The 72089-nt window shown below is 45.1% G+C and overlaps 2 protein-coding genes across 2 annotated transcripts; both read left to right on the forward strand.

Annotated features, from left to right (window-relative positions):
* Window positions 1-15893: 15893 nt before the first annotated feature.
* LOC147860159 (poly(A)-specific ribonuclease PARN-like) lies at window positions 15894-21544 on the forward strand. Its single transcript, XM_087324081.1, has 7 exons — window positions 15894-16390; window positions 16975-17105; window positions 17673-18061; window positions 18690-18809; window positions 20207-20333; window positions 20406-20658; window positions 20869-21544. The coding sequence occupies exons 1-7, from the start codon at window positions 15894-15896 to the stop codon at window positions 21473-21475; spliced, it is 2124 nt and encodes a 707-aa protein (XP_087180207.1). The 3' UTR covers window positions 21476-21544.
* A 7225-nt stretch (window positions 21545-28769) lies between these two features.
* LOC147860160 (uncharacterized) lies at window positions 28770-43185 on the forward strand. The gene is made up of 7 exons (XM_087324993.1): window positions 28770-29063; window positions 30386-30487; window positions 30570-30681; window positions 36445-36560; window positions 38142-38321; window positions 38407-38555; window positions 42681-43185. Exons 1-7 carry the CDS (start codon window positions 28882-28884, stop codon window positions 42869-42871), a joined length of 1032 nt encoding a protein of 343 aa, XP_087181119.1. The 5' UTR covers window positions 28770-28881; the 3' UTR covers window positions 42872-43185.
* Window positions 43186-72089: the final 28904 nt, after the last annotated feature.

A 72089-nucleotide genomic window follows, 5' to 3' on the forward strand; every position in this document is an offset into this window, starting at 1 on the left:
CCGGGGTCTTCAGCATCCGGCTCCGTAACCGGGGTCTTCAGCATCCGGCTCCCGGACATCCGACCATCCCATCCGGAGGGACCGTAATCCCAACAAACTCCCCCTTCACTTCGGCATGGGATGTCTCTCCAATCCGATCCTCTTCCGGCATGCTTCCAGCTTGTCGGGTGTGAGCACCTTGGTCAGCATATCCGACCCGTTCTCGTCCGTGTGGACCTTCGTCAGCACGAACTCCTTGTCTTCTATCCTTTCCCGGATCCAGTGATATCTTCGCTGGATGTGCTTCGTCCGGGAGTGATAGGCCGCGTTCTTCGCAAGGTGGATGGCACTCTGACTGTCGCAGTAGAGTCGGTACTCCTCTTGCTGGATACCGAGCTCTCTAATGAAGTCCTTCATCCATATTATTTCCTTGCCGGCTTCAACAGCCGCCATGTACTCCGCCTCCGTGGTTGACAACGCAACCGTCTTCTGCAGCCTCGACTGCCATGAAACAGCTCCCCCTGCGTACGTCATCACATACCCTGATGTGGACCGGCTGGTATCTGCATCAGCCGACATATCCGAATTGGTAAAGCCGTCGAGTTCGGGCTTACCGGAGCCGAATCGGAGGCACACGTTTGCCGTGCCCTTCAGGTATCGGAGTATCCACTTGGCCGCGTTCCAATGCTCTTTGTCGGGATTGCTCATGTACCGGCTCACCACTCCGACTGCATATCCTATGTCTGGTCTTGTACACACCATTGCGTACATCAAGCTTCCGACGGCAGAGGCATATGGCACTTTCATCATGTCCTCCTTCTCAGCCTTTGTCTTGGGACTTTGCTTGCTGGACAACTTGCAGTTTGCCGGGAGGGTTGACCCGACCGGTCTTGCTTCCGACATGTTGAACCGTTGAAGCACCTTTGTCACGTACTTCTCCTGTGACAGCCACAACTGCTTCTTCTTCCGGTCCCGGATGATGTGCATCCCTAATATTTGCCTCGCCGGACCCAAGTCCTTCATTGAGAAGGTTCGGTGAAGAGCCTTCTTCAGCATCCGTATCTTGACCTGGTCCCGTCCGACGATCAACATGTCGTCCACGTACAGGAGGAGTATTAGAAAGTCTCCTCCTTCGAACTTCTTCATAAACACGCAGTGGTCGGACTGCGTTTTGAGGTACCCTTCGTCGGTCATGAAGGAGTCGAACTTCCGGTACCATTGCCGGGGAGCCTGCTTCAGTCCGTAAAGGCTCTTCTTCAACCGGCATACCAGGTGCTCCTTCCCTTTCTTCTCGAATCCTTCCGGTTGCTGCATGTAGATTTCTTCTTCGAGGTCACCGTGAAGGAATGCCGTCTTCACGTCCATCTGTTCTACTTCGAGGTCCATGCTTGCCGCTATGCTCAGCACCGTCCGGATGGAGGTCATCTTCACTACCGGGGCAAATATCTCGTCGAAGTCGACGCCCTTCTTCTGCTGAAACCCCTTCACCACGATCCTGGCTTTGTATCTCGGGGGGTTTCCGGCATCTCCCGGTTTCAGCTTGAACACCCACTTGTTACGGAGTGCCCGTTTTCCTTTCGGCAGCTCCACAAGTTCATATGTGTGGTTCTCATGCAGGGAATCCATCTCGTCCTGCATGGCACTCAACCACCTGCGGCTCTGGGTGTCATGCTTTGCTTCTTCAAAGCTCTCCGGCTCCCCCTCGTCGGTTAGCAGCACGTGCTCTGGTTCCGGAAATCTCCGGGGGGCCCTTCTCTCCCTTAGAGGATATCTCCGTTCCGGAGCTTCGGTAACCGGTTCTTCCGATTCTTCTTCATCCGAATCCATTTCGGGATCGGGGCCGGTCCCGGTATCATTTTCATCTTCTTCGGCCGGTTCTGTTTCTTCACCGTCTTCGGCCGGATCCTCGAGTGCTAACCGGTCCCTTGCCGGTCGGGACTGCTCCTCGTAGAGTTGATCCTCACCGGTCGACTTGGAGCTCTTCATCTTCTTCTCCGACTCCAAGTCGGCGAGTGTCTTGTCCTCCATGAAGATGATGTCTCGACTCCTGAATATCTTCTTGTCGACCGGGTCCCATACTCGGTAGCCGAACTCGTCGTCGCCGTAACCGAGGAATATGCATGGCCGGGTCTTTGGATCTAGCTTTCCTCTCCGGTCCTTTGCCACATGCACGTAAGCGAGACACCCGAACACCTTCAGATGCCGGTAGGACACTTCCTTACCGGTCCACTCTTTCTGCGGCGTGTCTCCGTCCAAAGGTACTGAGGGTGATCTGTTTATCACGTATGTCGCCGTCGACATTGCCTCAGCCCAAAACCCCTTGGGTAATTTCGCATGCGCCAGCATACTCCGGACCCTCTCCATTATGGTCCGGTTCATCCTCTCGGCCACCCCGTTCAGTTCCGGCGTCTTCGGCACAGTAAACTCGAGCCGGATTCCCTTCGAGTGACAGTACTCCTGGAACTGCCCCCGGTATTCCCCTCCGTTATCCGCTCGTATCGTTTTCAGCTTCTTGCCGGATTCCCTTTCCACTCTCGCGTGGAGTTCTTTGAAGACGGACAATACTTGGTCCTTTGTCTTCAACGGTGCTGTCCACAGCTTCCGGCTGTGATCATCAATGAAAGTCACGAAGTACTGGGCTCCGCCGTGTGACTTCGTTTCTACCTGACACACATCAGTATGCACCAACTCCAATGGTGCGCTACGTCTCGTCGGTGGCCTTGAGTGGAAGGAGGTTCGGTTCTGCTTACCGGCCAGGCAATCGGTGCACTTCTCCAGGTGCACATGCTTCACTGGAATAAGGTTGTCTTCTGCAAGCCTCTTCATCCCTTTCTCACTCATGTGGCACAGTCTCTTGTGCCACAGCTCACCGGCAGCGTCGGCTGCCACGTTCAGCTCCTCCGGACATAGCCGGGAGTTCATCAGGTACAGGGTGTTGACCTTCCGGGCCCGAGCCACTATCAGGCTCCCCTTGCTGAACTTCATGACACCGTTCCGGATGCTACCCGTGTAGCCTTCATCATCTAGCCTCCCGGCCGAGATCAGGTTCAATCGGACCTCCGGAACGTGTCGCACATCCTTCAACAGCATCTTGCATCCGGTTGATGTCAACAGCCACACGTCTCCTATGCCGGCAATCCGGCATGTGCCTTCATTTCCCATCCGGACACAGCCGTGCTCACCGGTTGTGTAGGATGAGAAGTATTTCTTCTCCGGGGTCAGGTGGAACGACGCTCCGGAATCAACCACCCAGGTCGTCTCTACACCGGCAAGGTTCAGCTCCCTCTCTTCGGTAATGAGCATGATTTCTTCCTCGCTTGCCGCGAGTGCCGTCGTTCCTTTCCGGTCCTGCCCTCGCCGATCCGGACCTCTTCGGTCCGTGGCTCCCCGGTATGCACCGTTTCTCTCCGGTGACTTCTTCGAATCGGTGTCGTCGGCTCCGTTGTCCTTTCGGTAATGCCGACAATTCTTCCGGAAGTGCCCCGGCTTCCCACAGTGGAAGCATGTTGGCCTTCCTCTTGACTGCGACCGGGTCCCCGACTTCTCCCGTCTTTGCGGACTCCGGTTCCATTGTCTTCCCCGATCCGATTCGGTAAGCAGCATCTTCTGATCAGAAACCGGTTCTTTATCTCTCCGACGCGCTTCTTCGTTCAAAATACTTGTCTTTACCGTTTGTAGGGACAAGTTATCTTCGGTGCAGGAGGTGCTGAGAGTCACCACCAAGTTCTCCCAGCTGTCCGGCAATGTACACATCAAGATGATGGCTTGCATTGCATCCTCCAACGGGAACTTGATCGCCGCAAGCTGGTTCACGAATCCCATGAACGTGCTTACGTGTTCCACCATACTCTCGCCGTCCCGGTACTTGAGGTTCACTATCTTTCTCATCAGGGAGGTCCGGTTCAACGCATTCTTCCTCTCGTAGAGGCCCGACAGCTTCCGCCACATCTCATATGCGTTGGTGTCGTTCGCCACGTGTTGTAGAACGCTCACGTCGACGTATTGCCGAATGGTTGCAACGGCTTTCCGGTTCAGAAGCCTCCACTCCGTCTCAAGTACCCCCTTGGGTATTTCCGACCTGTCGATCGGTTCATACAGGTCCCGAACAATGAGCAGATCCTCCATCTTTATCTTCCAGTCGGCGTAGTTCTGCGCATTTAGCACCATCATCCCCGGCTGCCCGCTGCTGCCGCCTTCCATTTTCTGTGTTACCGTCGCTCTGATACCACTTTGTTGAAAAAACCGTGCTCGGCCACAGCCAAGGAATAGGATCAACTCTCAGAAAACAGGAAATACAACAATGCACGAAAACAATAGAGAGAGGGGCACACTGAAATGGGAAAAAAACCACGGGAGTGCAAGACTCCAACTATCACTATACACGGAATGTACAATGGCGAGCTGCAAGGCGACGACCTTGAGCTCGCTGTCCTCGCCACAGGCGGCGGTATTACACAGAGGCGTCGACCTCTTCCTTCCTCCTTCTCTTTCACTCTCTCTCGGCTGCTCTCACTTCGCTCCCTCTTAGTGAAAACAGAAGATGAGCAACAACAATAAACTGTTTGCCCTAAGTCATATTTATACACATATGACTTTCGGGCTATTTACAAGTATAGCCTCAAAGGGCTCTTGGCAAACATATTCACAAATATGTCCCCGCATCCGGATCTCTCTCCGGGTACATTCGTCATCCGGCTCCGTAACCGGGGTCTTCAGCATCCGGCTCCGTAACCGGGGTTTTCAGCATCCGGCTCCGTAACCGGGGTCTTCAGCATCCGGCTCCGTAACCGGGGTTTTCAGCATCCGGCTCCGTAACCGGGGTCTTCAGCATCCGGCTCCGTAACCGGGGTCTTCAGCATCCGGCTCCCGGACATCCGACCATCCCATCCGGAGGGACCGTAATCCCAACACAAACTTCTTGTCCCACATGTTCCCCCTATCCCCCTCCTACACGATAGCTCCCTTGTCCCCCACCTTAGTTAAGTCCAGGTGGCCCTCAATCCACAAGAGCGATTGGTCTCCATCCGCCAATTATTCGCTCATTTTTTGTCACTAACCCTCCAACCCACACATGCTCCTACTGTCTCTTTCCCAATACAACATGCCATTCGTACCTGGGAAGCCACTTCGATCCGCATGGCTACCCACCGACGTTCCCCCCGTCGACCACGATCGCATCGATATTGTCGTCATCAACATGCTCACCAAAGGTATTATCATTCCTTCCACCAGCGATTGGGTTTCAAAACCCCACCTCATCAAGAAAGATGAGGGCACCTTCCGCTTTTGCATCGACTTCAGGCCTCTCAACAAAGTGACTATCCATGACCTCTACCCACTCCCTCACGTGGACGACCTCTTGGATCAACTCGGTGGCTCCCGTTATTTCACCTCCCTTGACTTACCCTCGGGATATTGGCGGATCCCCCTAAAAGCTTCTAACGCCCACAAGACCGCATTCCGCACACGCCGCAGGCTATTGTAGTTCACCCGCATGTCGTTCGGCCTGTCTGATGCCGGTAGCACATTCCAACGCATGCCAAACTCCATCTTTGTTGCCCTTATCAGCAAAGGTGTCCTCCTTGTTCATCTCGATGACATCCTTATCCACACGACCACTTAGGAGGACCATGTTAGGAAACAGGTCCCTCCGGATGGGAAGTGAGAAGAACAGTACTGATGATCAAACTCGGCCTCGGCCGAAACCGGATGAGGAGTACCTGGAAACGGAAGACCTAGTGAGAACCGGATGACAAGTACCCGGCAAGTGCCGGATGATGCAGGCCCGATGAGGAGTGCTCACCGGATGAAGAGACATATTCGTAAATATGTTTCTGAGAGTCCATCGTGGCTATATTTGTAAATAGCCAAAAAGTCATATTAGTATAAATATGACTTAGGGCAAACTGTTGAATGTGGTTGTTGTCATTCTTGTTGGCGCAAGATTAGAGCGCGCAACTGTGTACAGAGAGAGTGAGAGAGAGGAAGAGGTCGTTGCCTCTAAATGTAACCGTTGCCTGTGGCGAAGATAGCAAGCTCGAGGTCGTGGCCTCGGTGCTTTCTTATTGTACATTATGATATAGTGATAGTTTGCGGTCTATGGGCTGCCGTGGTTTTTCCCGAGTTTGGGTTTTCCACATAAACATCCTGTGTACTCTTCTCTCTATCGTGTTGTCCTTTCATTCCCTGTTTTCTGTGTTTTATTCTAGGCTCGGTTGTGGCCGAGCGTTGTTCATCGGGAGCGTGTAGTTCCTGTCAAAGTGGTATCAGAGCGAAACGACACAGAAAATGGACGATTCGTTGGGAGGCATGTTCAAGCTCACCGGCTCCAACTATTCGGTGTGGAAGTCGAAGATGAGGAACATGCTCGTGGTTAAAGATCTTTGGTTGCCGGTTCAGTTTGGGGACAAGAGACCGGACAAAATCGACGCCACGATATGGGAGGTGATGCACATGAAGACAACGGCTCATATACGGTGCTTCATCAACATGAGACTATACAACAACTTCAATGAAGAGAGCAAGGCTCATGAGCTCTGGGAGAAGATCGGCATTATGTTTCAAAACAAAAATGTTGTTAACCAGGTTTCGGTATTCCAGAAGCTAGTAAGACTCTGATACCAAGATGGCTCCAGCATGGCGGAGCACATGAATGCCTTCCACGGGCTGATACACCAGGCAACATCATTGGAAGTACCTCTCGCCGATGAGGTACTAGCACTACTCCTGCTCGGTTCCCTCCCGGATAGCTGGGAGACGTTGGTTGTCACTTTGGGCAACGCCGGGCCGGAAGGGAAACGGTTATCCCTAGCAAGAGTGAAGTCAAGCTTGCTAGATGAGGAGGCGCATCGGAAAGATAAGGATACGAGCTCCGAGTCCAAAGCACTCCTTACCGAATCGGAACGCAGAAGACATAGAAATTGGAGTCCCCAGAACCGGGAAAAGTCGGGGACACGGTCAAAGTCAAGGGGGAGACCTACTTGCTTCTATTGCGGCAAGCCAGGACACTTCCAGAAGAACTGTCGGCATTTCCGGAAAGACAAGGAAACCGAAGGTACCGATTCGAAGCGGACTCCGGACCGGAACGGTAAAGACCGGAGGGGAACGGGCCGGAAGGGAACGACGGCAATCGCGGCAAGTGAAGAAGAGTTGATGCTCATCACCGAGGACAGTGAGATAAACCTTGCCGGCGACGAGATGACCTGGGTGGTCGACTCCGGAGCATCATTCCACCTTACCCCGGACCGGAAATGCTTCTCATCCTACTCAGCCGGTGATCACGGCTGTGTCCGGATGGGGAATGAAGGTACATGCCGAATTGTCGGCATAGGAGACGTGTGGTTGACAACACCAACCAGATGCAAGTTGCTGCCGAAGGATGTCCGACACGTTCCGGAGGTTCGTCTAAACCTGATATCAGCTGGTCAGCTAGATGATGAAGGTTACACGGGTAACATCCGGAACGGTGTTATGAAGTTCAGCAAAGGGAGCCTGATTGTGGCTCGGGCCTAAAAGTTCAACACGTTGTACCTAATGAATGCCCGGTTATGCCCGGAAGAAGTGAACGTGGCATCCGACACTGTCGGTGAGCTGTGGCACAAGAGACTGTGCCACATGAGCGAGAAGGGGATGAAGAGGCTTGCAGACGACAACCTCATTCCAATGAAGAACGTGCACTTGGAGAAGTGCATTGATTGTCTGGCCGATAAACAAAACTGGACCTCCTTCTGATTGAGGCCACCGATGAGACGTAATGCACCACTGGAGTTGGTGCATACTGATGTGTGTCAAGTGGACACGAAGTCACATGCAGGATCGTAGTACTTCGTGACGTTCATAGATGACCACAACCGGAAGCTGCTGGCCACACCGTTGAAGACGAAGGATCAGGTGTTATTCGTCTTCAAAGAGCTCCACGCGAGAGTGGAAAGAGAAACCGGCTGGAAGCTGAAGGCGGTTCGAGCAGATAACGGAGGTGAATATCGGGGGCAGTTCGAGGAGTACTGTCGCTCGAAGGGAATCCGGCTCGAATTTACCGTGTCGAAGACGCCGGAACTAAACGGGCTGGCCGAGAGGATGAACCGGTCCATAATGGAGAGGGTCCGGAGTATGTTGGCGCATGCAAAACTACCCAAGAAGTTTTGGGTTGAGGCACTGTCGACGGAGACATATGTGATAAACAGATCACCCTCAGTACCCTTGGACGGAGACACGCCACAGAGAGTCTGGACCGGTAAGGAAGTGTCCTACCGGCATCTGAAGGTATTCGGGTGTCTCGCGTACATGCATGTAGCTAAGGACTGGAGAGGAAAGTTAGATCCAAAGACCCGGCCATGCATATTCCTCGGTTACGGCGATGATGAGTTCGGCTACCGAGTGTGGGACCTGGTCGACAAGAAGGTATTCCAGAGTCGAGATATTATCTTCATGGAGGATAAGACGCTCGCCGACTGGGAGTCGGAGAAGAAGATAATGAACTCCGAGTCGACCGGTAAGGATCGATTCTACGATGAGCAGACCCAACCGGCAAGAGACCGGTTAACACTCGAGGAACCAGCCGGTTACGGTGAGGATACCGAACCGGCAGAAGAAGAAGTAGAGGAAGCTAAAACCGAAACCGGCCAAGACCCCAAATCGGATTCGGATGAAGAGCAAATGGAGGAGCCGGTTACCGAAGCCCAAAGACGTAGATATCCTCTCAGAGAGAGAAGGGCCCCCCAGAGATTTCCGAATGTAGAGCATGTGCTGCTGACCGATGAGGGGGAGCCAGAAAGCTTCGAAGAAGCGAAGGATGACACCCACAACCGCAAATGGTTAAGTGCCATGCAGGATGAGATGGATTCCCTGCATGAGAACCGTACGTACGAATTGGTGGAGTTGCCGAAAGGAAAACGGGCACTCCGAAATAAGTGGTGTACAAGTTGAAACCGGGAGATGCCGGCAAACCCCCGAGATACAAAGCCAGGATCGTGGTGAAGGGGTTCCAGCAGAAGAAGGGTGTGGACTTCGACGAGATATTTGCCCCGGTAGTAAAGATGACCTCCATCCGGACGGTGCTGAGTATAGCGGCAAGCATGGACCTCGAGGTAGAGCAACTGGACGTGAAGATGACATTCCTTCACGGTGACCTCAAAGAGGAAATCTACATGCAGCAACCGGAAGGATTTGTGGAGAAGGGGAAGGAGCACCTGGTATGCCGATTGGAGAAGAGCATGTATGGACTGAAGCAGGCTCCCCGACAATGGTACCGGAAGTTCAACTCCTTCATGACCGATCAAGGGTACCACAAGACGCAGGCCGATCACTGTGTGTTTGTGAAGAAGTTCGAAGGAGGCGACTTCCTGATACTCCTCCTGTACGTGGACGACATGTTGATCGTCGGACGGGATCAAGCCAAAATACGGATGCTGAAGAAGGCTCTCAACCGAACCTTCGCGATGAAAGACTTGGGTCTGGCAAGACAGATGCTGGGGATGCATATCATCCAGAACCGGCCAACGAAGCAACTGTGGCTGTCACAGGAGAAATACGTGACAAAGGTGCTTCAACGGTTCAACATGTCAGATGCGAAACCGATCGGATTGACACTTCCGGCAAACTGCAGGTTATCCGGTAAGCAAAGCCCGAGGACGAAAGCAGAGAAGGCTGATATGATGAAGGTTCCATATGCCTCTGCCGTCGGGAGCTTAATGTACGCAATGGTGTGTACCCGACCGGATATAGGATACGCAGTCGGAGTGTTGAGCCGGTTTATGAGCAATCCCGGCAAGGAGCACTAGAACGCGGTCAAATGGATACTCCGGTACTTGAAGGGCACTTCGAACATGTGTCTCCGATTCGGCTCCGGTAAACCTCAACTTGATGGCTTTACCGATTCGGACATGTCGGTTGATGTGGATACCAACCGGTCTACATCCGGGTATGTAATGACATATGCAGGGGGAGCTGTTTCATGGCAGTCAAGGTTGCAGAAGACGGTTGCGCTGTCAACCACGGAGGCGGAGTACATGGCGGCTGTGGAAGCCGACAAGGAAATATTATGGATGAAGGACTTCATCGGAGAGCTCGGTATCCGGCAAGATGAATACCGACTCTATTGCGACAGTCAAAGTGCCATCCACCTTGCTAAGAATGCGGCCTACCATTCCCGGACAAAGCATATCCGGCGAAGGTATCACTGGATCCGGGAAAGAGTAGATGACCAGGATTTTGCGCTGACTAAGATCCACACGACCGAGAACGGGTCAGATATGTTGACCAAAGTACTGATACTCGACAAGCTGGACGCATGCCGGAAGCGGATCGGATTAGTTAGACATCCCATGCCGGAGTGAAGGGGGAGTTTGTTAGGAAACAGGTCCGTCCGGATGGGAAGTGAGAAGAATAGTACTAATGATCAAACTCGGCCGAAACCGGATGAGGAGTACCCGGAAACGGAAGACCCGGTGAGAACCGGATGACGAGTACCCGGCAAACGCCGGATGATGCAGGCCCGATGAGGAGTGCTCACCGGATGAAGAGACATATTCGTAAATATGTTTCTGAGAGTCCATCGTGGCTATATTTGTAAATAGCCAAAAAGTCATATTAGTATAAATATGACTTAGGGCAAACTGTTGAATGTGGTTGTTGTCATTCTTGTTGGTGCAAGATTAGAGTGCGCAACTGTGTACAAAGAGAGTGAGAGAGAGGAAGAGGTCGTTGCCTCTGATTGTAACCGCCGCCTGTGGCGAAGATAGCAAGCTCGAGGTCGTGGCCTCGGTGCTTTCTTATTGTACATTATGATATAGTGATAGTTTGTGGTCCGTGGGCTGCCGTGGTTTTTCCCGAGTTTGGGTTTTCCACGTAAACATCCTGTGTACTCTTCTCTTTATCGTGTTGTCCTTTCATTCCCTGTTTTCTGTGTTTTATTCTAGGCTCGGTTGTGGCCGAGCGTTGTTCATCGGGAGTGTATAGTTCCTGTCAGACCATCTACAAACTCTTGTTGAAGTCCTCATTTGCATAACTAAACATAACTTGCAACTCCAATGGAAAAAGTGTCAATGGGGAAGCATCAGCCTCTGTTTTCTCAGCTTCATCATCTTTGGCGACGGAATCCGTATAGACCCTGTAAAGGTAGCTGCCATCACCGACTACCCTCGCCCCACCTCAATAAAATCATTGCAACGTTTTTTGGGCATGATCACCTTTTCCCTTTGCTTCATTCCGAACCTCGCCTTGGTCACTTTTCCCCACTGCTAACTCTTGAAGAAAGGTGTGTCATTCATTTGGGATCCTGCTTGCGAAGATAACTTTTGTTGCCTCAATACCATGGTCTAGGAATCGGGGTTGCTCGCCCATCCTAACTTTGACCAGCCGTTCACATTGCAGACAAACGCATCAAACCATGGGTTAGGAGCCGTCCTCCTACAAGTCGATTGCCACGACCAAGAAAAGGCGGTCGCCTTCATTAACCGCACTCTCACGCCGGCTGAACGCCACTACTCAACCACCAAGGAGGAACTACTTGCAATCGTCTGGTCTTTCCATCGTCTTCACCCATACCTTCATGGTGGACAAGATACGGTTGAATTTGACCACCATCCCTTGCTTTCACTTATCCATCAACCTCACCCCCCAGGCCGCTTGTTGCGAAGGACACTGGCACTCCAAGATTATCTGTTTAACCTCCCTATTAGAAAGGTGTAACCAATTTGGTCACTGATAGTGTCTCTCATGTCAACTTCCAAGCTATCCAATTTCTCCCCGAGACATCTGATCTTCCGCCACCATTGCCACAAATCGCTACACTTCAGCAACCAAAAAATTACGCCTCAAGTATTACTAGCCCAACGTGCAACACTCTATCTCTACCTACATCAAACAATGTGATTTGTGTCAACACATCAAACTTGCGGGCAAGCCCGCTCGAACACTCCAGCCCATCACCGTTGTTGTGAGGATTTTCGACCCGAGCGGGAGGAATAAAACAAGATGTGCAACATTGCACATGAACTTAGGGAAATTGTCACATAGGATTAAAAGACAAATGTAAGGAGGAAAAGTAAGATGTAAAGGTATAAAGGTGATGTGCACTTTGTAGACTAGAGGGAGGCACATGAAGTATGGGTGTAGGGAGTAGTGGGCATTGAGTATGACAGTGAGAGGAGAGGGAGTTAAGACCCATCAATCTCACCTCCTAAGATCGAGGTCGAATATTCTCCTTTGAAAGAAAGGGGATTTGACCACTCCTTTTGTAATGTGCCTCACCCCCTTACTACTATAAAAGGGAGTGAGGGGTCACTTTTGAAGGGGTCGCCATTTTGTTGTTTTAGGGTAGACCATTAGGGTTTCGGGTTTTAGGGTTTTACTATTCTTCTTCTTCTATCCGGTTAGGGTTTCTTATAGTGGGTTGGTTCAGCCTACACGGCCATGGTTGTAATTGTTTTGCGGATTCTTAATATAACTTCTTGATGTATCTTGTCTCTATTTTCTCATTCCTTGTTAATATCCTATTCTATCTCATTTCCTCTCGACCTTGAAGGTCGTAAGGCTCAAGCTCCCATTTCTCCTCTACTCCCTAGTCCAAGACCCCCGTGGTCTCGTCTAAGATCCTACACGTACTCACGGATTTCCGCAACACCGTCACGTCACCTTTTGAGCTTGTCGAATGGGATTTCATGGGACCTTTTCCCGAAACCTCGAGGGGCAACAGGTATATCCTAGTCATAACATAATACCTCACTAGATGGGCTAAAACTGTTGCCATCCCTGACGTCCCTACGCCAACAATTGCCTCCCAACTTTTGCAGAAGGTAATTTTTCAGCATGGTTGTCCTATCCAACTCTTATCTTATCAGGGCCGCTAGTTCCATGGGGATGTCCTCAACGTTGTTGCAACTCAACTAAGTTTCCATCAAGTGTTTACGTCCCTGTACCATCCGCAAACAAATGGCCTCACCGAACGCCTCAACAAGACCCTCAAGCAGGAGATTGCCGCTTACATCACTCCATGCCACAAAACCTGGGACCGAATCTTGCCTTTCATCACCCATGCCTACAATACATCCGTACATGTGTCAACACAGATAAACCCTTTTCAAGCACTCTATGGGTGTGACCCTCGGCTCCCATCAGAATCATCCATTGACATCCATTCCAAACCTATCAACATGGATAGTGCCACTTGGGGGTTCTATCTCCAACAAATGCTCCCCCTCCTTCGACAAGCCAGCTCCCGAAATCTACAAGTTGCACAACAACGCTAGAAGCGGCACTACGACGTGGGTCGAATTACCTCGACTTATGCTAATGGAACCAAAGTTCTTGTTTACTTCCTGGTCTAGCGGCGCAATCTCAGCAAATCCCTCATGCACCGATGGATCGGCCCATTCACCATAGTTCACGCCATCAAATCAACTACTTACTTGCTCCAATGTGATTCCAACGGCCGATTCACCACCACCGATGTTGCCCGTATCAAGCCCTATGCTACCCCAAGCCTATCTTCTAGCACCCCTCCTTTCCCCATGTCGTAAAACTCCTTGTTTTTCTTAGGGGGGAAATGCGGTGTCCCTTTCATGCAAGTGCATGCCTTTTATCACCCCACCCCTTTTAGCACACCCTTTTGGGCACGCATGTAGCTAGGCCACCCCAAAATGGGTACCTTTGTATCTTCTATAAATTGAACGATAAGTAAGAAGCTAAGCAAGTTGGTTTGGATTCCTCTTATGTGCATTTCACAATATGTATGTATGGTAATATATTTTACGTGCTAATATGGAATCTTTCATGTGGAATTGAAATATTATAGGTGCTACCGTTTCTAGTACTCTTTTTGTAGTTGTTTGCTATGTATATTTAATCTTGGAAATTCCAAGTGGTGTCCAATGCTTCCTGCCAGTTTGAAAATGTGAATGTGTTATTGTGTCATTTCTTCTTGTATTGGCGAATGATCCGTAGGTAGAGTATTCCATGGTATAAAGTCAAAAAACCATGAAAAAGCCCAAATTATGAAACTTAACTTTACTTCGAACATGAATGAGTTACATATTATTGTGAATGTGAATGAGTGAGTTTGAAAATGTGAACATGGAACGTCAGCGGGTTTGGAAATGTGAATGTGTTATTGTGTCATTTCTTCTTGTGTTGGCTTATGATTTGGAGGTAATATTCCATGGTATAAAGTCAAAGAACCAAGAAAAAACTGAAATTATGATAGTTAACTTTACTTGGACATGAGTGAGTTGCATATTAAAGTGATAATCAAACATAGACCAACGTGGTTAGGGCCCGATGCTGATTAGAAGGATCATAGGGTAAAAGATCTACAATTGCAAAAGACGAGAATTCATCATGTTGTAACTTGTAAATGTGAAAACAATTGTATAATAATTGTGGAAGCTAAGTGACCATCTAGGGAGAAGTGGTGTTGCTTGCTATTCTATTTTTATTTGGCAAATGAGCTCTTGAAAGCTTAAAAAAAAGTGAGCTCATTATTAGCTATAAAAAGAAGTGAACAATTCACAAGAATGCATGGGGGCTCTATGATGAGAACATTGTTAATTCTTTGGCTATAGGAACATGTCATCAGGGGACCATTGTTTGACTTGTATTTCCACAAAAATCAGCTAGTATTTGCTTCCAATATTGTTTTGAGCTACAAAATCACTTTCCAACCAAAGTCATTCATATGTGTATTCAAGCTATTTTGAACTCGACAAGCATTAAATAAATAATAACTCTTTTGACATTCTATAAAGACCTATTTCGTTGGAGCATGTTGTCAAAATAGTTCACCGGCATTCCACCTAAAAATCTCGCATGCATTCTTGGTTAAGAAATCAATGATAGAAAATTTGATTCCAATATCATAACAATCCGTGCATAGGCCACTTTACAAATTTCCAATACATCAACTTTTCATCTTTTGAGGTTCTCGACTTGCTTGATCTTTGGCAGGAATTTTGCACATTAGAGGTTATCTACGTTGGAGGACAAAGTCATTAGTGAATTATGAAAAGAAGCATCTTAAGAGTTATAGAAAAACAAATTTTCAATCCAGCAACTAAAGCCAACAAGTTCACTTGTATCAATCAAACTTTGTAAATGTTTTGTTATATAATAGGGCACAAAGGTATGGTCAACAACATATGATTAAGTGTTTGATGATGACAAATTTACACCTTTTACACTACATATTCCGGCACCATGAACACATTTTATAATAAAGGTGTTGAATTCAATACCACTATTAGGGCCTCTTAAATGTAAATACATGAAGTGTAAAGTGACTACATACCCTAAACCAAATGTCGAAATCCTAAAAAAGAAAGAAGTCGAAGAAGAAGAAGAAAACCAAAAAGAAAGTAAAAGTTTTGAACTTTTACACCTCTCTAATCCTAAGAATAATAACTCAAACCACTAAACCATTCATTTTTAATGATTTGCTTTATCATCAATTTATTACTTTTAAGTTTTTGAAGTTTTTAATGTCAAGCTTTGAGTTGGTTGGGTTCCTAGTGACAGAGGCCGTAAGATAGTTGGGCTGTCCTGGTGACAGACATTGTCGACTTTTTATCCACATCGGATCAGACGGTGGAAATCGTACGTGCCCTCAGCTGAGCGACCTGCACCGTCTGTGCCCACGATTTCCTTCACTTTAGCCCTCTTTATTAATATTTGGCAGTATGTAGTTAGACACGAGCTACATACATATATACATACAAATGTGGCAGTATGTATGTATGTATGTATGTATAAAACTCTCGCTGCCTCCTGCCAGACTAATCTATACTATACATATGTATGTACATGACTGTCTTCTTTCTTCGTTCATGCTTTTGAAAGAGAGAAGACAGTCGTCATGTACATACATTATGTATGTATGTACTTGAAAGCCCAAACAACAACGCAACGCATGAATTCTTGGTGCCATGATGAGTCTTCTTCGACGACGACCAGGTTTTCATAGCCTCCTCCTCCTCCTCCTCCGCCACCGCAACAGTAGCAGTCGTAGCTGTAGCCGTCACAGAAACAACAGCAGCAGCAGCAGCAGTTGTAGTAGTAGTAACTGCCTCCATGGTCATGGTCATGGTCATGGCCATGGCGATGGCGATGGCGATGGCGATGTGACATTATTATTGCCTTCCTCGTCTGTGACAGTGGTGACGAGGAACAACTTCAGAAGCCTCCTTGACACAAGCATCAGACGGCATATCCGTGGAGCTGACTTCCTGTCCATCCACGCAAGTGTCACGGGGAGGAGGACGGCAAAGCCTACTCACCCCTCCCTCCAAACCCTTGACCTTGACCTTGACCTTGACCTTGACACCTCCTACCACAACCTCAGGGACTCTGCGCAGCGTTTTGCCATGCTCGAGCTCGGACTCTGTGCCTTCTCATGGCGAGGATCTCAGTTCGTAGCCAAACCGTAAGCTTCCTTCCTTCCTTCCTCTCTTGCCTTTCTTTCTTTCTTTCTTTCTTTCTTCCCGCTTTCTTTGCACATGCTTTCTCTCGTCTCTCTCGTCTCTGATCAACCATTGTATTTCAGTTTAACATTCTATTCTTATAAGCTTGGTGTCTGTGCTTTCTAGCGGCGAAACACTGCATTTCGTTTCGTTTTGTTTCCAAACCCTAAGCTTTCCATCTCCACCAACCCATTTCCTTCCTTCCTTCCTTTCTAGGAGTTTCTTTGCGTCTCTTTCTTCTGACGGTGGTCTCTACTTCTCTGACCTTGTTGGAAACAAAGGCTCATCATGTAAAAGAAAATCACTGGTCTCCCGATGGTTACTTCTTGTTATCTAGACTAGCGCGTTTTTCTCTGAGAAGCTACCTGTGAAATGCTTCTCATGTCAAATTAGGCAAAAAACTACATGGAAAAGGCTAACCTTACCAAATTTCTGAATATTTATGGAACATACTGCATTATGTGCAACAGTGCAAGAGATTGAGCAACTTCATTTTCATTTTCAGGGTGGAGGAATAGATAAATAATTTGAATCTTTGTAATTGCAGGTTCAACTTCTATTTATTTCCTCGAGATGGTCAGAAATTGGGAGTAGACAATGACAGCTTTTTGTGTGAAACTGCAAATTTGGAGGCTATGGCAAACCTTGGATTCAATTTCAATACATGCATTCAGCATGGTAATCCAAGACATCTTCTCATGTTTTGGTTATGAATTAATTTTGACAAGAGGGTTAAAAAAGAGGATGCATGAGGTCTACTTTTTATGAGAGAAACAAGAATAGAACCATGTGTAGCAGGATTATTACCATGCTATCTTATCTGCTAAGCATAGGTGGTTTCTTGTTGCCTTTAAATAAGATTTCTGTTCTTTTATTATTTTAACACTGAACTTTTTGTTTGGCTTATGTACTATGCAAGCCCAAGGTTCCAGTCAATAGATATCAACCATTTTTGAAATATAGCAATACTTGCAGAAACCATCACATATTAGTTATGGGCATCCTGCTGGCTGATTATGCCTTTCTTTTTCTGTTTGCTCAAATTGGCATTATTATTTTGTGGTAGTAGTACATTGTTACACTGGATATTAAAATACATCCAAAATTTTCAAGAATAAACTTGTTTAATTCTGTGATGAAAAATTCTTTTTGCATTGCTTTATCATTTGACTGTCTCAAAAGTTTATGAACAGTTATGGATTGCTATAAAATTTGTAAACCCTCATAGGATCTGACCTGTAACAGGAATTTCATACATGTCCAGAAATCAAGAGTCAGTGGCAGGAACCAGAGTGGGTTTTGAACCCGAGGATTATGCCGGAGTTCAAATGTTTGGGAAAATTAGACAGCGGTGTTCAAACAATGTGGAAATGACTCCTGCAGACAAGATGTTTTCACAACATATAAGGAATAAAATATTGGAATGGCTTTATGAAAATAACGAGGGATGTAGAACATTAAATGGAGATGTCTGTCAGAGCATTCAAGGAGAATCTGACCTGAGGAGTGCTATGTATAAGAGGTTATCAAATTCACATGTGATATGGTATAAATCATGCGAACCTCCTGGGCTCTTGCGTCCATCAATGAAGTGGGAATCCCTAGGTCATCACGAGGTTTTGGTGCTTTTGGAGGTGAAGCAAACATTTCCCCCATACATATTTATGATTCTGAGAATTGTGCATCAAGTTAATATTAAAATGGATGTTGGCAGAAACATTGCTGCATTGTGCATGTATCTTGTCTGCCACACTAATTGCTTACCATATCCTTGTCAGAAATTTTGGTTGTAGGCATGAATAGTAATAACTACTACCCGAGGGAATACTATTGTGATTCAATAAATGTTATTACATGCCTTTTCTGGTAAGGGTGATTATGGGATATGCAATTTCTGTTTACAAGATATTTAGTTGTGGGGAATGTGCATCCTATATGTAAAGGATTTATGAGCCTGTGTAATAAAACTTTAACAGCTAATTGGTAGAGCTTTCGGCACAAACAAGTTACTTTCTAAGGTCAACCTCACTTTAGACATTTAGATCAGTACAAACAAGTCAGTTTCTACAGCTTTTTGTGCAAACTAGTGAGTTTTTAAAGTCAACTTCACCTTAGACATTTAGGGTTGCATGAGATGAGAAACTAACTCAGAAATGCATATAGATACTGCAAAATGACACATTTTCTAGTGCTTACATGTGAAGTAGACATCGACATTCCCAAAGGATAATCATATAATCCAATGGGAATGATTGTTTGCAGGTAATTCAGCTTGATTACAAAGACCTGGTAGCTGTTGTTCAACCAGAAAGTCCTTCAAGCAGAAACAAGAATGTGCATATATTCTATGTTGCATCCGAGGCAGAGCGAGTCCTCTTGCTGGTTGGTCTCATTGCCAACTAAATAATAGTTGCTTATACTAATCTAAATAAGACTAACCTGTCATTCTGTCTGCATGGAAGTCTTAATGTTAGCTATTTATGCCAATAATCAACTCAATACTGAATTATGGATGCTCTATTGTATACTTGGTGATAATGATTTATATATTCTGGATGTCTACGTCATGTAATCAAACACTAGCCTCATTCGGAAAATTAGCCTTCATTAGAGAGCTTTGAAGTGAAAATAAGGAGTGGATTAGATGACGACATCTCATATGGTCTATACACAGTCACAGCATGTGTATCACTGTAAATCTGCTGCATGTCCTTTCCAATGGAGCTACAATTCTGAAAGCAAGCAGATAGACAGGAGTTCATTGTAACTTCCATATTGAGAACTCCTAATGATCACCCTGAGGAACTTGGAATGGGTATTTGAATAAGGACCACCCAGGAATAAGGGACCCTGACTCTCGTCTATCAGATGTCTCTTGTTATAGGGACCAATTCTATAGCTAATTTTAATGGGTCAAGGGTAGGATAGTCAGGAAACCAGTTATCCTATGAACTGGGACAAACCCATATGGACCTATGAGACGTGGGAGTCCTAGGTGTTGAGCTATATAAAGTGGACTAGCTGCCCCCTTCATTACATCATCCTGAGGCGCTGTCGAGCCTCTATTGGTGAGGCTAAGCTCTCTTCTTTGGATCCGTTATTCAACATCCAAGGTATAACATAAGGCAATATTGTGACATCTATGGTTTTTTATGTTTGTTTCGTGTCCTTCGCATGGCGGTGGTCCGTGTGGTTAAGTATCCTTAATCTATTATTTCTTTTGCTTATCCTTAGTATGATCTGTAATATCTCTACAGACTGTACCTGAACTGCATGCGGTCTCTTCTTTTCCCACTGAAAGGATTCTAAGAGACCCGTCCCATGTTGGAACTTTCTGTCATTCTCTACTTCCCCTGCCTCCCCATTCAGAAGAACTTCTCATTCCTTGAGTGGGTTTCTCCCCTCCGTGTTAATGTGAGGAGTGAATGACCTTGAACCTTAAGTAACTGTGTTGGCATACCTAAATCAAGAAGTTATGAAACTTGGCCTACTCTTTATATGAGCACTGATGAACATATCTAGAGATGCCAAAGCATCTAGTCTGTGCAATGTATGAAATGGCTAACAAAATCTGTACCTTCTGCGAAGGATTTGTTTAGTATTATTGATTAGAGTATGCATTTCCAGTTTTATAGTTAGATTTATTTATTTTTATTAAGTATTTTTCTTTTCTCCCTTATTATGTTTGTGTGTGTGAGATGTAAGTATCACCTCACTCTTTATGCCTGCATTTTTTACATTAGTGACCCTGATTTGATATCAGTTTCCTTTCTAATAAGGAAGAGCTGGACCAAGGAGAAAACAAAGAAAAAGAGAGGCAGCTTGTTGAGTCTATAGGCTTCCGGCATGTTATTGATTGCATTGTGGAATCAAAAAAGGTTGTTGTAGGGCATCATTGTATTCTTGGTAAGCAGATTCTCTAGCTACTTCATGCATGAGAAAAATTTAGGGAGCGGCTTATAATATGTATTTTTGCAGATTTTCTTCATATTTTCAGGAGCTTTTTCAAACCTCTTCCGTTGAATGCTTCCAAATTTTCATCCATGCTGAGAGAACATTTTCCTTGCATTATTGACACAAAATATCTTGCAAAAGAAATTCTGCATTTGGACAAAGACAGTACATTAGAGAATTTGTACTTGAAATTATGTTGTGATCGTGGCAAGAAAAGCTTAAAGGTATCAGTTGAAACATCAGATGTACTGGTGTCAAACAGAGCTCATTGTGGGAGGTATGATCTCAATATCTTTTGACGACTGAATTTCAAGTGCATGTCCAGTATCTAGATTATTTTTTGGTGGAAGTGAAAACAATGGAAGTTTCAAGGCATTTGGCAATTTAGAGGAAAGCCTAGGGGAATTTTGGAGCCCCTAAATCTTAATGCATAGAATAATATATTGAGAATGTGATTATGCTGCTAATTGGATGAGTTTGCTTGCAGACAACGATTACAAATCAAAATCTGCAATAGTGGAAATAAGGCTTACATGGCAGGGTGCTTGTTTGCGCACATGTGTGATGTGACAAGCACTGATCCTTGTGAGATAAAACAGTTCGTTGATACCAACAATAAAAAGGGAATAAGAAAACATGTGAACATGTTATATCTGAACACCTTAGTTCCTCTAGTTCTTGATCTGTCAACTGGATATGAAGTCAACTCTATTGTTAGCTTAAAAAGGCAAATCGATGACCCCAATGCGTTAGTAGCTCTTCTATGGGGATATACGAGTGGAACTACTCTATCGTCGCTACAATCAGCAATAAATCAAGCTTTGAAAGCCAAGAATTTAGTGGACATATATCCATTAGATGATAGTTCGGCACTTGCAAGATTTTACAGTGCTGAGGCGAAGGAACAATTTCTAGCTATAATTGAGAGATATGGGAAACTGCATGGAGTGGGTGGATTCAGAGTAGCACGATTCGCAGCTTATGAATTCCTTTGCAAATATGCCCCTTCAATGCATAAACTTGCAGATTGTGCTGAGAGCAGGAACTTGGGATCATCGCAACTAAAACAAATTACAACAAGAATAATTCTCTAGGACTACAGTATTTCTTGGCAAATGTGGATGGTAGTGCGCTTTCATAAATCTCTTTTAAATTTTGTAAATTTAAAACTCTTTAGTGCTCTTATATTGCAAGATGATGGGGCCCATTTATTCATCGCTAGTTTGTGTGCGGGATAGGACCTGTTGTGATTGTCATTTTTTTGCATTTGATGAAGCATGACATTTTTTAATCTTATAACTCACTTTGTGAAATGATATGCTGAAATATGCATCACCATTTACTGTGAGGTTACTGTATTTCTATTGCATATAATGTTGGTAAGGGGTTAGGGTTGATGGCATCTTGTGGTGCAGGGTAAGGAGCAACTTGAAGGAGCAATGGGAAGGAGCTCCTTCGAAAAATCATGGCAAAATGGGCACGAAGGACTCTAGGCTTAGGGTTATTTTAATCATTCGGAGTTGTATTTTGTAACATCAAATATATTATCTCAATGTACTATCTAATGTAGTTGCTAGCCTTTTTGTATATTTTGGAACCAAGGTTGCCACCAATTGTTGAGACTCGTGGGTAGGAGATAGAGTGAGACGAGAGCGATAGCGAAAGAGAGAGGGTGTGTGTGTGTGCGTGAGAGAGAGAGAGAGAGAGAGAGAGAGAGAGAGAGAGAGAGATAAGACTTGAAATAGAAATGAGATTATATTATGATGAAACAAGATTACAATGAGTAGGCTAAGGGCTAAAGATTGGTGTTGAACCGAATGAGTTGAAATGAATGTATGGACACTTTTTTATAGATCCTTATAGAGTATTTTAGAATGTTTTAGAATATTTTAGATTTTTATGATAAGAAATATAAGCATGAAATATTAAAGGATGTTCTAGAATATTTTAATATCTCGTAATAATTAAAAATATAATTATTATAATCATATACCATATATGTTATTACAATGGTTAAGGGTTTAACACATAAACCAAGAAGTTGTGGGTTCGATTCTTAATAAGCGAAAATGTTGTCTTCATGACATTATCCCCCCTTTCGATGATAAGTTCTATGAGTCGAAAGACAAGAGTTTGGACTTGGTTTATGGGGATATTTGTTGTGAAATGTAACAACCATGTCGGAGGCATTAGCAAGATACTCGACAAGCTCCCATGTTCGATCATTAGGTGTATAACTTAACCAATCAATTAAATAATATAGTTTATTGCAGATGATCTTGGAGTCGAGAATGGCAGTAACCTCATATTTAGAGTCATTGAAAACTTTGATTGGAGGTGGGGGAGGTGTAAGACGACTCGGAATAGAGCTTGTTGTGTAGGGCTCCAAAGGTGAAACATGGAAGATCGGGTGAAGACATATATGAGGAGGGAGATCAAGATGAAATATCACATCATTGATCTTACCAGAGATCACATATGGGCTGAAACGTTGATAATCCAATTTGTAGCAAGGTCGGGTGGTTTTAATGCTACCTTGTAAGAGCCATACACGATCTCCTACTTGAAACATAGTCGATGAATCACGTCGATGACGATCAACAATCTTCTTTTGAGTGTTTTGGGCATCACATAAATGATGCAAAAAGTATATCCTAAATTTCTTGGAGTCGAGTGAGTCGATCTTCAGTAATCGGGTTTTTCGAGAGTTCAGGATGTTCAAGCATCGTCCAATGAGGATGGTACCCAATGTTAGCAAAAAATGGGGAATATCCAGTAGAAGAATGTTCGGAGTTTATGTAAGCAAATTCCGCCAAATGTAATAAATTCACCCAATCATCTTGTTGATAGTTGACAAAACAATGTAGATATTGTTCAACTGTTTGGTTGGTGCGCTCACTTTGCCCATTAGTCTCTGGATGGTAGCCGGAAGAGAGTTTACAAGAAGTATGTAAGAGTTTGAACATGTGCCGCCAAAATTTCGAGATGAATTAGGGACCCCGATCACTGATAATATCATCTAGAAGACCATGATGGCGAAATGCCTCCCGCATGAGTAAATCGGTTGTCTCTTGACTAGTAATGGTCTTTGTGCATGTAAGGAAATGCGTCATCTTCGTAAAACGATTGACTATCGTGAGAATAGAATCAAATCCCTTGGAAGGTGGAAGATCCGTAATAAAGTCCAAGGAAATAGATTTCCATGGGCTCTTCGGAATAGGCATTGGTTGTAATAGGCCATATGGATGATGTCGAGGCTTTTTTTATCAGCAACATGTGTCACAACTACGAACATAATCCGTAACAAAATGGCGAAGCTGTGGACACCAATATCGGCGAGAAATCAACTCAAAAGTCTTGTGGATGCCGAAATGTCCATCCATTGGCGTGTCATGACATTGTTGCACGACTTTGAGTTGAGAAGGACCGTTAGGCATAGGGATCGACAACGATTCGGTTTAGGCTTAGCCGATTTGACCTGATCCAAGCCAAACTGGCTAAGCCTAAACCGTTTACGGGATCTCAAACCTGAACCGAACCGAACCGATTTAGGCTAAACCGGTTTGGTAAACGTCTTGGAAACCGGTTTCCAAGCCAGGCCGGTTTGGAAACCTCCCTCTCTCTCTCTCTCTCTCTCTCTCTCTCTCTCTCTCTCAAATGATCCACTATATACTATACATATAGTATACATTGTACAATCTCTCCCTCCCACTCTCTCTCTCACATCTGTGGTCTCGACTCTCTCCCTCTCTCTCTCCGCCCCCCTTTGTGTAGTCTCTCTCTCTCTCTCTCTCTCCCCTCTGTGTAGTTTCTCTCTCTCTCTCCCCCCTCTATGTAGTCTCTCTCTCTCTCTCTCCTTATCTGTTGTCTCCCTCCCTCTCTCTCTCTCTCTCTCTCCTCGTTTGTGTAGTTCTCCCTCACTCTCTCACACACTCTCTCTCTCTTTCCCCTTGTCTGTTGTCTCCCTCCCTCTCTCTCTTTCTCTCTCTTTCTCTCTCTCCCCCTCTCTCTAAAGTTTATAAACGGCTTAAACGGCTTGAGCCGGTTTGGCGAGGCTCAAGCCAAGCCAAGTCGAGCTCAAACCGTTAAGGCAAGTTCAAGACTAAACCGAGCCGTTAAGCCGCTTTAAGTCGGCTAAGTCAAACGGTTTAGGCTTGAGCCGAGCCGTTGCCGATCCCTAGTCAGGCACATACAAGAGAGTTTGTCGAAAAAGCAAACCATCATGCCAACTGAACTGGGTGTAGTCTAGACGAGGATTTTGAGATTAGGAGCTGGAAGCACGATCTGGGATAATATGACTCAAAACCTCTTGGGCAAATGCATTGGTCGCAATCTACTCCCGAATGGAATCAAGAAGCCTTGAATCTCCCGGTATGTTGATAGTATGTATTGTCATTACTCGTAGATGATCAGGACCTAAGAGGATTTGCTTTTGACTTTCAAATGCGGCCTCTCTTGGTTGAAGTTCCATATACGAACGTCGAGATAAAGCATCTGCTTTTCCTTGTTGCATCCCAGGGCGATATAGAATTACAAAATCAAAACGAGTTAAGAACTATGACCAATGAGCTTGTTGACGATTCAAGACTCGAGCACTTTGGAAGTATGTTAGATTTTTGTGATCATTGTAGACAATAATCTACTGAGAAGAACCCTCCAAAAAATGATGCCATTGTTGAAAAGAATCCACAATGGCAAGAAGCTCTTTGTCGTGAATCTCATAGTTGATTTCTGCGGCTTCAAATTTCCGTGAGTGAAAAGCCACAGGGTGTAGTTCGCCATCTTCGCCAATCTGGGATAGTACACTTCCGAGTGTGAAATTAGATGCATCAGCTTCAAGTATAAAGCGCCTCATTAGATCGACATGCATTAAAATTGGTGCAGATGTAAACGCTTGCTTTAAACCCTCAAATGCAGAGTTCACATCTATACCCCATACAAATGGTTGATTCTTGCGCGTTAGTTGAGTGAGGGGCAATACAATCTTTGAATAATCTTTGATGAACTTGCGATAAAAGTTTGCGAACCCCAAAAAACATTGTACATCTCGCACAGACTGTGGTGTTTGCCAATCCAAAATTGTTTGAACCTTTGATAGATCCATAGAGATGCCATTAGAGATGCCAATCCAAAATTGTTTGAACTAGTCTTTAGCCCTTAGCCTACTCATTGTAATCTTGTTTCATCATAATATAATCTCATTTCTATTTCAAGTCTTATCTCTCTCACTCTATCTCCTACCCATGAGTCTTGACAGTTTGAACCGAATGAGTTGAAATGAATGTATGGACACTTATTTATAGATCCTTATGGAGTATTCTAGAATGTTCTAGAATATTTTAGATTTTTATGATAAGAAATATCATCATGAAATATTAAAGGATGTTCTAGAATAATCTAGAATGTTCTAGAATATTCTAATATCTCGTAATAATTAAAAATATAATTATTATAATCACACAACATATATGTTATTACAATGGTTAAGGGTTCAACACATAGACCAAGAAGTTGTGGGTTTAGAATGATTCTTGATAAGCCAAAATGTTGTCTTCATAACATGACACCAATGTTGTATTTCGAAATCAAGGCGGCTTGCCTTTTTTGTATATTCTGGAACCAAGGTTGCCACAATGTTGTATTTTGGAATCAAGGTGGTGTGTCTTCTTTGTATATTATTGGCCATATCAATATAGTTAATTTTGTAATCTCAAATCAACATTTGAATGTCATTTTGGTTGTATATGACTCAATGTGAATTTATTTCATTCTCGATTCATACCTATATAAACTGTGTATGCAATGCTTTAGTAAAAGCCAATTTCTTGGTTGGGGTTCTTCAAAGAGTTGAAATAATCCTCTCCTAGTGTTGCATACGCCCTAATAAGTCAATAATGAAGAATATAGGCTTTGTGAACACTACACTAAGGTACACAAAGTAATCTACAATAATGTTATACGAGGAGTTCAAGATTATGTTCGAAATCCTCACAAATTTTCAACATTCCAAATTTTCCAGTGACGAGCTTGACTCATTAATGAGGAGCCCGACTCATATCAAAACTAAAAGAGGGAGCTCTACTGATTAATGAGGAGCCCGACTCATATCAAAAGAGGGAGCCCTACTGATTAATGAGGATCCTGGCTCATATTAAAGGAGGGAGCCCTATTGATTAATGAGGAGCCTGACTCATATCAAAGGAGGGTGCCCTACTGATTAATGAGGAGCCCAGCTCATATAAAAGGAGGGAGCCCTACTGATTAACGAGGAGCCTGACTCATATCAAAGGAGGGAACCCGATTGATTTATAGGCAGGTGCCCAACTACGTGAAATGATGGCATTGCAACAATCAGACTAACGATCACACTAAATTGATTCACTGCTAGCCACTAATTCATTCACTAAGAGCTGAAATCATTCACTTCATTCACAGTCTATTAATCACTCGCACTGTTTTCATTCACTATAGAGATTAATCAGACCACAGATTCAATCATTCACGAACAATTGGCATTCTCGATCATTCATTAAGAGTTGAAATCATTCTCGAAGTGCTAAAATCATTGAAGAAATTGAAATCATCCACTTCATTCATGTGCATTATCGATTATGTTCGAATTCATTTGAACTTCAATCATTGGCATTCATTTGAGTTCATTCACTTTATTCATTGGCATAATTACTCACATTCCCTTCACTCGTCGTAGTAATCGACCACAACCATTTATGGAGAGCACAATGCATCATGGTGTCTTTGCCATGTTGGAAGATGAATTGGAGGATAAATCATGGTCGTCCGGTGCATCGTTTGTATTTGAGGTCTCAAGGTTTTGTATCCATGTTTATCCTTTTGTTGGAAGTTAAAATCTATATAACTTTTGAGGTTCATTTCTGACATTGTGGTGGTAATAGTGTCAGTAACTATTGGTGGAGTCATATCTTCTTATGTTGGCGCACGATCCATAGGTAGAGTATTCCATGGTATAAAGTCAAATAATAAAGAAAAAGCCCAAATTATGAGAGTTAACTTTACTTGGAACATGAGTGAGTTGCATATTAAAGTGACAATCAAACATAGCCCAAATGGTAAGAGCTAACTTTACTTGAACAAAAGTGTTAAGGGCTCGATGCGGATTAGAAGGATCATAGGGTAAAAGATCTACAATTGCAAAAGACGAGAATTCATCATGTTGTAACTTGTAGATGCGAAACTATCATATAATAATTGTGGAAGCTAAGTGGCCATCTAGGGAGAAGTAGTGCTTGCCATTCTATTTTTATTTGGCAAATGAGCTTTTGAAAGCTGGGCACAAAGGTACGGTCAACAACATATGGTTAAGTGTTTGATGATGACAATTTTACACCTTTTAGACTATTACGACACCATGAACACATTTAGTAATTAAGGTGTTGAATTAAATACCACTATTATGACCCTTTAAATGTAAATGAAGTGTAAAGTGACAACATACCCTAAACCAAATGTCGAAACCCTAAAAAAGAAAGAAATCAAAGAAGAACAAAACCAAAAAGAAAGAATTCAAAGAGGAAAAGGATTTGAACCATAGACCTAACATACCTTAGGAAAAACTATAACCACTACCCTATTCACTCTTGTTTTATATATTGTTGTTTTATTCTTTATTAGTTTTAGTTTTTTGAGAGTCGGGCTCCTACCCAAAGTTGGTCAGGCTCCAAGTGGCAGAGGCTGTTAGATAGTGGGGCTCCTTGTGATAGAGTTGGGCTCCTGGTGACAGTCGCTGTCAACTTTTTATCCACATTGGACGGTGGCGATTGCATGTGCCATCAACGGTGCGTCCTATATCGTCCGTGCCCACGATTCCCTCACTTGCCCTCTTTAATTTTTGGTTGTAGTTAGTCACGAGCGTATACACATATATGTATGTGTGTATATGTATATATGTATGTGTGTACATGTATATGTAAACGAATGGTTTTATAATATTCTTGGGGCCGTTTTCTATTCTCGAATATCTCGAATATTACGGATGTCGAATACCACGAATATTGCGCATGGGTCAATCTATGAGTGGCCCTTTGGTTTGCTCTATACCCTTTTTCCTATGATTGATTGAGCTTGGTGTCCTTGTTAACTTATTTCCTCCTATGTGCTCCCCACATCACGACAACACTTTTTTAGACAAAGATTTGACGGTGCAGATCACACGTGCCCTTGGAAACGTGCCGTGCACTGTCGTCCGTGGCTGTGCTTCCCACGCTAGGGGCTTCTTATAATTTGGAAGCAAATCGACAACGTCGGTACATACATACATACATACATACATAAGATACAAACATACTTAACATACATATTACAGATAGATGATACACACACGTATCGCATAGAACAATTCTCTCTCTTTCTCTCTCTCTCTCTCTCTCTCTCACACACACACACACACACACACACACACACACACACACACACACACACACACACACACACACACACACACACACACACACACAGACGATCTATGAAGAATAATGCGAGACATCGAAGACCAGAAAGAAGCATCAACAACAGCAGAAACATGTGGCGCAATCTGGTGGTTATGGTTTCAGTCTTCCGAGTAATCCGCATGTTGTTCCAGAGCCATCGTCCAGCTAATTGCCGAAATGGACCTTCCTGCCTCCTCAACCTCACTGTAGCCAGAGTGTGAGTTTTCCTTTGTAGGCGATATATGTATGCATCTATTTTGTTCTTCCCTTATATTGAGGGCACATGTATGTTTGTTTATGTTTACTTATATTTGGATGTATGCATATGTGTATGTTCTTGTTTGCATCTTAGTAAATATTTATGTACATACCTAGCTTATTGTTTATGATAGTGCATCCATATTTACCTGTTCTTGTTTGCATATATGTATGTGTGTAGTGTGTACATGTATTTAAGTTATTGTTTGTGATAGTTAATCCATCTACACCTGCTCTTGTTTAATGATCTTTAACTACTTAGGGTACCCTTTTATGTATGGAATATGCTTGTTTATTATTGTTACAATAGGGTGCTCATTATGAGGACATGCCATTGCATGAAACCGGGTGTCTCCATATTCACCTGAGAGTTTACATGTGATTTTTAACTATTTGGGTTTGTCAGAACTAATGATGAGTTCAATGATATGCGAAATCTATTGAACTCTGTTGGTAATAGGTATGCATAAATTTCATAAATTTATTAGCAGATTGGATAAAAATGTTAATACACAATAACTTTGGCTATTGGGAATCCTGTAAATGCATGATGGAGGTTAGCTCCTTCATAAGGAATATGATTGAATTCTATTGGTAACAGGTATTTATATGTTTCACAATGTGATTAGCAGATTTGATGAAATAATAGGAAAAGGTAAATTCCAAGGTTCCATGATGGAAGGTAGATCCTTCGTATTTTGTTTGTTAGCACTTGTTGGAAGAAGTACACTAAGTATATCTTTTCATCCAGCTATTTAAATGTCATATTGTTCTTGTTGGCTTGAAATTTAGTTGTGTATACTGCAGGAGAATTATTAGTGTGCTAGATGGCTGTACTTTTTGTCGGAAGTTAATATGTGTGAAGATAGTACTCATGGATATCATTATATTCGTGAATAGTTGTGGAACTAATGTGGCATCAACAGTTTTAAAATATACATAAGGAATGACTTGAGAGATTCTGAAAATTGAACCCCAAACATGTTTTGATTGTTTTCCTCTCTGATCAGAGTAACAAAAGCTATATCCATTTTGGAATTCTAGAATGGTTATGTTGAAGATCGATGACAGAATTCTTAACATTTCCACCTAAATAGGATCATGATTCGTGAGACACATTTTTTGTTTGCTTTGATTCTTGAGACCAGTGGATTTCTTATATGTAAATGATTGTAGTTGAAGAAGATAGCCTTCTACGATAGAGATGGTCTAGTGTCTAATTGAAAAGGGCAGCCTTTTAAATATGGAGACAGTTTGCTCCTATTGCAAGCTTTTTTACAGATTTCAAGTTGTGCATGGAGGAAGTATATATCAGTCTTTGCGTATCCCCGACACAGGTGGTCGTGGCTTTCAAGTCCTTGATGCCCTCCTTCTAACTGATAGGTGAGAAGCTTCACCAGATTTGTGATTAATTGAGGCATGAAGTTGAATATTATATGAAAAAAACAAATGATTTTGCATGCAGAGAACTATATGTTTTCTCCATTCAAACTCTCTCGGGAACTGTGAGAATCCGTGATGATGGAACTTGGTTGGTGACAGACTTGAATGGGAATGCAATAGTGCATCCAAATATGGTTAGTCACATGTATTTTTTCACCTACTCATGTCTTATGAACAATATAGAGGTTTTGTTAATGCATTGCAGAAAAACTACTTCTCTTTAGAAGAAATAACACAAACTTTGTAACTGCATGATGGAGTGAGTTAATAGTTCCAATGTAGGTTCTAAGATCGTCAGTTTTGTTGTTCAACTAGGGTCTCATCGTTGATCACACATTAAGGGTAAGGTTAATTCTGAGGCAAATGAAAGGGTCAGGAATGATGTCAAAAGGGCTGAGGAAAATGTTGGAGGGTGCCAGCTCCAGACCTGCACTCTCTTGCTTCAATATTATCTCTCTTCCTAGATTCTTCTCTCTCTAGAATGTGCAACTCTTTAAATGCCTTCTCTCTCTAGAATCTACAACCCTTTAAATGTCTTCTTTCTCTTCCATCTTTTCCAAGATATTCCCTTTTATTCGTAGTTTATTGTACCTCTTTGGTAGTAAAAGAGTCTCTCAACTACCAAACAATCATTCCCAATTTTGTCTATGGAATGTAGTCAATGGTAGTGAAAAGAAACCATCGGTAACTTCATCCTCTTCAACCAAATCAGTTGCTGGTTTATCTAACGTTGAGATTGAAGCTTGGCTATATAAGGATTCTTGTGCTCATGCTTTACTCAATTTCAAGATACAGATGAAGAGACAGCCATCAAAAAGAGGTATCATCGAGCTAATCATGCTCAAATGATAGCTATTGAGAGCCAACTAGAAAATCTCAAGATTCATGATACTCCCAACATCAAATAACGCAATTTGTTACTCTCCAAAAGGAACTAGTTTCTTTGGGAAGCAAGTCAACGAAGCTGAGCTTGTGCATCGTCTAATGATAAAGTTGCCTGAGTCATTCTCAGCCTTTTGTGACACAATTTCTCTTCTTCCCAACACACTTGATATGAATACATTTCTTGGCATGCTACAAGACAGGGCAACAAGGAAGAAAAGTGCTCAAACTTCCAATGAGACGCTTCTACATGCGAAAAGTAAAGGCAAGTGGAAGCAAAATGGCAACTCCTACAACAAATCCAATCGAAGACCACCAAACAACCCAACCTACAAGGAGCTCACTAGTCATTATTGTGGCTACAAAGGTCACATTCAGGTTGACTGTTGGAAAAAGAAAAGGGACAATGCCAAGACATCTTCTTCTATTGAAAGTCAACCTACATCAAAATCTAACTTGGTCCACTCAGCCAAAGAAATAGTTTTGCTTGGCATTGAGGAACATTCTTCACATTTGGTTGGAACAACTACCTCAACCATTTATGAGTGGTTAGTAGACAGTGGTGCCACTGCACACATGACTTATGACAAATCCAGTTTGCATGATGTGAAACCTAGCTCCTCCCAAATCTGCATAGGAGATGCCTCAAACATTGAGGCTTCGTATGTGGGTAATGTCTTTCTTAACACTTCGTCAAATGACGAACTTGCCGTTCTTCAAGATGTGCTACACGTGCCTCGCATCTCTGCCAACCTACTCTCAGTCTACCAAATCACTAAGCAAGGTTATGGAGTTTACTTTGATAACGAAGTTTTTGAAGTCATTGACACCAACAACCTACAAATTGTAGCTAGTGGCACACAAGAAGGGGGTTTATACAGCCCGAAAAATTCCCACAGCCCCTTGGAAAAATCCAAATCTCATCTTCTTCATCTTCTTCAAGGCTCTCATGCCAAGGTGGCACAAGAAGATCCCACGTTGTGGCATCTAGGTTTGGTCACCTCAACCACGATTCTCTACAAAAGCTCTCCTCTTCACGACTAGTTGAGGGTTTGGCTATTTTCAAAACTCCCAATACCCCATGTGTTGCTTGTCTTCATGGCAAGCAACATTGAGAGCCTTTCCCTCATGAAGCCACTCACCGTGCAACATCTATGTTGGAGTTAGTGCACATGGATCTTTATGGTTCCATGAAAACCACTACTCTTGGTGGTGCATGCTACTTCATGCTTATAATTGAGGATTTCTCCCGTAAGGTTTGGGTTTATTTTCTTGTAGAGAAATCTCAAGCCTTCACCAAATTTCAAGAATGGGTAGCTCTTGTTGAGAATGAGACATCAAAGAAAGTTCAAAAGATCAGGTCCGACAATGGTGGAGAGTTTATCTCCCAAGCATTCCACCATTTCTGCTCTCAACAAGGCATTGCTCGCCAATTTTCTACACCTAATACTCCTCAACAAAATGGAGTTTTGGAAAGGAAGAACCGCATAGTCCAAGAGATGGTTCGTACAATGATATCTCAATTTGATCTTCCTCTCTTGTTTTGGGGTGAAGCTGTCAACACAACAAGCAGTCTACATCAACTGCGGCCCAACAAAAGCAGTTGCTGCAATGACCCCTGCAGAAGCATTTACGGGTGTAAAGCCCTCAATATTTGTGTGAGAAATGCTATTAATAGCAGCAGTGGAAGAGTTAGAACAAAATAGACACAATCAAGCTGTGAGAAGGCTGTTAGACAGCAGTAGAAAAAATGGTTGCAAAGAGTAGAGACAGCCAAAGAGTTGTGCTTGTTTGTAAGTAGCAGCAGAAAATAATCTTATTACAAAAGAGGCTGGTATAAGCCTATTTATACAAAATTGGGAATGGTTGTTTGGTAGTTAAGAGACTCTTGAAGGCAACACGAGGATTAGGGTTTAGGTCAAAAATAGAGAGGGAGAGAGTCTGAGTGAGAGACAAAGGGAGAGAGAGATGCATGCTGTCTCGGGTACAAAGAGTGTACCTCCTTTTTTGGGTTTTAGATATTATGTATATACAAGTCAAAAGTGTGCTACGAGTGCGTTCACACTCGTGCACTAATAGAAGGCATGATGGCCCTTTATTCCCAACAACCTCCCACCTAAAGGCAATGTGCCATGAGAAAAAAAAAGTCAGCTAAGTCCAAGTATGTACAAAGCTGAACTACATACATCTATCCAACTCCCATCATCTGTCGGCAATGAGCAAATCGCTCAGCTGGAAGTCCCTTCGTGAGAAGATCTGCAGGATTATTATTTGTATGTACTTTGACAAGCTCAATGTTCTTGCTGTCAAGTACATCTCTGATGAAAGACAGGATTCCGAGCTAGCATGATAGCACTTTGGTTGTCACAATGAAGAATAGGTAACTCTGTAATGCCAAGATCTCTCACTAGATATGAAAGCCATAAAGCCTCTTTGCATGCCTTAGTGGCAGTAACATACTCTGCCTCTGTAGCAGACAATGCAACACACTTCTGTAGTCTGGAGGTCCAAGAGACTGCTCCTCCCGTGAAAGTAAACACATACCCAGAAGTAGACTTCCTGCAGTCTGCGTGACCAGCATAGTCCGCATCCGTAAAACCAACGACAGATGCCTTTTGCTTTCCAAAGCAAATACACAAGTCCTTTGTGCCTTTGAGGTATCTCATAATACCTTTCACCGCTTCCCAATGCTTTTTTCCAGGATTTGCCATGTACCTACTAACCACTCCCACTGCAAAGGCAATATCAGGGCGTGTAGCAACCATCGCATATATCAAACTGCCAACGGCTGAAGCATATGGAACCTTAGCCATTTCAGCCTTCTCATCATCAGATGTAGGGCTGTCTTCTGCACTAAGTTTCAAATATGGAGGCAATGGAACCCCAATTGTTTTCCCCCCCTCCATATTGAAACGCTGCAAAACCTTAGAGATATACTCCTGCTGAGATAGAAAGAGTACCCTTTCAACCGGTTTCGGAGCATTCACATGCCAAGGATGTTATTTGCATCACCAAGATCCTTCATATCAAAGCTGCCATGAAGGCTTTGCTTCAATGAATCCAAGGCATGAATATCCTTGCCAGCAATCAACATATCATCAACATACAAAACCAAGATAATCAGGCTGCCATCTCCTGCCTTCTTGGTGTACAAGCATTGGTCCACTTGACTTCTATGAAAACCTTGAGACTGCATAAATGCATCAAATTTATGATACCATTCTCTTGGTGCTTGTTTCAACCCATACAAACTCCTAGCTTACAAACCATCTTCTCTTTGCCTTTAGCCACAAAACCTTCAGGCTGCTGCATATATATGTCTTCATGTAGATCGCCATGTAAAAAGGCGGTCTTCACATCCATTTGTATGAGCTCCATATCTTCAGCTGCAACTAAGCCCAAAATGATTCTTAATGTAGTCATCTTGACTACATGCGAGAAGATCTCATCAAAATCAACTCCATATTCCTGCTTGTATCCTTTTGCAACCAATCTTGCTTTGTACTTTGGCGAGGAATCAGAAATGACCTTCATTTTATAAACCCATTTGCATGGAAGTGTTTTCTGCCCTTTAGGCAACTGCACCAAATCCCAAGTGTCATTTTTCTCAAGAGATTCCATCTCTGACAACATGGCTTTATACTATTTCTTATTGTCCGGTCTGTCCATTGCTTCCTTGAAGCAAGACGGTTCGCCACAATCAGTCACCATGACATAATCAGCCACACTGTTTGCATCAGGAACAAATCTGTCAGGCTGTCTAGTAACTCTAGACGATCTCCTAACCCAATGCTCATTGTTTGGTAGCTGTTTAGCCTGCAAATCATCATTTTCAATTTGCAGTCCAGGCATTTCAACCTGCAAATCAGCATTCACAGCTTGCTGTTCTAGCTGTTCCTGCACATTTGGTGGCTCATCATTATTGGCAAAGGCTGGCTGATCATTTCCAACCTCATTTTCTGCATTTGCAGGTAAGTCTACAGCAGGTGTTTGCTGCTGTACAGCGGGTTCATTTTCCTATCTAGAAGGTATTTCTTCTCGGAATACAACCCTACGTACTTCCTCAGTCTTTTCGGGTTGCACCTTTCGACTCATCAAGCCTCATACTGACAAGTTTTCTCATCAAATGCACCTGATTCACAGTAGTAGTATTCTTGTAAGTTGTCTTAAGTTTCTCCCAAACTTGATGGGCAGTAATCAAGCCCTTTATATGTACAAGAATTTCATCAGAAACAGCCATTTTAATATATGTAATGGCTTTCTTATTCAGAGTGTTCCAAGGATCATTTTCCATGCTCTCTGGTTTCTTTTCCACGAGAGCATCTTCACAATCTCTCAGAAAGAGGATGCCCAGCATACGCTCTTTCCATAATTCGAAACCTTTTCCATCAAATCTCTTGATTTCAAAGAGGTTTTTCATTTCAGTTTAAGTGGAGGCCATTGCTCCCAAGATTTATGACAGATGCCTTCAGATAATTGAGCAGAATACCAATAGGAAAAGGTCTGACAGAATTGTTTATTTATTTATTTTTTAAACTGTGTTTTCTGCTGATTCTGAATCTAAAACAAACAGCAAAGCAGAGGAAAGAGATTTGGCTCTGATACCAGTTAAAGGTAAAGAGGGATGTTTGAGGGAGCAACTATTGATTGATGACGTTCAGCAAACAAGACTGTCGTAGAGATGAGAGTAGAGGCACATATTTTTGGTTGTACCCAACCGCCTTGATTGGTACACAAGATAAAATGTTATTATATTAGTTAACCCTACAAAGAAAGAGGTGTGTTCACATTACAAAAGGAGGTGTCCTGTCCAGGTGAACAATGTGTTCACATATACGAATAATTACCTAAATAGGCCTATACACATGTGCACACTATAAGGTGGTCATTTAGGGCCTTTAACCTCACAGCAAATAGTTCTATGTTTCAAGGTCATCAAACATAGAGATCACATTTTGGTATTAATAATGCTTTGTATTTGCCATGAGGTTCCATGAATTAATTCTATTTCCCAGGTGGCACAACTCCATGAGAAAGTTGCTGTGTTAGCAGATTATATATCTAGAAGGGGAGTCACGGTGCCCCCAGAAGTTTTTAAACCAAGAGTAGTTTTTGTAGATCCCACAGCCAGGTATTTTCTAATCTTACTTATTAATCATCCTTTACCATGTGTGATCATACTATTCAGAGAAAATAATAATAATGGAATACTGTTTCTTTTGTTAGTATTGTTCATGGTTATAAATGACCTCTTAATAGAGCCTTTTGGCCCTCTTATTATAGCAAAGTGGCGCATGTCCTTTCTGCAGTTGTATTTTGAGCTAATCCAGAGATCTATATATTCTTTACAAAATCGCCATTTTTTCTTTCAGTAACCCTTTCACCAGTTCATCCAAACTTCAGACCATGGGCAAAAGAAAAGAGTAACGTTGCTGTTCATGATAAGTATGGAGTAGATCACTATATGACCTTCCTGATTTTGCCATTGGTCCCTCTCGTAACCCTTTCACCAGTTCATCCAAACCTCAGACCATGGGCAAAAAAAGAGAGTAACGTTGCTGTTCATGATAAGTATGGAGTAGATCACTATATGACCTGCCTGATTTTGCCATTGGTCCCTCTCGTAACTCTTTCACCAGTTCATCCAAACCTCAGACCATGGGCAAAAAAAGAGAGTAACGTTGCTGTTCATGATAAGTATGGAGTAGATCACTATATGACCTGCCCGATTTTGCCATTGGTCCCTCTCCTCATCCCTCCCCCCCCCCCCCCCCCTTTTCTCCCAAAACCTCAGTGTGGTCCTAGTTCCTTACCTTGGGCATGACAGGCTTGACCTTGCCAAGAAAATTAACAATGGAGAAAAAGGCTACGACATGCAAAGCAAGCTGCTCATAGAGACTGATGCAAATACTGGGTGCCATTTTCATACTGTTTCCATCCGCAGTTTATGAGCTAGCGGAAGATTTTGGATTTTCTGGTTGAAAAGCAGATGAGGAACATATTTGAACCACTGTAATCCCTAAAAGAGGTGGATCCATTGCGTCAATAGAAAATTACTGTGTCTCACTTGCCATCACCTACCACATTGGTGACATGAATTCTAGTGAATAGTTTCTTTCTCCATTCTCATGCAGAATATGTGTACCTTGACTTGGCTATAAAGTATATGAACTCTGTTTGGCACTTACAGACAAAATAAATGCCAGTACAATAGGCGGTAATTATGTAATTTGTAGACCATATGCTTGAAAGAAGAAGAGCATCTAGAAATTTCCTTTTAGGTTTATTATTTCAATACTACATTTTTTCCTATTTGTTTTATTTTGCATTCTTCCAGCTCTGGATCTAATTTTTAATTTTATGTCTGTGCGAACTCTTGTGTCGACAGCTAGACACAGAGTCAAAGAGATGAAATATATTGTAATATAATATATTGACATATTCAAAAGTACAAAATAATTGCATGTTAAGTCTATGGCATTCTTCTGTTTCGTAGATAAGAACATTTAGTTTCAAAAGGCAATAAGTCTCTGATCGGTATGACTTTTGTTTGTGTCTCACTTGAGTATCGTGTATTACTGCAGTATATTGTAGTATATTTTTGTTTGTGTCCTGCTTCAATAAGCATATTTAGTATTATTCCATTTTCACTCTTTGCAAACCAGAATTTCCTTTTCTTTTATCATCATAACTTATAGCTCAAATTTCGCAGTCCAGAGCAAGAGATCCTTCTACAGCCAGAGGTTCTTTCTTATGACAGATATGAGGATATTCAAAAGAATATTTCAGCTGCAAATGTTTTGGGCATTCAGTCAAGTATTTCTGCAACTTCCAAAATTATCCAACACCAGCAGCTTGAATACATTCTATGCACGGCTCCAACCTGGGATAGGTAGAATGTCGTTTGTTTTGTAGGGTTTTCAACAACTTTTTGTCTAATTTTCATTTATGATATTTGCATTGCCTTTGGTGGACAGGCTAGAGCTACGTGGAGGTGGGTGCCTGTTTGGGGAATTTCTAAGTTTCAAAGGTACGACTAGTGACTTGCAAGCGTTGGGTGCCGCCAAACGATCAAAAGTAAAGCAATATGAAGCATTACATACATGGAACTTTTGGAGTTTGCTTGGTATGATACATATTCATTTCCATTTCTTTCAAAATTCATTGCAATGATGCTATATGTTATACAGAGTTAAACCTATTAATCATACTTATCAGGAAACACATTGTACCTCTAATTGCTGTAGTCGGAAGGATAAAAAACTCATCACAGAAAAAAACTTTTAAGAAACTTTGAGCCTGACATTATATCTGGAAGTGTTTAGCAGTTTTTCTCAATGTCCAAGATCTTATTACAAAAGAGTAAAGAGCTAGGATTCTAGGCCAGGATTTTGTTTTGAGGTTTTTATCATAATAGTATTTGTCATTGTACTCTTTATTACTGTGCAGCTACTCTTATCTTGTGTCGAAGTAGTTCACATTGTAAACTGAACCGTTATTCCTCATTAGTTTCCTCCATTTCCCAACATGGGGAAGCATGTTGCTTTTTTATTATCAGTTAAACATTTTTGCTCAGTTTGTATGATGCCTGTTGTCGTTCCATCTTACGTAGTGCTGGCACCTTCCTTGAGGCTTGCCTCTCCTCCCTTGAAATTTTAAGCATTTTTTGTGTTTCTTGCTCTTTTCACCATGCCTAAAGATGCCTATAGGCAGTAAGCAATGAATTTTAAAGTATTATCTATTGAGAGTTTTTTATGTGATGACTCGATGCACCCTTAAACTGTGTAAATTAGGAATAAGAGATAGCATATCACATTGCTTGAAATACCTAGAAATCAAGATTCAAAATTGTGATTTGTATAAGTCTAGAATTTGGACAAAATTCTAACTTGTATGTTGCAGCCATCTTCCTTGGCTTTTACCTCTCATCTTTTGAAATTTTAAGAATTTGTCTGGTTTCTTGCTCTCTCCAGCATGCCTAAGTACCTGTTGGCACTAAGATATGAAGGTAAAAATGTTTTCTATGTTGATGTCCTTATGTAATGATCACTGCATCCATAAACTGTATATATTAGCAATGAAGCAGATGACTTAGGGTTTGGTCAGGGTGAATGACCTCCAGAGTCAGGCTACGATGAGGCATTCGTTGCATTGTTGACCTATGAACTTCTAAAAACTTAGTCTAGGAACAAGTGCATTGGACATTAGACTGGGCTTTAGACTGAGAGAGTTGGGAAGGGATGGGCGGAACCTATGTCGCTGAGATTTAATCAATAATTTGTCTTGTTCATAAGTCACTCAATATGTAGTTTTAATGTCGTTCTCCCTAGCTGGTTGAGTTAAAATTCTACTGATGGTCTAGATATTTAGCCTTGGTTGCTAAGGTATTTGACCTACCAAGAAGAGACAGCTTTTGAAAGTAAAAACTATATCTATTACCAATGTGAAAAATCATCTTGTAATGCCTTGATAGATAGTTGTTCAGACTAGACACTCATGGGATAGTGTCTGAGTCAATCAATATGTGATTTTAATGTAGTTTTCCCTAGCTAATCGAGTTATAATTCTACTGATGGTCTAGATATTTAGCCTTGGCCTCTTAAGGTATTTGACCTACTAAGAAGAGACAGCTTTTGGAAGTAAAGGCTATATCTATTGCCAATGTGAAAAATCATCTTGCCTTGCTAGATAGATGTTTAGACTAGACACTCATAGAATAGTGTCTCAGCCATGCAAGTTTGTATTGCATTTGGAGTCCAATTCAAATAGTCGTTAAGCTAGAATCTTGGTTAATAGAGATGCTTGTGATTTAGTTAAAATCAAGTTGACTCTTGGCTGTATGCCTAAGATTGAGTCACTGAAATGACACTGGAAGTGTTTCATCTGATATTAGGATATTCTGCTGTAGACTTTGTACATGACATATTGTTCTTCAACAAAACCCTAGACAAACATGTTAGTCATTCATGCATAGTGTTTGGGATTTAAAAGGACCATGCATTTATACACTACTGATAAGAAAAGTTTCTTGTGCTAGAAGGTTGTTGAATACTTGGGGCATATAATATTTTCTTTGAAGGCCTTCAGAAGGTCTTTATAATTCTGTGTTGACTGACACCAAACATTTGATTTTCACTACAAAAAAGCATCTGCTATGAAAGTAGACAATTTGATTATTCAACATATATTTTACAGTCATTGGTTACCTGAAACTATTGTCTTGGTCTGAGATACTTGTTATGCAGGAGGTATGGGGCTCAGCTAGCTTGTCCGTATTAGATAGTATTGAGTAACAATCGGCAACGGTTCGGTTCGGTTCGAGAGGTCCAAACCGAACCATTTAAAAATGTTGAAACCTGAACCAAACCGAACCGAACCGTGAAACCTTTTTCAAACCATTAAACCTTTAAACCGTAAAAACCGCGGTTTCGTGGTTCGGTTTCGGTTTTCAACATAGATCAAATTTATTTTATTTTATTTTTAAATTTATAATATTTCATTATTTAGAATTTTTAAAATTTTTAAGATGTTCCTAAAATGTGAGAATAAGAGTAAAAATGAAAAGATTGTTTAAAAACAATTTTTAAAATTTTTTAGAATTTTTTTCAAAATTTTTATATTAAAAAAAAAAAACAACAACAACCGTTTAACCGTTTAAACCGCGGGTTTTGACTGCTGAAACCAAACCAAACCGAACCGAACCGAACCGAACCACACCGTTTAAAAAAACCTAAACGTGAACCGAACCAAACCGTTGAAACCGTTAAGCCGCGGTTTCGCGGTTCGGTTCGGTTCAAACCGAACCGTTGCCGATTGTTAGTATTGAGTAGTCTTAATCTAAGTGCCTCAAAATATTTGAAGGATATGAGAAACATATTGGATGTAGCTAAAAGAATAATCTGACCTGCTATGGATAAAGCAACTTGTTTTGCCAATAGGAAATATTCTCCTAGGTTCTTTAAGGTATGGGAGAACAGGTGTATTTGTTGATCACTCCTTGTACTGGTTCTGTTGTTTAGCTGCCTAAACTATCTTCAAGATATTGTGGTCCATTGATGATCATAAAGAACATAGGTGAGGTTGCCTATAAGCTAGATTTACTATTAGGAAGTCATATCCATCATGTTTTCTATATTACTAGATTGAAAAAGTGTCTACTAGATGAAAGGAGTATGGTGGATGGTGCTATGGAAGTGCATAGTCCTTTGGGAGTTAACTCAAGGCCGGATTATATCCTTGACATGTGTGTAGACGTTGAGGAATCATACTTTTCGTCTATTTCTGGTGTCTTGGAAAGGCCCTCCTATGTCTGATTCCACATATTGTTCATCTATACTGTGCGAGCTGTGGACAAGTGGATAATGTCTAAATTATCTAAAATTAAAGACTAAATACAAATCTAAAATCTAGCTTGAATGATATGATAGCCAAATGAAACGTTATACACCACACAATTAACTTAAACCTTTGACCTCTTATTGTTGTCTATGTTTTTATCCAATAAATTATCATGGCATTCATGATACATAGTATATTATGGCCTATATTGTAATATTGTTTTAAGTTTCATGCATCTTAAATGAAAGATTTGCACAGCTTTTGCACCAAAGATTTGCAGGATGTAGATCCAGTGTTACAGGAATCTTGGAAGTTGTGGACACAGCATTGCACGACATCTTGGGAATTCGTCACACAGCATTGCACAATAGCTTGTGGAAATCTGCACAAAATTAATTGCACAATAGCTTGGGAATTCTGCACATGAAGCATTGCATATTGCATTAATGTATATAAATTTAGTATCGATGTAATCATTATACAGGATATCATTTTAAGCATTACATAGGGTGTCACTCTAAGCACTAGCGAGAAGAGTTACGGGTGCAGGGGTCTTTTGAAAATGGTGGTATACATATCAAAACTTGAACAACATAAGTCATGAAATAGAAGCACATTCGTGGCTGTTTTCAAAAATGATAATCTGGAAACGATGTCAAAAGTGTCTGCCACCTATATCAATACATTGAATGAGTTAAAAGTAGAAGTTTTCATCATATGTTTGTGATTATTTAGATGACTATGGAAGACATTACAGACCATATATACGTCCTCTTCTTTGTATATTTCTTAGTATGTGTTTCCTTGAATTTTTGAATGTTTAGATGAGTGATATGTAATGAATGTCTAAACAAAACTAATGCTAGTAGCATGTATTGGGGTGTTAAATTGCTTTACTCAAAATATGATGCAGGCATTCATACTGTGGCAGAAGTAGTTGTAGTTTGCACAATGCGTGACTACAGGCAGGATGGATCGGCTGAACCAGCAAAAGTCGAAGCTCGAGTAAGAGGAGATCTTGAAATTGTATTTCGGGTGGATGGTTCTTCCAAGCCAAGATCATTTGAGCTTAAGGACATCAGTTTCATCTCCTTGAGGGCCTAAAGCTTTGCAGATATTTACTTTGATCTTCTTTTGTGTGTATGTCGAATAGTATAGTATATTGTATGATATGGAATGGTATATATATAATGACTGCCATAGAGATGCCAAGAATTCAATCTGAAGGTAGTGTATTGCACATTATATGTTGTATTGTGGCTTTGACAAAGATGTTGTGGATTCAATATAAGGGTTCTAGGATATGCACAAGTTTCTCTACAGGTAATCCTTATTGGCAGCTTGACATCCATATTGTAGTAAATTTAAAGCATTTGCACATCTGCCCATGAATATGTAAACAATCTAAGCTTTGGTAACAGTGACGGAAGTTTGATGATTATTTTGCAAAAATATTGGGAGTTTTATACCCCGCGGTATGCTTGTTCCAATAAATTGTTATAACGAAAACAGATGACTGATTAGGTGATTAGTTTTAAAAGTTTTAGTCTTAGCAACTGCATCACATGCATTTGAGGTTTTTTATTTGCTTAGGTTGCGATATATCAGAAGGGAAAGCTCTTCAATTTTTGCTTCTTGGAGTTGAAGGAATGTACAATTATCTCTTGCTTTGCTAGATGCTTTTCTTGGAGTGCAAGGAATTTTCTGTAAAGATTGGTTTGTTATATTAAGAGCAGTGTCTACTCTTGTTGGTGGGACAAGTAGGTGTCAGTCCACTCCCAATAAGGCTATCAGTGAATATCAATAAACAATCAATGAAAAAATAAATTCAATACTTAGACATTCCTCAAGAAGTCAAGACTTAACCTACCATATTTAACCAACAAATATAGGTGTTAATAGGTTCTTAATACAATAAACAAGGGTTACAAACATTGGCCCAAATACTTGGATTAAGAATCAAGGATTGGGTCTTAAGGTAATATTAAGTTGAATAAGTAATTAGAGTTATAATTAATGGGAGATTAAGATATTAAGAGCGGCTAATGCTTCAGCTTCAAGTTTACTAAATGTTAAGAAGACAAATATCTTTTATAACTTTTACAATGCGCTTGAAGTTTTTCACATTGATTGTAAGTCTATATTCTCATGTCCTAATCTTTATTCCATTGAGCTACACTTCATTTTTACAAACATCCTAGTATAGAGATTTGTTCACATTCCCCGAACTTATTGAATGCACTCTTGTGTGTAAGTGTTACTCATCCATACAATCATGGTTTGGGGGGAGGGTGGTGGATGGGTTTAAAGTGGTGGGGTGGGGACAAGGAGGGCGAGGAGTTGTTAGAGGGTTTGGGGCAATAGAAAGTTTGGGAGAAGAGAGAAATTGAAGCAAGAGGGGATGAGGTAGTAGGTCGATAAAGACATTAGTAGGGGAGGAGAGGCACTTGTATGCCTTGTCATGCATCAATTGTGTACAGGAAGTCATGTGGAGTGCAATCAAATAATTTAATTGTGCAATGTTGTCCAATTGAGAGCTGGAAAGTGCAGATGAACCTCAAATCAACCATGGATCTAAAATTGCATTGGTTGGTATAGGCCTGGTTTGGTTTCAGTTTGGTCGTCATATTGGAAGGGGAGAATGATGAAGAATGCAAATTACATGAACAAATGGATTGTAGCATAGAAACAACAGGGTTGCGAGAAATTGTGGTTCACAACCAAAAATGGAAATGAAACATTGATACTGTATAGGAATGGAGATGTATATGGAATACACAACCCTTTCCGTGACTGGCAAACTGAGCAATGTTTCAAGTAGCTCGACCATGACTAAGGTTGACTCGACATAGATGGACAATGATAATGCTTGCTTTTGGTTTGCCGAGGGTACATGGGTTGTCTATGAGGCTCTCAAGGTGGTATTGTATTGATGTGCTAGGGATGGAAGGAGCTACTTGATCGCTAGATCAATTGATCTTTTGTCTTTTTGGGTCGTGTCCAATGTGGTGTGTACCTAGGCTTGTTGCTACGTAGCCATTTACAATTGTTACTTGAGATCAAGAGTTAGTGGAAGAAATATTGAGGGATAAAAATATGTTTATATAAAAGTCAAGTCCTATAATAGGTTATGATTCTAGACCACAAGTTACTCAAAGAAATAGTGAGAGAAAAGTAGTAATAAAATAAGATAGCTTTGGTGGTAATAGTTAACCTCTTGAATAATGACATCAAGGGTTTAAACCTTGTTATGGGTCCTGAAGGTTATAACCATAACAAGAAAAGAGAATTAGATACATTGAACTTGGTGTCCTTTCATGAAAAGAAAAGCAAAATTTAATTTTAGGAAAGGAGGAAAATGGAAACGCCTAAGACAATATTATAGCTGGGAAGAAAGATGTAGTGTAGGTTAATAATATGTAGCTAGACACTTCAATGTTAAATTCTGTGAGGTTCAATGTGTTCTTCAACCCTACCCAAATATAAAAAGGAGAATAAAATGAAGCATGCTAAGCAATAATTTATGGCAATGTGGAAGATTATGAATAGAAAAACCTCATTGACTTATTGTGTATGAAGAAGTGAGCTATAGATGTACTAGATATTCTGATTACAATGGGGGCTAACAAAGAAGTATGAAGGCATATGTCTTTAGGATGTAAATATTGAAGTTTCAACTCTTAGATGAAGTAGGTCCTTTATAAACTAAGAAGAAAGGCAAAAGGTTGGGTATTCTAGGTGGAGGTAAAATGGTTGTGCATTTGCAAGGATTACTTGACCCTCCTTATAATTGGCACCTTCAATGGGATGAGAATATGGTTTATTTGTTAGCATTCGACAGGTTCTACAATGTAGAGCTTCATTGGGATTGTATGAATGGAGTATTAAATGGATATATAGCTAACCATATTAGTATAGGCTAGAGTGGATTAGTCATCATATATGTGGTTTTGATAGATTGGAGAGCATTATTTCTCAAAGCTAACTTTAAAGAGCATGGGATTGAAACTACCTAATAATTCATTTATAATGGTGTGTCTAGGTAATGGTGGGTTCATAAAGTGTTTAGTGATAGTAGAAGATGTCTTCATCAATGCTTTGAAGTATTGTGAAATCCACATAAGAGATCAAAACTAGCTTACTTAGCTTCTTACTTCTTACTCAATTTATAGTTGATACAAAGGTATCCATTTGGGTTGGCTTAGCTAAAAAGGGTGTGCTAAAAGGGTGGGTCGGCTTAGGTACATGCATCCTAAAAAGGGTGTGCTAAAAGGGTGGCACAAAGGAACACATGCACACCATAGTATAATTAGAGCTTTCGTTAGTATAAAAAAAGAAAGAAAATAAGGCAACCACGTAGATACGCTTCTAGGACCACGAGGTCGTCAACAACTTCTCAATTTTGACTCTGATTTTTCCTCGGAATTGACCCTTCTAGGTTGTGCTTCCAGGACTGGTGAACACTGGCTACGATCCCTAGATATGCAAGCCTTCGAAGATGTTGTCCCAATAGTTCACAGTGGCAGATATCCATGAAACACTCCATTTACCCTCTGATCGGCTCCCCTTTTGCACCATGAAGTCCCTAGGGGTGGCGTCAGACTACAATCAATACAAGGGTCGTGAAGGTTGGCGATTCACCGAAATCCCCTTACAATCTCCACGACAAATGTAGCACAATCACACAGATCGGGGACACCACCACGAATGAGGTCATCTACCATTGAGTTTGTTAAATGGGCCAACGACCCACCAACGACCCCCCCTCCCCAACAAGTGTTAGTGTTTTTTTGTGAAGTTTCTTGCTGAATTGTTGTCCAGATTAGTTTGGCTTGATTACTATCTTCTATTTTACAACACAAGTGGGGAAGTGATTTGTTTGCTTCTGTGTGGAATTGTGGTATCGTTGTGTGTTTCCCCAACAAACGACACAGGTTGACGATAGCAGCTCGCCCAACTTTTCACCACACTCCAATGATTACACCAACTCGCGGGGGAACTCATGCGAACTATCATCGAAAGCGAAGAAGCATCAATCACACTGCTGGGGTTCCTTTGGTTGGTACGAGCTTGGCAGGAGGTTTGGGATAAGGCAACCCGTACTAACATATTCAATATCGACACCTCGGCATTTAATTGGCCAATCGAGATCGAAGAAGAATGCGTGTCTAAATTAGAACAGTACCTCGACATATCCCAAGAGTATCTGCGGATGACTTTCGAAGAGGCTCGTGTGAGAGCCCTCCAACCATTGGATCCTGCCTAACCACTGATCGATGTCGCCCCTGAATGGGATCCGGATTCCCCCGAAGACACTTTTCACCCACCAACCTACCAAGTATTTCCTTTTTGCAGCTTCTATTGGTTCTTCTCGACTTTACCCCCTTTGAGGCACCCACTTTCTGGAGACACCAACACCCTTTGTGGAACCTTGCCTTCGATCTTAATAAAGGACCAACTCGTTGCCAACTTGTTGGTCTCTAGATCTATGTCAGCATCCTACCCGCCATCTTCAAATGAGATTTCGAAATGATGACTAACACGCAGTTTTTTCCAGACTATGTAAGTTTTGGTACCCCTCCCTCTCCTTTTGTTGGCTACGTCACCTCCACGTGGCTCGCCAGCAAGAATAAAGACTTCCTCACAACCACCGACCAAATGCAAGACATATGTTTACCTCCCCTCAATATCTGCCACCACCTTCGACCTCACCAACACCCTCACCTTGACGAACCACCCTATCTATCCTCCTCGCCCTCGATGCCTCGAGCTTTTAAATAGTTCTAAGTGAAATTTTGTATCCCAGTCTATGTAGTTGTTGTTGACGATTTTCCTTAAGATATTGTGGAATGTCTTGTTCGTCAACTCCACTAGGTTGTTCGCATGTGGATAGTAAGGGGTGATTTTCTTATATATGACAACGTAGTGGTCCATGAACTCTTGTACCACCTTGTTGATAAAGTGTCTACCTTAGTCCCTGATCAGTTTGATTGGGCAATTGAATCGACAACAGATGTTTTCGTACAAAAATTTGGCTGCCGTATTGTAGTGCAAGCCTTTTACTTCCACCCATTTCGTATAGTAGTAATTCACGACGAAGATATATTTGTTGCTGGTTCATGCCATGCCCGATTTGAAAGATTCGACAAAATTGAGACCCCATTTTTGAAATGGTTATAAGGGCATAACCAATTGGTGCAGCATGCGGGCTTGTTTGGACGGCTGGCCCATTCGTTGACATAAATCACATTCACGACAATACTTTACCACGTCCTTTTGTGTTATTAGCCACCATAAGCCGCTCTACCATACCTTATGGGCTGTCGTATCCCCTACGTAATGCTCGCCGGCTACGCTGCAGTGTGCTTCTCACAACATTGTTGGCTTTTCGTCACTCAAGACGTATCGCTGCCAAATGCCGTCTGCCCCTTTATGATACAAAATGTCTTTGAGCAAGCAACAATTTCGACTTTTCACAGCTAGACGTTTCTTCTCGTCCTTCCACATATTTTCTGGTGGCAATCCCATGGTGAGGAAGCATAACATCTCATGTAGCCACTTATCCTCAGGTGACGGATTGATGTTGTCCAAATTGACTGCTATAATGTGAAGCAAATGGCCATCTGGGAAATCTTCCTTAATTCCATTGCATGGTTTGTTTGATTTGAGTCGACTTAGGTAGTCCGCCATGACATGTTGTGATCTTGGTCTATGATGAACGTCGAATTTGAATTCTTGGAGCAACAACATCCATCAGGCCAACTTGCCCATTAATGATTGTTTTGTTACCAAGTAGAGCATCGCCACATGGTCCACCTGGTAGCTAAATTTTCAGCCTAGTAGGTAATGTCAAAACTTGTTTACACTATATATCATACCTAGGGCTTCCTGTTCGGTCATGGAATAGTTCCTTTCGGTGGTCAAGATCTTCTAGCTTGCATCGTACATTGGCCGATACCAATTTGGCTCTGTCAACTACATGAGAGCGCTACTGATCGCTATGGAAAATGTGTCGACAAATACATGGAATTGTTTTGTCCAATCCGGTGGTTGGACAATTGTACCTGCGACAACATGACTTTCAAGTCCTGATACATCTCCTCTTCTATGTTCGTCCATGTGAATGGTGCTTGATGGACAGTTGCATGTAGTGGTGTAGCAAAATGGGCGAGGTACTGGATCATTCGATTGTGCCATCGGATTTGTCCTGGGAATTGGCTGAGTGCTTTTGCATTCTTTGATGCTGGTGCGTCAATTATGGCATTTACTTTTTCGGGGTCGACAACAATTCCTTCCTAGCTCATGATATGTCTGAGTAGTGTGGCGCTGGTCACCCAGAACACACACTTTGCCGGATTCACGCTTAACTATGCACATAATCGGAGGTGACTTAAATGCTCCATTTTCTTACTATACATCGTGAAGTCGTCCAGGAATACCTGCATGAATGCCGCGATATATTTGCTGATTATGTGTTGGAAGATCACTGACGCGGTTTTTAACCCGAACATCGTCACAATGGCTATGATGATGCATCCGGATTTGGTTGTGGCGACTAAAACCATCCAAAAAACTATATACCTCATGGCCTACCACCGCATCCAGTACCCTGTTCGTAAAGTGGAGCGGAAATGTGTTTGTTACGGTAGCAACATTCTTGTAGTTGACGCATACCCGAATTTTGTTGAGAACACGACGTTCCTTATGTCCGACGCTCGGCCACAACCGAGATTCTTTTCATACACAGAAAAAAACAGGTAATGAAACGCTACACAAAGGGGAGAAATGGTACACAGGAGGTTTATGTGGAAAACCCCAAAATAGGAGAAAAAAAAAAACCACGGCAGCCCACAGGCTGCAAACTGTCACTATGTAGGAATATACAACAGTGAGTTCACTGAGGCAACGACCTCGTGCTCTCGGATCTTCGCCACAGGCGGCGGTTACAACAGAGGCAACAACCTCGTCTCTCTCTCTCTCTCTCTTGCACCAACAAGGAAGAATGACAACAAAAAAAACGACAACAATAAAAAAGTTTGCCCCGCCCTAAGTCATATTTATACTGATATGACTTTTCGGCTATTTACAAATGTAGCCTCGATGGGCTCTCAGAAACATATTTACGAATATGTCTCTTCCTCCGGTTCATACCGGGCCTACACCATCCGGCTCTCCGCAGTTGGGTACTCCCGATCCGGTTCATACCGTTTCGGCCTCGGCCGAGTTTGTTCGTCGGCACTGTTCTTCTCCCTTCCCATCCGGAGGGACCTGTCTCCCAACAAATTTTTCTATTCTTCTTCGCTCAGCCATGTGACCTACTTGACTGGCCGAATGAAGTAGAATTTGAATAATTTATTGATCTCCTTCTTCACTTTGACTACGTAATTCGGGTTCATCCGATAATGCCACTGTTGTACCGGTTTGGTGTCCTTGCTTTGATCTATATGGTGCTGATAAAACTTGGGGTCAAGCCCCTTTATGTCTTCGTGTGACCATGCAAATATGTCTTTGTAATATTTTAGGAGTGTGATCATTTCCACTTTGTCGGCCAACTCTAATCCTTTTGCTATGCTTACCGGCCACAGATCGCCAATCATTCCTAAGTTAACCTCCTCTAAGGTCGACGCCTTCACGCACCGGGATATGTCCATTTCCTGTTCTAATGCCTCTCGGGCATGGCACAATTCTTCCATGGCTTTCAGGTCCAGCTCCTGTAAGTCTTCTTCCATCTCGGTGTCCCTCTTGGACACATACAGGCTGATCGCTTCGATCACATTGATTTCGAACAACGATACTAGTTTCGGGTTCTCTTCTAAATATCAATTGACCTCTTTGTCTGCCAATCCCTCGAGCATGTGAACCCCTTCCGCGTAAAGCAATGTCATCCCCTTCTTCTTCACGATACGTTCCTGGGTCGGCACGTGGATCTTGGTTCGTCCTCTTCGGAAGCTGATCATGTTCTTCTGTCAATTTTGCTTTATATTTGTTGTACGAAGCCACGATTGATCGAGTAGAAGTGGATATTCCCCAAGGTGCATCTAACTGCGACTGCCGAAATTCCAAACAAATGTCTGTTGATTATGATCTCTAAATTTCCGGTCAGTCTGAGAGGTTGAATGGAGCTCATGTCAGCCATTCGAAGCTAGAATGGGCAAACCTCCCATTGTTCGATGTTAGGACGATTGCAAGTGGCATTGCTGATTACGTTCACGCTTGAGCCACCATCAATGATGCTTCCGAATACCTCTTGACCCTTGACTATAAATTTCACAACTGGATTTTACTCGTCTAGCAATATCAGCCCTTCATGTTGTTAATCCTTGGCTGGACAAGCCACTAACACAGGGTGTCCCTCTGGAACACTTCACCAAAGGGGTGGTACGGTAAGGAATGTGCAGACTGTAACACCAAACCGATCCTTCTTGGTTACTATCCAGAATGATTAACTTGATACACGCATCTGATAATCACATTAAGCACAGAACGACATTAACAAGATAAAGAATACGTAAAGCCACAACACTTCTCTATTAATTATCTATTGTTAATTACATCGTCTCTGGATCCTTTTATAGGTATCCGACTGTGTTACAAACCGGTGCCAACCGGCAACCGGCTATGAACTGGTCTAGATCTGGATCGGCATACCGATTCCGGGTCCGTTTGTCCGATCTTATAATTATCATAATTTATCTAATTAAAACTCCCAAAACCGGCTCCCCGTTCATACTCTGGCCTAACTGGCCAACACATGACACGCCCGTGGGACAATACATTGTATGTCGTGTTGGGGACAAGGCTGTCAATGCGGAAGTGCAAGCAACATTCTGTTTGAAGAAGAACCTGTGGATGCGCATAAGCAAGATAGACACACATAGAGAGAGAGAGAGAGAGAGAGAGAGAGAGAGATAGGCACAAACAAATCGTTATATTCCAATAGCAACAGTTACAAAGAATGACAACCAATAACCTTTTCTAAAGGTTACAAAGTCACTTTATATAGTGATTGTCTGAGGGCAACTTCCCTTTATGCTATTTACAGAAATAGCCCAAACTTGGGCTGTCCAAAGGGACAGTGTGAATACGGCCATTATACACTCGTATTCGACACTCCCCCGTATTGGGCGTATACATGGGTTATCTAAAAAATTACAGGTATATACAAGGTTTATTGGACAAATCGGTTTTGCTAGAGTCAGCAAGATCCGAAGACAGAAGACCGAACCGGTCGGGTCGGAAGAGCTGAAGCCGATCCTCAAAGAACTGACGTCGGTGGTCCGAAACCATCCTGTGCTGTGTGTTCGACTTTAACCAGACCGAATTTTCATTACGCCCATTTGGTGCCGAAGGGACCGGAAACAATCCGCTGAAAGACAGTTGGTCATTCCATATGCGACATTATCGGTTGTGGATATCTTCTCTAAGACCGATTTTCCCTGAAATGATGCAGTCCTGAACAAAGTGATATCGAACGTTGATATGCTTGGAGGCGTTGTGGTGAACCTGATTCTTTGACAAAGCAACAACACCCTGACTGTCGCTGTAGACAACTGGAGGAGGTCGACTTGTCGAAACGTGTGCGCCAGCCGACCGAGCCATAAAGCTTCTTTTGCCGCGTCGGACACAACTACATATTCCGCTTCGATCGTTGAGGTGGCTGTGCACTCTTGAAGTTTCGATTTCCACGAGATTGCTCCATTGCCAAATTTGAAACAATATCCGGTTGTTGATTTCTGACTTTCCACGCAGCCGACAAAGTCCGAGTCGGTGTAACCGACTACACCTGAGGTTGAGTTCGAGCCGAAAAGAATGCCGGTGCATACGGTACCGAACTCATATCTTCCCCCTCTGAACCGGATGTCGGGCAGTCTCACTGAGACAGCCGGAGGTTAATGGGGAGTGGGGTCGAAGTAGACTTGGCCGAGTGCATGTTGAAGCGTTCCAAGACATGTCCGATGTAGTCGGTTTGAGACAAGAAAAGTTGTCGTTTATCGCGATGCCAACTAATCTTCATACCAAGTATATGTCTTGTCGGACCGAGGTCCTTCATGGCAAACTTCAACCGCAGTTTCCAAACGAGTTCGGTGAGCTCTCCAACATGCCGACCGGAGAGTAGCATGTCGTCCACGTAGATGATGAGGAAGACGAGAGACCCATCTTGAGCTGTTTTGGTGAAGAGACAGTGGCCTTCATCGCTCTTTGAGATGCCGATCGATTGGATGAAGTCGTCGAACTTCTTGTACCACTATCGGGGTGCTTGTTTCAGGCCGTAGAGACTCTTCCTGAGTCGGCAGACTAGATGTTCCTGGCTGGATGCCACAAAGCTTTTCGGCTGCTCCATATATATTTCCTCCTATAGGTCACCATGGAGGAATGCCGTTTTTACATCTAGCTGAATCAGTCCAAGTTGTCGGCGGCCACGACGCCGAGCATGAAACGAAGGGTCGTCATTTTCACCACTGGTGAAAAGATTTCGTCGAAGTCGATGCCATATTCTTGTCTAAGCCCCTTCGCAACTAATCTGGCCTTGTACTTTGGGTTGGTCGAGTCAGACGTCTCTTTTAGTTGATAGACCCACTTACATGGAAGAGCACATCGATTCATCGGTAATTCGACCAAGTCCCAAGTCTTGTTTGCCCGAATGGAGTGCATTTCCAACTCCATCGCCAGATGCCATGTGGCTGAATCGGCAGATGCCAATGCTTCTTCGTAAGACGTCGGTTCGCCAACGTTAGTAAAGAAAATTCCGGGAGAGTACCTCTCCGGAGGTTGCGATAGTCTCTCGGATCTGCGAGGTATGACTGGACTAGTCGCACCGGGTGTCGATGTCGGATGGTCGGGAGCCGAGCCATTCGGCTGTGCCGAATCGGAGGATTCAGTGCGAGAGTTGTTGGTTACCCGTGAAATTGATCTTGTGTTGTGGGCTGGACCGTCATGAAGGGTTGACACTTCGGAAAATATTACCCTTCGGCCTTCAATAGGCCTTTCAGCTGTTTTATGCATAGCCGATTCATTGAACACGACGTCTGAACTTCGGATGATTTGTCTGTGCTCGGGGTCCCAGAGTCGGTATCCGATCTCGCCGTCGGGTCCATATCCAAGGAAAACGCATTTCCTTGATCTTGGTTCGAGTTTCCGGCGATTGTCTTTCGGTATGAAGGTGTATGCCTCGCAATCAAAGATCCTCAACTTGTCATAATTCAACTTATTGTTGGTCCATATTTCCTGAGGTATTTGAAGTCCTAGAGGTCGACTTGGCGACATATTTATTATGTGTACTGCCGTAAGTAGAGCCTCCGCCCAGAAGCCATCCGACAGTCCGGAGTGTTGGAGCATCGATACTATGCGTTCTTGAATCGTCAGATTCATGTGTTTAACAATTCCGTTCTGCTTCGGACTATAGGGTGCCGTATATTCACGTCGAATGCCGCGTTCCCGACGGAATTTGACGAAATCTTCAGACTTGAATTCTCCTCCATTGTCGGTTCGGAGACATTTCAGTTTCCGACCGGTCTGATTTTCGACAATTGCAAGCCATTCGGAGAAGATCGAGAACACCTGATCTTTGGTTCTAATGGGGTAAGCCCACACCTTCCGAGTCGAGTCTTTAATAAAACTCACGAAGTACAAAGCACCACCGAGAGACTGATGTGGCATCAGGCCACAGACGTCAGAGTGGACCAAATCGAGTGGGCTCGATTCTGTTGGTGCTGATGTCGGGTGTGATGTGGCTACCTGTTTGCCGTACTGGCAATGCTCACAGAATTGGCGATCCGAGAAGGAGAGCTTGGGGATGTAAGCGGCTCTGGATAGGTGTGTTATGCCGGCCTTGCTGAGGTGTCCAAGTCGTCCGTGCCATAACGATGACACGAGGATATCAACCAAAAATAGGTCACCCTCTTTGAGTGTGACATATAAAGGGTACAAGGAATGTACCTTTGGTCCTTGAGCAAGTAGGAGGTTCCCTTTGTGGAGTGTCCACCCTCTTGATTAGAATCCGGCACAGATGCCGACTTGGTCAAGCTGTCCGACTGAGATCAAGGGTCTTGAGAGCTCAGGAACGTGTTGGACGTTGTGTAGTACGAGTGTAGAGCCACTCGGAAGGTTGAGCTCTACGGTGTCAATTCCGATTATAGCATAGTGGTGCGAGTTTCCGACTCGAATTGAGTCGGAGTGCCGGTCCGAGTATTGCCGAAACTGAGATCGGTGAGGTGTTGCATGATACGATGCACCCGAGTCTAGGAGCCATGTGCTCGATTTCTCAGTCGTAAGCAGAACTTCTGATTTAATTGGGTTCTCTATGGACAATATGTTCGGGTCGGTTGTCAAAATTTCGGCTGAAGAGCCGACGTAGTTGACCTCCTCATGCCGGCTACTCTTCTGATCCGCTCTCTGAGCTTTGTTGGTTTTTTCTTTGAGTGCCCGACAGTTGGTTTTGATGTGTCCCGGTTTCTTGCAGTAGTTACAGATTCGGTTGTCCCGAGACTTGCTCCGGCTTCGCTGATTGTTCGGCGGTCGGGAAGAGCTTCTTCCCCGGTTGTTCGATTGGTCGGTTGAACCTTGTACGACGTAAGCTTCATCTGCCGAGTCTTTGGCGAAAGACTTTCTCTGACTTGCTTCAGTCAGGATTGCGCTCGTGATTTCGGAGTACTTAACGGTAGTTGTTGAAGCATTGCACATGGTTGTAACGAAAGTTTCCCATGAAGAGGGGAGACTACTCATGAGTATCATTACTCTGAGTTCATCCTCGATTTCCGTCCCCTGCGACGAGATTTGGGAGCTTATGCTTTCGTACTCGTTGAGGTGTGCTTGAACCGAATCAGATTCTTTCATCTGCAAGTTGTAGAGGCGCTGGATCAGATACATCTTCGTTGCCGCGACCTTCTTTTCATACGTTTCTGACAATGTTTTCCAAAGTTCAAAAGCAATCGTGCATGACTGCACTGTGAAGTACACTGACTCCGACAAGTGCATCCGAATCGTGGCGCGGACAACTCGGTCCAGATTTAGCCACTCGTTTGCCTTGTATGCTTCTGGAGGATTTTCATTCTCAATCGGGTCTCTCTGACCCTTGACTATGAGATAGTCCTGCATTTGTTCCTTCTAGAAGTTGAAGTTCGAACTGTCGAACCTCCTTAGACTCATCTCCGATGAGCCAGATGTTGATGCCATCTGCTTCGGTTTCGGTTGGTAAGACTCGGTTCGGAGTTGACTATGAACCTTAATGGGGTGCAACCGGTCGGTTTTGAACCCGAGTCAGTTTGGTTTCGGATACTTGTTGCTGAACTTGCTCGGAGTGACTCCGGTAACTTGAGGGACAAAACCGGCTGGTCTTCCCGAATGATGCCGAGTCGGAGTGAGCCCGGTTAATTTCCGATTGTATGCCGAATACCGATTACAAGAAACCGATTGTTTGGGCCGATTCTGCTTCATGTGACTGTAGCGATGAGAGGGACAGATCCAACTGATCCTCCTGAATGTTGATCAGCCGAATGAAGCACGAATTTGGTTGTTGCTAGGGGACCAATCTGCAGCAGGTGGTTACAACAAGCCAGTGAATAGCGTCTAGTGACCTATTCGGATGTCGTTTAACCGAATGAAGCACGATTGGGTCGGTTGTTGCTCAAGGAGCTCCCCTCAAGCAGTTACAATCACAGGAACAGAGTACAACTAACTGGCTTACTCCAATTTGTGATTTAACATAGTGAGATGCGAGCTTTTTGTTTTTCTTCTCCCTTCTCTGTTCTTCAAAGAAAACGAAAACGGAATGTTGTGTGGTGTACTATGAAGGCCGGCAACGGGTTGAAGAAACTCCAACACTCTGATACCAAATGTTGGGGACAAGGCCGTCAATGCGGAAGTGCAAGCAACATTTTGTTTGAAGAAGAACCTGTGTATGCGCATAAGCAAGATAGACACAGAGAGAGAGAGAGAGAGAGAGAGATAGGCACAAACAAATCGTTATATTCCAATAGCAACAGTTACAAAGAATGACAACCAACAACCTTTTCTAAAGGTTACAAAGTCACTTTATATAGTGACTGTCCTAGGGAAATTGCCCTTTATGCTATTTACAGAAATAGCCCAAACTTGGGTTGTCCAAAGGGATAGTGTGAATACGGCCATTATACACTCGTATTCGACACGTCGAACCCATGGTTAGCCCCTTCATTCATCCTCCAAAAAGTCCAAAATGCTCTGGTCCAAGGGTTCCAACGGTTCATCGGGTAGTTGCTCCATCAACTGCTATTGTTGCTCCTCCTGTTGTAGTTGGTCTCCGGCTTGCTCTTTCTCTTCGGCTCTATCCGTTTCCGGCTCTATTGGTTTCGGAGATTCTGGCTCCGGGTCCTCCGTCCTTGGCTCCTCCTCTTGCTGCACTGGGGCTTTGTTTGGCTCCTTTGGTCTGACTTCTTCCGGTTGTTCTACTCGGGCTTCGTTTGGCTGGCCTCCTCTGGTCCCGACTAGATTCGGTGGCTGCTCTAGAGATTGCTCTCCGTCACTGATGTTAATTGTCGCCGACATTTGCGATGGTATCTGCCGTCTTCGCTCCTGTTCGTATCGCTCGAACTGGAGTTGAGTGCCAAGCTGGTCATCATCCAATTGTTCTACTAGCCGCCTTACAACCGCCAATTGGTCCCCTACCAGGGAAAAGAAATTGTCCAACAACTCCTCCAGGATGGTTACAATGCTCTCCGCATCCATCTTGTATAAGTTGTCACAGTCATTTCTCCGGTTTTCCGCATCCGCTCGCAACGTCTGTAATTCCGCCGCCTGTTGTGCCCATTTTGACCACCATTGCATTGAGCTTTCACCAATCATACTCTTTGTCCTTTCTTTCCATGCTAGCACAATGGCACGGATCCAGTTGAGCCCCATCTTGGATTTGTCCTCCGCAACCTGCTTTTCCTTCTTTAACTTCTTTATCAGGCCCGCGATTGCCTGTGCTTGCACCTCAATCCCAGCAATCGGGTTTGATACATTGTCTGCCTATTCAGAGTGAATTTTGCTCGTTCCATCTCGTCATAGTGTTGTCCGGTAAGCACAGTCCTTTCTCTTGCCGCTTCCTCTAGCAGCTTTGTCAATTCCATTGCCTTCGTTCGTTCTTCCGACAACACCTCCGTTTTTTGGTTACTTCAATCCAGAGTTCTCTTATCTTCTCCTGTTGCCGCTCACATTCCGTCATCAACTTCTTGTGCTCTGCTTCCAAGTGTTTGTGATCCAAGTGCAATCTTTCAAAGTCCTTGGTCTTTTGATTTTACTTTTGGTTTATTTGGCATCGGGCGTGGTCTTCTTGGTCTTTCTATTGCTGGAGTTCTTCTTTGAGCCACTCGATTTCGGTTTCCGCCGATCGCCGGAGCTTATCCTTCTGTTGTAGTAGCTTCTCCTTTTCTTCCTTCAACCGGTCATTTAATTGGCAGCTTTTCCGGAGGTTTTCTTCGATTCTTCGTTTCTCGTCCTCTGTTGCCTTCTTCTGCTCTCGTTGTCTAGCCCTCAGGGATTCCTAGGCTTCTATCTCCTCCTTGAGAGTGGAGAGTTCTTGCTCCCGTGTAAAAATTGTGTACGGTGCTATAGGAGCTATTAGCGTGTTATTTATCTATTCAATCACCGGTACCACCGGTTTTGGTCCTGTCGGCGCATCGGCTTTGGCCTTCTCAACTTCTTCCTCCATGCTCCGAATCCTTGACTGGGCCTTCTCGAGTTCTTCGGTTGTGGTGAACAACCGATCTCGTTGTGCTCTCTCTTCCGCTTCCATTTGTCTTACAACCCCAACCACCTGCTCTCGGATCCATCACAACCATTGACTGCCGGTGCCTTGTTGCCTTGCTGGTTTCAGTTGCGGTGTTGCCTCTGCTCTCGGCACAAACCCTTGTTGTATTGTTGTCTCTAGTGGCAACTCCTTCTCTTGCTGTGCCTGTCAACCCGGTGAGATTGGTACTTCTATTACCATTATTGGCCGAACAGGCTCAGTTTCCTTCCTTGGCTTTGGTCCCTCGGAGCGGGGTGTCGGTGTGCTGTCCTTTACCAGACCCGATTTATCCCCGTTCTGCTCTGCGTCGCTTCTCTTCTGGCGATGTAGGAGAGTGTTGGTGGGTTCTTCCTCTACCTCCTGCTCTTGGATTCCCATGTTTATCCCTTGAGCGAAGTTAGGTGGCTCTTGCTCTTGCCTGCACAATTTGATTGTAAGAGGCCTAATGAGTTGCTCTACCGGTGCCTCTGTCTCTGCCTGCCGCTTCCGACTAGGTTGCTCCTTTTCTTTCTGTGATGAACCTCTCTCTGTCCAACTGGGAGTGTGCTTGGCAAGGAGTTGTTGCCACTTCGAGGGCTTGTTTGGCGTCGTATCGGCCGTTCGGCCCCGCTTCTTTGCCTTTAATATCGGCACCGACGGTACCAAGAGAGTGAGCCATTGAGCCACTGATGTCCACACCTTCTTACCGTCTATCACTGATTGTATGGCTACTCACAAACAATCAACGATGATTACCGGATAATCCACCTTTACCCCTTCGTATGTGGCGATGATGTATCCGGCTTTGTTCTTTGGCATTGCCAGGGGTCGGGGGTGCACGAACCCATACTCGTGGAGCACACGAGCTACTTCTCAAAACAAGGCGTCGTCGCCACCTTGTGTCCAGTACGCTTTGTTGGCTAGGGAGTACTCTCCGATGAACTTCGTCAGCGTCTCTGGGAAAGGATTCTCAATGGAGTAGATCCCTCCCTCCGGCAATCCGATTAAGGCCTGGATGACCTCCTCCGTGATTACTTCTAGGTCGATCTTCTTCTTGACCTTTTCCGCTTCTTTGTGTGGAGGTGCCTCTGCTATCCATAGGAAGCCCTCCAAGCCATGTTGAGTGAACCATTTCTTGGCAGTCTCGGAAAGCGCCATGGGCTCCAACGTGACCTCTATTGCGGTGGTGTTGGGGAGCTTTGGTGTGCCTATGGTAGATTCTTGCGTTCGCGTAATCACCTGTATCCACCTCTGTGTGCTAAGTGCTCTCTGTTCACAAAATGAGAGAGACTCTGTTATGCGCAGGTTTTGTGTTCCCATCTTTGCCACCTTTTCTCGATTCCCGCGCATGCACGTCATGTGCTTTAATAGTGGCTATGTGACGCGTGGTGTGCTTTAAATGGCTGACATCACACCGTTTTGAGGTGTCTGTTCATTTTTTAATGGCCTTCATTTTTCTTTTTTTCTTTTTTTTTTTCTCTTTACCTGAAATCGCCACGTCTTTACTCCTCGCTCTTGCATGATGGTTTTATTATTATTTTATTTTATTATCACGCGTGGTATTCTAAACCCTTGTATCCGGAAACACCGGATCCGTTGTATGTTCCTACTCTTTGTTGCCAGCTATCCGCTTGCCGTTCCCAATTTCTGCTTCGGCATCCAGTTGTTTGAATGGGTTGCACGACTAGGTCCGTAATACGGTTTTAGTCGGAAACCGTTTACCCACTTATCCACGACTTCATCGGCCAACGTTCCTAGCTGATACGAGCCTTTAAACTCTCGTGTTATCCAATACGGTCTGGTCCACTGGAACCGTAGCTTCCTCGGCATTTTGCCCATCCGGGTTTGAAATACTAACACCGGCTTGCCGATTCTGAACATTTTCTCGTTCCCTTTCCGGTGCCGGTCGACGAACGCTTTCCGTCGTCATTGCTCAAGTTCCAACTGCAGAATGCTAGCTATCCGGTGTTCTTCTAATTCGCACAATGTTGTTATTCGGATTTTTTCCGATTCCTTCTCACTTAACTTTTCTCGTACTTGAATTCACAAACTCGGAATTTGAAACTCTATCAGCATGACCGCTTCTAATCCGAAAGCTAACCGGAATGGTGTTTTTCCGGATACTTGTTTTGTACGCGGTTTGGTAAGCCCACAACGCACTCTGCAGCTTCGTGTCCCAGTCAGTGCGGTTTTCATTGACTATTTTCTGGAGGATGTTCTGCAAGGTCTTGTTAGTGGATTCAGTCAATCCATTGGCTTGCGGATAATAAGGTGTACTCCGCTTTTGTATGATCGCATAAAACGTCGTCAAGCTCTCTACTACTTGCCCGGGGAAATGTCCTCCTTGATCACTGATCAGTTCTATCGGGCATCCATACTGGCACTAAATGTACTCGTATAGGAACTTGGCCGTTGAGGTCGCGGTATTATCCCGAAGTGCCTTTGCTTCCACCCATTTGGTGCAATAGTTTGTTGCTACAATGATATACCAGTTCCCAGTCTACATTGCTGGAGGATTGAAAGGTCCGACGAAGTCCAATCCCCATTTTTGAAACGCCTCCAGTGGTAACACCGGCTGGTGTGGCATCGTTGCTTGTTCTGTTGGTTGGCCCATCCGTTGACATAAGTCGCATTCCTTTTCATACCGAATCGAGTCCTTCAGTGTTGTTGGCCACCACAATCCACTTCGCCATATCTTCCTTGCCGTTGCATCTCCGGCATAATGTCCTCCGGCGACTCCACAATGAGCTTCCCGTAAAATTGTCTCCTTTTCGTCGCTCTGAACTGGTCTTCGCCATATACCATCCGCTCCCTTGTGGTATAGTGTATCTTGCAGTAAACAAAAATGTTGGCTTTGTACCGCCAGCCTCTTCCATTCGTCCTGGTTCAGTTCTTCCGAAGGCAATCTGGTACTTAAAAACTGATGCATATTCATCAGCCATTTATCCTCGGCAACCGTCCCGTCCACTGTATTCTCCGTTGTTACCCTAAACAATTGCGCATCCGGAAGGTCATCTTTGACGTTACCGCCTGCCTCTCTGGATTCTAACCGGCTCAAGTAATCCGAGACCGCATGTTGTACTCCCGGTCTATGGTAAATCTCGAATTCGAACTCCTGTAGAAGCAATGTCCATCGTGCTAGTTTGCCGGTTAGCGATGCCTTGGAGACCAAGTACAGTAATGCCGAATTATCCACATGGAATGAGAATCTCCGTCCCAGCAAGTAGTGACGGTACTTCGTTATGCTGTATATCATTCCCAAGGCTTCCCTTTCCGTTGTTGAATAATTCCGTTCCGCTTGGGCAAGCTTCCGACCGGCGTAGTAAACCGGCCGGTACCACTTCGGTTCGGTGAGCTGCATAAGAACACTGCCAATCGCAATATCATATGCGTCCACGAACACATGAAATTCCTTCGACCAATCTAGGGGTTGTACAACTGGTGCCTAGGAAAACATTATTTTGAGTGCATGGTATGCCTTATCCTCCTGTTCTGTCCATTGGAAAGGTGTTCGGTGTACAGTTGCGCGTAGTGGTGTCGCAAGATCGGCCAAGTATCGGAGTATCTGGCTATGCCACCGTATTTGCCCTAAAAATCGGCTCAAAGCTTTGGCGGTTGTTGATACCGGTGCTTCCAAAATGGTTTTAACTTTATTTGGGTCCACTGCAATCCTGTCCTTACTCACAATATGGCCTAGTAGCGTGTTGTTGGAATACGCATTTCGTCGGGTTCAGACTTAACCGATAACCTCTGCATTTCTCCAGGCATAACCGTAGATGGTCAAGATGTTCTTCTTTCCTGTTGTACACCGCAAAGTCATCCAAGAACACTTGCATAAATGCAGGGATAAAATCCCCAAAAATTTCCATGATGATTCGTTGGAACGTTGTCACGTTGTTACGCGCGTGCGTGGAGAACAAGGCGGGACCACGGGGGCCTTGGACCGAGAAATAACCGAATGAGAAGAGGGGAAGGAAACCACCGATGTACTTCACATGCGCACGGACACACAGATTCACAGGAGTTGAACAATGGAGACAAAACGAATGTATATGTATATGTAAACCAAGGAGTTACAACTGGCAAGCCGGCGAGTGATAGGCTCCAACGCCTGCACACACACACACACACACACACACACACAGAATGCGAGATGGAGACTCTACCAGAAGCACTCAGGCGTTCCGCGGAGCAGAGTCAGCCTAGGATTTCACCTCAGCCGACTTGTACCTATCTGTGTACTTATAAAACAAAACTTGTGCCCACGTGTAAGGGCCGGTTTACGCACGTTATACCCGGTTTCCGCCTAGGAACGGTTTTCTCCATGACATCCGCCCCCACCTAATCGTGCATCCACTGGTAGGCGCCAAAATGAGACTCTTGCCGGAGAAGACCGGCCCATGCTTATCCTTCATCTTCCGGATCGACATCCGTTCCGAGCCGGTCATCGTTGCTATCCAGGTCGTCCAGGTCCGATTCAGCCTCGTGCCGCTTTTTGAATGCTTTGATCCTTTTCCCTACCACCGGTACCGTCATCATTGTCCCGTCGAGGTCGGCGAGATGGTAGGTCCCATTGTCGTTGGCGCTTGTCACCGCATAAGGCCCGAACCACCTTCTTGCAAACTTCCGCGTTGCCCTATGCTGGTTGTCGAGGCTGCTGTCATACACTAGAACCCAGTCGCCTTCCTCGATCTTCTTCGGTCTCAATCGGTGAGTCCGATCAAACCGTAGCTTCTCCACGGCTCGGTCCACATCCTCCAGTCTTCGCTCCAGATGCCGAATTCGTGCCGCTAATAGCTCCTCCAAGCTCATCTTGTCTTTCCAGTCCACGTGGCCCATGAGGAGATTGTCTGCTCCGTTGGCATGATCGGCTTTTGCCCGTACATTAGCTCTGCCGGCATGAACCCGGTTACCGAACTGTGTGTAGTTTGGTCCGCCCACAACGCATAGGGTAAGAGCCGCGGCCAGTTCTCGACTTGGCCTCCATACGCCCGTACTAACGCTTTGATGATAGGCCCGTGTCCGTGTTCCACCTTCCCGTTAGCCTCCGGATTGTACACTGTGGTGAGCGAGAGTTTAATCCCTAGCCGGTCAAACAACTCTTCCACCTCTTGTGCGTCCAATTCTCCGCGGTCGGCCACGATCTTACCCACGGACCCATACCGGCATACCACTTCTTCGATCAAAAATCGGCACACGGCCGCGGTCGTTTTGTTTTGCAACGCTCGAACTTCCACCTGGTTCGTCAAGTCCTCCCGAGCCAACACCAGATACCGCATCTGCCCTACCCCCATCGACATCGTCACCAGATCCACCATCCACTTGAAGTGGACGGCCGGAGGGTAGGTCGGGTGAAGCTTGTCCTGATGTCAGACTATGGAGTGCACCTGACAGCTTTCGAAAGTCGTCACGAACCGATGCAAGTCCCGGTATAGTCCCGGCCACCAATACTTCCCCTTTAGCTTCTCGAATGTGGCCCACGTCCCGCGGTGTCCGGCCCAAGGACTCTCGTGGTATGCCGTCAACAATTCTTCCTGTTCCTCTTTCCTCACCACTACTCGGAGCGGGATGCCGTTTCTCTTCTTTGGGTGCTTCCATATGCTCCCGTCCCGTAGGAAGAATCGATACGCTTTCTTCCGAATCCGGTTGGTCTCTTCCTTTGTCCACGCCGCATCTGGTGTCATTGTCTTCAGGAACCCGCCAATCTGGAGCCACTCCCCGTCGTACTTGCTCTCATCGAATTCGTTAAGCGCCGGAGTGCTCCCCTTCCTTGTTGTTACGTAAGCCGTCTCGAAGAAGTCCACACCGACTTCCTCGTACTCCGAAACCATGCCGTCCTCGTCATCGAACCTCGCTCTCGAAAGCATGTCGGCCATGGCATTGTCTTTTCCGGAAATGTGTCGTATTTCCAGATTCAGGGACTTGATGTATGCTATCCACCTGAGCATTGCCAGGTCCGACGTCGCGCATCCGGAAACCATGCTGAGAATTGGTAGGCAATCCATCTCGATTATCACCTCTGTCCCGATCAGGTAGTCTTTATCGGCCTTGACCGCCAAAAAGATACCCCACAGTTCGCGTTTAACTTGGGCGTATCCTTGATGTCGCTCACCGAGGACTTTCGTGCCGAACTGGATGGGAAACCTCGCGTCATCGTCATCCTCTTGGTTGATCACCCATTCAATCCTGATCGGACTCGTGTCCACGGTCACGTAAATCGGAGTGTCTTTGCTGTAGACAACCTTTCAGAGCACCGGTGCCGCGGCAAGTGCTTCTTTCATCTTTTGGACCGACTCCGTATGCTCGTCTCTCCACTCGAATTTACGCCCTTTTTTCAACAACCCATAGAGCGGCTCCGCGACATGGGCGTACTGCAGGATCCAGATATGGTAGAACACACATGCCCCCAGGATCCTTCGGACCTCCGTAACTGAGCCCCCAGTATCACCGGATGCGAGGATGTGTTCTGCACGAAGAAGTGTTGATCGATCTCGACATCGCCGATTTTCACTCGTACATTCGGGTAGGCTCCGTGTAGCTCCTCCGTGGCGCGCATTGCTGCCCGTATCTTCCACCCATGCTTGGTGTTGATCGGCCACTTTCCCTTCTGGTAGAAGTCCATGGACATCAAGTTGATCTCTGAACCGTGGTCTACCAACGCCACCACCGGCTCCTGGATGTACCTGATCCGAACAGGGGTTTCCGTAGTGGCCCTAGCCCAATGTAGCCTCGAGTAGTGGCTTTCCGCCAATTCGTCCTCCAGGGCCATGTCTTCTAGGTGCATCGTTCGCACCTCCACCGGCTTCTCCGGCTCCAGCTCCGGCTCCGTCGAAAGCCTTTTCTGCTTCACGAAGTCTACGAGGGAGTCGTGGAACACCTTCTTGGCGATACTGAGCATTTCCCTCAGCGATAGCTCCACTTTGGTGTTGAGGATCCGTTCCTCCAGGACCTTTCGTAGGTCCGTGGTCCTTTCGATCTCTGTGCTCAATCGATAACCAGCCTTCTTGGCCTTGTCCGGTGCGTCGGATGCATCGACATCATCTTGCTTCGGCCCGAACTGGGTCTCATACCGTTGTGAGGGTCCCCCCCCCCCCGGTCTTTCCCGCGCGCTTGTCTTCCACCAGAACCTCGTAGTTCTGGCACGCGACTTCCACGAAGTCTATCTTCTCTTCGACCGGGTCACTCCACCCGATTACCTCCCGGACCAGTCTTTCCGCTGTCGCGTTACTATGCGCGTGCGTGGAGAAACGAGGCGGGACCACCGGGGTCTTGAACCGAAGAGCAAGTGATAGAAGGGGAAGGAGAAGGAGAGAGAGACCTGGTCACGTATGAGCAAAGAAACACAGGGGCGTGGCCCGTCAACACAGAAGACGTGAATGGACACAGAGACAGGGAGAGACAAGTGCTTGTATATTAACGAATAACAAGTACACAGCAGAACGCGCGATCGGCTACAACCGAATAGGCCGGCGAACAGATGCCGATGCCTGTTCATCTACGCACGAAATGGGGATAGGATGGAGGTGCTGCCGGAAGCACATGGGCGTTCCTCGAAGCAGCGCGAGCCTCCCGAGACCTGTAGAGAAGAGCAACAAAGAACAGACAGAGGAGAAGCGTTCGGTTCCGGTTCGACAACACTTCGTCCTCCTCAATGCGCGATCCCTTCTCCCTGCATCTCCCTCTCCTTTATAGCGTCAAGAAGGGAGCCGTCTCCCTCATTTACTTCCTACCTACCGAATCTAACTACCCCGGATCTCTCTCTGTACCTAACTCTCTATATTATATACACTAAGAGCGCGCACACGTGAAGGGCCGGTTCATGTGCGCTATTCACCGATTGCGCCAGGGGACGGTTTTCTTCACGACATCCGCCCCCACCTAACCGCGCATCCACCGGTATGCGCCAAAATTGGTTTTTGGTTGGAGAAAACTGGTCTGGGTTCCGTTTCTTCGTCCATCGGTTCGCCCTCAGTTTCGGACTGCTCGTCTTCGCTGTCCAGGCCTCTTAGATCCGGTTCGTCGTCGTGGCGTTTCTTGAACGCTTTCACCTGCTTCCCTGCTACCGGCATCGCCATCCTTGTACCGTCGAGTTCCGCCAGGTGATATGTCCCGTTGTCGTTGGCGCTCGTTACCACGTAAGGCCCGAACCACCGCTTCGCGAACTTCCGTGTTGCTCGGTGCTGGTTGTCGAGGCTGCTGTCGTAGACTAGCACCCAGTGGCCTTCCTCGATTTTCTTTGGTCGGAGCCGGTGCGTCCGGTCGAACCGGGCTTTTTTCTTCATCCTCGCCGCCCGAAGTCTCTCCGCCGCTCGTTCCACGTCCTCTGGCCTCCGCTCGAGCTGCCGTATACGCGCCGCTAGCAGTTCTTCCCGACTCATTTCGTTACTCCAGTCTATTGTCGCCCAAGAAGAGATCGTCCGTTCCATCGGCATGATCGGCTTCTGTTCGAACATGAGCTCTGACGGCATGAACCTGGTTACCGAACTGTGCGTTGTCCGGTCCTCCCACAAGGCGTAAGGTAACAGCCGTGGCCAGTTCCTGACCTGGTCTCCGCATGCCCGGACTAGCGCTTTGACGATTGGCCCGTGTCTGCGCTCTACCTTCCTGTTTGCCTCCGGATTGTACGCTGTGGTGAGCGAGAGCTTGAACCCCAACCGGTTGAACAACTCCTCGGCCTCTTCGGCGTCCAACTCCCCACGGTCAGCCACGATCTTTCCGACGCACCCGTACCGGCATATCACGTCCTCGATCAGGAATCGACACACGGCCGCGGTCGTTTTGTTCTGCAGGGCTCGGCCTTCCACCTGGTTCGTCAGGTCCTCCTGGGCCAGCACCAGATATCGCATGTGTCCTATGCCCATCGGCATCGTCACCAAATCTACCATCCATTTGAAGTGGATGGTCGGAAGGTATGTGGGGTGAAGCTTGTCCCGATGTCGGACTATGGAGTGCACTTGACAGCTCTCACAAGTTGTCACGAACCGATGCACGTCCCGGTACAGTCCCGACCACCAGTACTTCCCCTTCAGCTTCTCGAACGTGGCCCACGTCCCATGGTGCCCAACCCAGGGGCTGTCGTGGTAGGCCTTCAACAATTCCTCCTGTTCCTCCTTCGTCGCCACTACTCGGAGCGGGATGCCGTTCCTCTTCTTCGGGTGCTTCCACAAGTATCCGCCCCGGAGAAAGAACCGGTACGCTTTCTTCCGGATCCGGTTGGCCTCGTCCCTTGTCCACGATGCGTCCGACATCATTGTCCTTAAGAATCCCCCAATCTGCAGCCACTCCCCGTCGTACTTGCTCTCGTTGAAATCGTTAAGCGCCGGAGTGCTCCCCCCTTCGGTTGTTACGTAGGCCGCCTCGAAGAAGTCTACACCGACTTCCTCGTCCTCCGAAACCATGCCGCCCTCGTCATTGAATCGCGCCCTCGAAAGCATGTCGGCCATGGCATCGTCTTTCCCGATAATGTGTCGTATTTCCGGATCCAGGGACTTGATGTACGCTATCCACCTGAGCATCGCCAGGTCCGGGGTTGCGCATTCGGAAACCATGCCGAGAATCGGCAAGCAGTCCGTCTCGATAATCACCTCTGTCCCAATAAGATAGTCTTTATCGGCCTTTACCGCCGAAACGATACCCCAGAGTTCGCGTTTAACCTGGGCGTATCCTCGCTGTTGCTCGCTAAGGACCTTCGCGCCGAACCGGATTGGGAACCGGATGCCGTCCTCGTCTTCTTGGTTGACGACCCATCCAATCCCGGTCGGACTCGTATCTACTGTTATGTAGACGGGAGCGCCCTTCTTGTAGACAGCCTTCCGGAGTGCCGGAGCCGCAGCAAGAGCCTCCTTCATCTTTCGCACCGTCTCCGTATGCTCGTCTCGCCACTCAAATTTTCGCCCCTTTTTTAGCAACCCGTACAACGGCTCGGCAACGTGGGCGTAATGTGGGATCCCATATGTGGTGACCGAGTTACAGTCGGGCTTCATTGCGGAGATGGCTTCCACCTTTGTTGGAGACGGTTTCCGGCCATACAGTCCGGATAGATGTCCGACGACCATGATCTCTGATTGCCCGAAGGCCGATTTTTCCCTGGAGAAGGTGAGCCTCGTGTCGTCTAGCCTCTGCAGCACCCTCTCGCAGTCGTCAATGTGTGTCGCCACGAATTTCCAGCATCCATCCGGTCCGATCGTTTCGTCCTTTTCCTCCACCGGACATCCCTTGATTGGGATGTCATCCAAGAATGGCATGGTGATGTCCGGGATACAATCCCTCAGCACCTTGTTCATCGCATTCACCATGTGGGCCACCGAGTTCGTCCCTCCCTGTGGCAGGGTACACATCCGCACTAGGCCGAGAGGAGTCCGCATCGTCGTAATGTCTCTACTTTCCACGGCTAGTTGGAACTGATCGTACCCCGAGTACAGATCACCGACCGAGTAGATCAACCTTCCGGCGAAGGCCTCCGCGAACTCTTCTATTGTTGGTCCGATTCCTGCGTTCCGAATGGTCACTCTGTTGACCGGTTGCAGGTCTTGAATGAAGCGCAACGCCCCGTTCTTCTTCGGTACGGTAAACCACCGGTTCGAGTACGGGGCACTCGACGGTTCGAGGATGCCCATATCAACTTTCTGCCTTAATAGCTCCATCAGATCCGGGATGTGAGCTCTCGGTACCGAAATTGGCTTGAGATTCCACGGCACATGCGGTACCGTGAATATCACCATTGGCTTCACGACTGCCGGGTCCACGCAACCGATCTCTCCCGGCGAGAATGCGAAGGCTTTCATGTGCCTTCCGAGCATTCTCCGAAACCGGTCTTCTTCCGCCTGCAGTAGGAACCCGCCCCCACCGACCTTGAGCTCCCGTAGCGTTCTGTCGGTGAAGGCGTGCCCTATGCAGGCCGAATCTCGAAAACTGGGGTCCGACGCGACCCCCTTGATTCGTAACTCGCTGCCCTCCGGTAAGGGTGCCACGACTGGCCTTACCTTCCGGTCTAGAGTTTTGTACTTCGTGTTAACCCGGGCCGTCCGATCCGACTCGAGCCCTCGACTGAAGTCCGCGATGACTTCATACATCTCTTCTGAACAAACCGGTATCGTCCGGTCCTCTTTAAGGCCCTCTCCGACCACCTCTCGCAGTATTCCGAAGGTATCGTCGAAGGAGACCGCCTCCACGGCTCCGTTGATTTCCTCGCTGGGCCCGAGAACTCCGCACGCCCGAAGTCGCTTTTCCGCTCTTGTCTTTTCTCGGCCTACGACGCCAACTATCGTACACCCTCCGTTGTCGGAGAAACAAAACTTCCTACTTATGGTACAAGGTTTCTTCGGTTTCGCTTCTATCGTACATTTGTGGGGTTTTCCCGGAGCGTCCAGACTGTTGCGGCCCCACGCCTTGGCAGCCCTCTCTAAAAATCCTCTCGGTTCTCGCCACCGAGGGACTCGCGGTTTCGCTCGTGGTTCGGTCGCACCGTCAGGAATTGAACCGAATGACGCCCGTCCTGACTTTTGACCCTCGCGTAAGCCGACCCGTTGTCCAACACCTTGGTCTCCATTCGCGCTGCCATAATGTACGGTTCCCCTAGAATAACCGGGTGCGAGGACATTTCCTGCACAAAGAAGTGCTGGTCTATTTCGACGTCGCCGATCTTGACTCGCACGTTTGGGCAGGCCCGGTGTAGTTCCTCGGTGGCTCGCGTTGGTGCCCGTATCTTCCACCCGTACTTAGTGTTGATCGACCATTTCCCCTTTTTGTAGAAGTCCATGGACATCAGGTTTATTTCCGAACCGTGGTCCACCAGTGCCACCACCGGTTCCTGAACATCTCCGATCTTCACCGGGGTTTCCGTGGTCGCTCGGACCCAGTGTGACCTCGAATAGTGGCTCTCCGCCCACTCGACTTCCAGCGCCATGTCCTCTATGTGCGCCGTCCGCACTTCCACCGGCCTTTCCGGTTCTGCCTCTGTCGACAGCCTCTTCCTCTTCACCAAGTTTCACGATGGAGTCGTGAAACTCCTTCTTGGCTATCCCGAGCACCTCTCGCAACGACAGTTCCACCTTGCTGTCGAGGATTCGTTCTTCTAGGACCTTTCGCAGGTCCGTGGTCCTTTCGATCTCTGTGCCCAACCGGTATCCGATCTTCTTGTGGTTATCCCGGGCACTGGACTCACCGGTCTCGATCCGTTTCGGCCCGAATCGGGTTTCGTATCTCTGTGAGGGTCCAGCCCCTCCGTTCTTACCTACCCGTTTATCTTCAACCAGAGCCTCGTAGTTCTGGCAAGCTGCTTTGACGAAACCCGTCTTTTCTTCGACCGGGTCACTCCATCCGGTTACCTCCTGGACCCGCTTCTCTGCGCAGTCCGCCTCGTCTCTCTTCAGTCGGGCACCGGCGAGGCCTTCCAGCACCATCGGCCAGAATTCAGCTTTGCTCTCCTTCCGGGCCCCGTTGCCCCGCTGCCCCCGACCCGAATACCGGCTGATGCTGAGTAGTGGACGGTCTCCGCGTGCCGGGCTGCCACCTCTTCCATCAGCGTTTTCATTCCTCCTCTCCCGTCGTTTCGGTTCAGGACCCTCCGGGTATCGCTGGCGTGCACCCGACCTTCCCATAGGTACATTACCCGGCTTCTCAAAGCCTCCATAAAGTCCCCGCAGTCTTTGTGGATGTGGCCGACCTCGTCGCACCACATGCACCTACTTCTTGCCGGAGGCCGTCGGTCACGAGCCTGATCGCCGCCTTCCCTCTGAGCCTGGGCAATCTGGAGATCCTTTTCCGCTCGTGTCAACTCCTCCAGAGCTGTTTACCCGGACGAGCCTCTGATCACGCATTGTGTCGAAGGCGAACCGGTTTCGAGCCACTCCCGGGTCTCTTCCCTTCGTGCCTGTGGTATCGGTTCGAGCTTCCTTGCTGCGACAGGTCCCGCCCCGGTCGCCTTTGTATCAGCCCACTCCCACCGTTTGTCAAAACGGCCGCAGACTCTCTTTACCGCGGCCCAGTCGGTCGTCAGCCCGTCTTCGGTTTCCAGTAAGGAGCCAACTTGCCCCCGATCCCGTGCGTCAAGCGATTTGACAAACAGTAGGACACGACTTGTGTCCAGAACAGTCCGATCGAGCGCCGAAAGGCGCGCAAAGCGTTCCTTAAACTCCCGGAGGAGTACCGACACATTTCTTCCTTTGTTGGGGGACTCCACCCACTCCGTGAAGCTCCGCTTCGAAAGTCGAAGCGCGTCATCCAGCCCGTATTTCTCCAGGAGCCGTCCTTCGAACTCTTCCTAGGTCCGGCTCTCTGTCCGGACCTCGAGTACATCCGCATGGATGCCTGGCATCGCCACTTGAGGGAATCCGGCAAGACGCCTCTCTTCCGGAATATCCCTCATCAACATCTCCGCCTGATCGGACGCCAAATAACTCATGGCATCCTTTCCACTGAACCGGCCGATCATACCGACGATCGCCTCAATAGCCCTGTCAAGGGCGCCGGTGCCCTCACGCGCGCTCACTATCCGGTCCACGGCCGAAGCCATTGCCTCTGCAAGATCCGACCCCCTCATCTTCTGCTCCTCTGCCCCCTGTTTCACGTCGGGTTCACCAAAGATGTCGCGTTACT

Source organism: Azolla caroliniana, unplaced genomic scaffold (genome assembly GCF_043228905.1).
Source record: "Azolla caroliniana isolate FFs.n. ecotype wild unplaced genomic scaffold, voAzoCaro1.0.p SCAF_9, whole genome shotgun sequence".
In the NCBI taxonomy this organism is placed as follows: Eukaryota; Viridiplantae; Streptophyta; class Polypodiopsida; order Salviniales; family Salviniaceae; genus Azolla; species Azolla caroliniana.

What these genes read in the sequence shown, in the direction of transcription:
- LOC147860159 (XM_087324081.1), top strand. Translation starts at nt 15,894, where the DNA reads ATGATGAGTCTTCTTCGACGACGACCAGGTTTTCATAGCCTCCTCCTC. An exon ending in TCTCAGTTCGTAGCCAAACC is followed by an intron (nt 16,391 to 16,974) that starts GTAAGCTTCCTT and finishes TTGTAATTGCAG; the next exon opens with GTTCAACTTCTATTTATTTC. An exon ending in AACAGAGCTCATTGTGGGAG is followed by an intron (nt 20,659 to 20,868) that starts GTATGATCTCAA and finishes GTTTGCTTGCAG; the next exon opens with ACAACGATTACAAATCAAAA.
- LOC147860160 (XM_087324993.1), top strand. Translation starts at nt 28,882, where the DNA reads ATGAAGAATAATGCGAGACATCGAAGACCAGAAAGAAGCATCAACAAC. An exon ending in AACCTCACTGTAGCCAGAGT is followed by an intron (nt 29,064 to 30,385) that starts GTGAGTTTTCCT and finishes GCTTTTTTACAG; the next exon opens with ATTTCAAGTTGTGCATGGAG. An exon ending in ACGGCTCCAACCTGGGATAG is followed by an intron (nt 38,322 to 38,406) that starts GTAGAATGTCGT and finishes TTTGGTGGACAG; the next exon opens with GCTAGAGCTACGTGGAGGTG.